The sequence below is a fragment of the Pleurodeles waltl genome, chromosome 6 (assembly GCF_031143425.1).
Source record: "Pleurodeles waltl isolate 20211129_DDA chromosome 6, aPleWal1.hap1.20221129, whole genome shotgun sequence".
Lineage (NCBI taxonomy): Eukaryota > Metazoa > Chordata > Amphibia > Caudata > Salamandridae > Pleurodeles > Pleurodeles waltl.
Window position 1 is genome coordinate 20,439,138 of NC_090445.1, and position 72,089 is coordinate 20,511,226.

General features: G+C 48.6%; 1 protein-coding gene across 1 annotated transcript; it reads left to right on the forward strand.

The window, feature by feature from the left end:
• The first annotated feature begins 9,878 nt into the window (after nt 1-9,878).
• PRDM12 (PR/SET domain 12) lies at nt 9,879-38,881 on the forward strand. Its single transcript, XM_069237064.1, has 5 exons — nt 9,879-10,633; nt 14,333-14,523; nt 23,391-23,546; nt 32,116-32,227; nt 37,265-38,881. The coding sequence occupies exons 1-5, from the start codon at nt 10,408-10,410 to the stop codon at nt 37,645-37,647; spliced, it is 1,068 nt and encodes a 355-aa protein (XP_069093165.1). The 5' UTR covers nt 9,879-10,407; the 3' UTR covers nt 37,648-38,881.
• The last annotated feature ends 33,208 nt before the right edge of the window (nt 38,882-72,089 follow it).

Genomic DNA, 72,089 nt, shown 5'->3' on the forward strand with positions numbered 1-72,089 from the left:
GGTTTGGGTCACAGAGCTGTGTTAGTAAGGGTCTCGCTGTCTAATGTGGGAGTAACATGAGCGGGCTCTGGGGTTTGGGTCACAGAGCTGTGTTAGTAAGGTTCTCGCTGCCTAATGTGGGAGTAACATGAGCGGGCTCTGCGGTTTGGGTCACAGAGCTGTGTTAGTAAGGGTCTCGCTGTCTAATGTGGGAGTAACATGAGCGGGCTCTGGGGAGTAACATGAGTGGGCTCTGGGGTTTGGGTCACAGAGCTGTGTTAGTAAGGTTCTCGCTGTCTAATGTGGGAGTAACATGAGCGTGCTCTGGGGTTTGGGTCACAGAGCTGTGTTAGTAAGGTTCTCAGTGTCTAATGTGGGAGTAACATGAGTGGGCTCTGGGTTTTGGGTCACAGAGCTGTGTTAGTAAAGGTCTCACTGATTAATGTGGGAGTAACATGGGTCACAGAGCTGTGTTAGTAAGGTTCTCGCTGCCTAATGTGGGAGTAACATGAGTGGGCTCTGGGGTTTGGGTCACAGAGCTGTGTTAGTAAGGGTCTCACTGTCTAATGTGGGAGTAACATGAGCGGGCTCTGGGGTTTGGGTCACAGAGCTGTGTTAGTAAGGTTCTCAGTGTCTAATGTGGGAGTAACATGAGTGGTCTCTGGGGAGTAAGATGAGTGGGCTCTGGTGTTTGGGTCACAGAGCTGTGTTAGTAAGGTTCTCAGTGTCTAATGTGGGAGTAACATGAGTGGGCTCTGGGGTTTGGGTCACAGAGCGGTGTTAGTAAAGGTCTCACTGTTTAATTTGGGAGTAACATGGGTCACAGAGCTTTGTTAGTAAGGTTCTCAGTGTCTAATGTGGGAGTAACATGAGTGGGCTCTGGTGTTTGGGTCACAGAGCTGTGTTAGTAAGGTTCTCGCTGCCTAATGTGGGAGTAACATGAGTGGCTCTGGGGTTTGGGTCACAGAGCTGTGTTAGTAAGGTTCTCGCTGCCTAATGTGGGAGTAACATGAGTGGGCTTTGGGGTATGGGACACAGAGCTATGTTAGTAAGGTTCTCGCTGCCTAATGTGGGAGTAACATGAGCGGACTCTGGGGTTTGGGTCTAAGAGCTGTGTTAGTAAGGGTCTCACTGTTTAATGTGGGAGTAACATGAGTGGGCTCTGGGGTTTGGGTCACAGAGCTGTGTTAGTAAGGTTCTCGCTGCCTGATGTGGGAGTAACATGAGTGGCTCTGGGGTTTGGGTCACAGAGCTGTGTTAGTAAAGTTCTCGCTGCCTGATGTGGGAGTAACATGAGTGGGCTCTGGGGTATGGGTCACAGAGCTATGTTAGTAAGGTTCTCGCTGCCTAATGTTGGAGTAACATGAGTGGCTCTGGGGTTTGGGTCACAGAGCTGTGTTAGTAAGGTTCTCGCTGCCTAATGTGGGAGTAACATGAGTGGGCTCTGGGGAGTAACATGAGCGGGCTCTGGGGTTTGGGTCACAGAGCTGTGTTAGTAAGGTTCTCAGTGTCTTATGTGGGAGTATCATGAGCGAGCTCTGGGGTTTGGGTCACAGAGCTGTGTTAGTAAGGGTCTCGCTGTCTAATGTGGGAGTAACATGAGTGGCCTCTGGGGTTTGGGTCACAGAGCTGTGTTAGTAAGGGTCTCGCTGTCTAATGTGGGAGTAACATGAGCGGGCTCTGGGGTTTGGGTCACAGAGCTGTGTTAGTAAGGTTCTCGCTGCCTAATGTGGGAGTAACATGAGCGGGCTCTGCGGTTTGGGTCACAGAGCTGTGTTAGTAAGGGTCTCGCTGTCTAATGTGGGAGTAACATGAGCGGGCTCTGGGGTTTGGGTCACAGAGCTGTGTTAGTAAGGTTCTCGCTGCCTAATATGGGAGTAACATGAGCGGGCTCTGGGGCTTGGGTCACAGAGCTGTGTTAATAAGGTTCTCTCTGCCTAATGTGGGAGTAACATGAGCGGGCTCTGGGGTTTGGGTCACAGAGCTGTGTTAATAAGGTTCTCTCTGCCTAATGTGGGAGTAACATGAGCGGGCTCTGGGGTTTGGGTCACAGAGCTGTGTTAGTAAGGTTCTCAGTGTCTAACGTGGGAGTAACATGAGCGGGCTCTGGGGAGTAAGATGAGTGGGCTCTGGTGTTTGGGTCACAGAGCTGTGTTAGTAAGGTTCTCGCTGTCTAATGTGGGAGTAACATGAGTGGGCTCTGGGGAGTAACATGAGCGGGCTCTGGGGTTTGGGTCACAGAGCTGTGTTAGTAAGGTTCTCAGTGTCTAATGTGGGAGTATCATGAGCGAGCTCTGGGGTTTGGGTCACAGAGCTGTGTTAGTAAGGGTTTCGCTCTCTAATGTGGGAGTAACATGAGCGGGCTCTGGGGTTTGGGTCACAGAGCTGTGTTAGTAAGGGTCTCGCTGTCTAATGTGGGAGTATCATGAGCGAGCTCTGGGGTTTGGGTCACAGAGCTGTGTTAGTAAGGGTCTCGCTGTCTAATGTGGGAGTAACATGAGCGGACTCTGGGGTTTCGGTCACAGAGCTGTGTTAGTAAGGTTCTCTCTGTCTAATGCGGAAGTAACATGAGTGGGCTCTGGGGTTTGGGTCACAGAGCTGTGTTAGTAAGGTTCTCACTGTTTAATGTGGGAGTAACATGGGTCAGAGAGCTATGTTAGTAAGGTTATCTACTACTAATGTGGGAGTAACATGAATAGGCTCTGCGTAAATATTGTTTTGCTGTGCAGAGTGTAAGGAGCGGCGCTCCAAAGGAGTTTGTCCTTTTCGTTGTGTATTCTGCACTGTTTTCTAGACAGGCATGATGAGTCGTGGTTGTGTGGGTTTATTTAAGACAGCTTTATGTGAAGAGTTGTAAGATGTGTGTTGGTGAGGTGAGTGACAGTGTTCTGCGGTTCAGAATACTGAACGTCTGGTGCATGTGTGTGTGGCTGCGAGGTCTGTCCATTGTGCTCTGATTGCTGGAGTGTGTGTGTGTGAGAGAGAGGTAAGGTGTGTCCAGTGTTCTTCTGATTAGCTGGTTTTGTGTGTGGGTTTGTGTGTGTGTGTTTAAGGTCTGTCCACTGTGCTCTTATTGGCTGTGTGTAAGGGCTGTCTATTGTGTTCTGATTGGCTGTGTGTGTGCGTGTGTGCGTCTGTGTGTAGCTGTAAGGTCTGTCCACTGTGCTTCTATTGGCTGTGTGTGTAAGGGCTGTCCATTGTGTTCTGATTGGCTGGTTGTGTGTGTCTGTTTGTAAAGTCTGTCCACTGTGTTCTGATTGGCTGGTTGTGTGTGCGTGTAGCTGTAAGGTCTGTCCACTGTGTTCTGATTGGCTGTGTGTCTGTATGTGTTTCTGTGTGTCTCTGTGTGTATGTGTGTGTTTGGCTGTAAAGTCTGTCGACTGTTCTGTGATTCGTTGATTGTGTGGCTGCGTGTGGCTGATTATAAAGTCTCTGTAAGTTGTGTCCACTGTGTTCTGATTGACTGGTTGTGTGTGTGTGTCTGTCTGTATGGTATGTCCACTGTGTTCTGATTGGCTGGTTGTGTGTGTGTTTGTGTCTGTAAGGTATGTCCACTGTGCTCTGACTGACTGGTTGTGTGTGTGTGTCTGTAAGGTATGTCCACTGTGTTCTGACTGACTAGTTTTGTGTGTGTGTGTCTGTAAGGTATGTCCACTGTGTTCTGATTGGCTGGTTGGGTGTGTGTGCCTGTAAGGTGTGTCCACTGTGTTCTGATTGGCTGATTGTGTGTGTGTGTCTGTAAGGTTTGTCCACTGTGTCTGATTGACTGGTTGTGTGCGTGTGTGTGTCTGTAAGGTATGTCCACTGTGTTCTGATTGGCTGGTTGTGTGTGTGTTTGTCTGTAAGGTATGTCCACTGTGTTCTGATTGGCTGGTTGTGTGTGTGTTTGTCTGTAAGGTATGTCCACTGTGTTCTGATTGGCTGGTTGTGTGTGTGTGTCTGTCTGTATGGTATGTCCACTGTGTTCTGATTGGCTGGTTGTGTGTGTGTTTGTGTCTGTAAGGTATGTCCACTGTGCTCTGACTGACTGGTTGTGTGTGTGTGTCTGTAAGGTATGTCCACTGTGTTCTGACTGACTAGTTTTGTGTGTGTGTGTCTGTAAGGTATGTCCACTGTGTTCTGATTGGCTGGTTGGGTGTGTGTGCCTGTAAGGTATGTCCACTGTGTTCTGATTGGCTGATTGTGTGTGTGTGTCTGTAAGGTTTGTCCACTGTGTCTGATTGACTGGTTGTGTGCGTGTGTGTGTCTGTAAGGTATGTCCACTGTGTTCTGATTGGCTGGTTGTGTGTGTGTTTGTCTGTAAGGTATGTCCACTGTGTTCTGATTGGCTGGTTGTGTGTGTGTGTGTCTGTAAGGTATGCCCACTGTGTTCTGATTGGCTGGTTCTGTGGGTGGGTCCGATGCTCCTTATTTGAGAAGCTTGGGCCGTATTGCCTGGTGCTGGGTGTTATGCCAAGTAAGGCTGGTGAGGCCTGGGTGGTCCTGTGCGCGAGAGGCAACCTGCAGATGATAGAACCAGCTTCACACTCATCCATGCCACACTCATGATGTGGTGCAACAGAGAACACAAGGCTTTACAAGCAGCATGGCACCGCCCATAAAGTGGCCCTGGAGGATGAAAACACGCTTATTAAACAACAGAGCACCAGGCCCTCTCCATGTGTGCACCCAGGACCTGGAATGGCATCTAGGTAGCCATCGGGACACCCCAACCCCGCTGCAGGTTAGGGAAGGGTTGACGGCTCACCCCTGAAGAACTCAACATCACAACGCAGCAACCACCAGCCACCCCTCCGGGTGGCTGTTGACTGTGCCGTGGGCCACGTGCAGGGCTCGGCTGCCTTTCGGCCAGGTTTGTGCTCTAGGATTATCACATTCAACAAAAATCAACTCAATGGACATACCCTCCCCTCTCCCACAAGGAGTGGCTGGGCTACAGCAGGGAACAATGGCAAGTCGTGATGTTTTGGGTGGAAGTTGATATGTATTCCTCGTGTGGGCGTGTGACATGCGTGGTCGAACACGTAACGAAGAATGTAGCATGTAACCCTAGCACATACCTGCATATAGATTTTGCGAGCGCAATGGCGACCCCCCAGTCACAGGACAGCTTTCCTTTCCTTCACCACGGAGGTGAATACAGTCTGCCTGCGACCACCTGTGATCCAATTCAATGAAACACTCGAACCCTTGGTGCCGATCGGGCACGAGGGGTTACATATGTGTCAGGATTCTGAAAGGCGTTGCCCCAGAACAGCCCTCACACTTCACACGAAGGGAGTGGGTGGGGGATGCCACTTACAAAACCAAAAAAACACACATCTTTCAGTCTTGGGGTTCACCTCTTGGGCACCTTTACGCAGACACAGAAGTCCACAGACAGGGCTCCGTCTGAAAAACTCAAGTTCAAGATGAAAGTAGAGGGTGAGGAGACCAAAGTCAGACTACGCCCCGGGCATCCTGTGCGCCCTGCACACAGGGCCACTGCAGCCTGGGCATGCGTAAATACCCGTGGCCTGCGCCCCCTGCCGGCTTGGTATGACTAGAAACCATGCCAAGCAGCAAACGTGGCAGGGGCCAGCGCACAAGGCAGGGGCCCGTTGCACAGAGAATTTGGGTGGAAATAGCCAGCTCCTATGCCCTTGTCCGGTGCGATGTGCCATGGCCCGGTGGATCGGTACTATGGGTGGGAATAGCCAGTTCTTGTGCCATGGCCCGGTGGATCGATAAAATGGGTGGGAATAGCCAGTTCCTGTGCCATGGCCCGGTGGATCGGTACTATGGGTGGGAATAGCCAGTTCCTGTGCCATGGCCCGGTGGATCGGTACTATGGGTGGGAATAGCCAGTTCCTGTGCCATGGCCCGGTGGATCGGTACTATGGGTGGGAATAGCCAGTTCCTGTGCCATGGCCCGGTGGATCGATAAAATGGGTGGGAATAGCCAGTTCCTGTGCCATGGCCCGGTGGATCGATAAAATGGGTGGGAATAGCCAGTTCCTGTGCCATGACCCGGTGGATCGGTACTATGGGTGGGAATAGCCAGTTCCTGTGCCATGGCCCGGTGGATCGGTACTATGGGTGGGAATAGCCAGTTCCTGTGCCATGGCCCGGTGGATCGATAAAATGGGTGGGAATAGCCAGTTCCTGTGCCATGGCCCGGTGCCATGTGCCTTTGCCCAGTGCAGCGATGCTATGGGTGGAAATGGCCAACTCTTGTGCTCTGTGGACCTGTGCACAGGGCAGGAGGCTTGTCCGAAGGCCGTGGCCTGTCTATACCGCGGGCATGTGGGTGGCATAGCGCAAAGACACTGCGGGCAGGGAACTGAGAACGTTTCCAGAAGCCCCCGCAGCCCATGTCGTGCTGGGACTGTGCCATGTGTACTGGGCACAGTGAAGACTGGGTCCATGCCCTGTACCAGCAATAATGAAAGAGACAGAGTGGGAAGGAGGCAATGCTGAGCTGCAACAGAGAGGCGACGAGAAAGGATAAAAAATGAGAGGAAAGGAGAAAAGCCGAAGAAAACGAAAGAAGGAGGAAATTAAATACCAATGTAAGGTGGAGGAAATGTGAGAAGTTGGTATAAAATGGGGGGAAAGAGATAAGAGAGGATCGGACTCGAAAAGACATACGAGAAACCGGGGAAAGGGAACAAACTGAGAGGTGAAACGGCGAGGAGAGAAACTGAGGAAAGGGAGAATAAAGGGGAAGGAAAGACAATGAGAGGGGGCACTGCGGGGAAAGGGTAGGGAGTAAGAGGAGATAGAGACGGAAGGAAAGAAACCGAAGGAAACGGCAAAAAACTAAGAGGGGGCGCCGAGAGGAGAGGGTAGCAAGTGAGAGGACAGACACGGAGAGGAGACACTGAAAGGAAAATAGAGAAACTGGAGGACATGTAAAGAACTGGGAGAAAAGACGCAAAGAAAGAAGTCGGAGAGGGAACGTGAGATGCTGAGATAAAAGAAGACAGAGAGAGGGGGAACGATAGAATATGCGACGAGGTACGCTGAGAGGAAGAAAAGAAGGCGAGAAGAGAGAAAAAAAACAGGGGCACCCGAAGATCCGCTCTTCGAGTAGGTTCGTGTCCCCAACAGGTGGCACCGGGCGTGTACAGGAGCGTGGGGTGGATCGCCGCATCCTCTGCCAGCCTGGTTCCATGCCCCGGGCTCTGAGCCTACATGAGCTGCCCCCAGCCCCCAAGAAGTCCAGAAGCCTCCACCACCTTCACGGACCTCTCTTATCCGCCGGAGCCCCCGCCCCCTTCCTGGCCCTAAGACCCCCTCGGGGTGCGGTGCACACCTGGCCCACACTGGTCGTCCGATCCTTCCCACCCCTGCACCCCTCGTATTGCCTCCCTCCCCTGCAGACCTCTTACTGCCCCCCTCTCCTGCGCCCCTCGGAAGGCCCGCCTGTACACCCAACGTGGCCTCTTCGACTCCCCTCGCCCCCGGGCACAGGTGAACCGGGAATCGATCCACGGGCTCCCGCCAAACAGCTGAAAATGCCCGGTCCAATCCGGCCCTAAATAATAAACTCTTGGTTAATTCGATGTGTTTCGAGAATAATTCTGTTTGTAAAAATCCTTCCCGGCCGAAAGCTGCCGGTAGAAAACCAAGAACATTTTAAACGAAATAATGCGTATTATTGCGCACCTTGGCGCATGTCGTCGCGCGTAAATTGTCTACACTTTAGGGGAGATGCCGCCTAAACCGGCTTTTTTAGATCGAAGGAGGACACCGTCCTCGCGGGTTTGTTTTAAATTTAAGTCCTAAAATGTAAAACTCTGTCCAACTGCGCGATTTTAGCACCGAAATCATTTATTTAAAGGTTCGCCGGACGGGGTCCTTTGAGCGCAAAGATGCCCATAATCGTGCGCTCACGGGAACCGTCCAAAGAGACCTGAATCCAGCACAGACAACCGTGGGCCCCCCAAAAATATGATCTCTCGAAATAAGACATTTCTGCTGCAATCGATGGGGCGTTACTTGGTCAGTAAAATTGGGGGTGAGTTTTAGATTTTCCAACAATCATGCTGGCATTTAATGTTGAAATACATTATGCACAAGCGGGCGCATGAGAGGGATGGAATGGGCACTGGGACGGGAAACTAATGCGGATCGGTAGGTGTATTATGTGAGAGAAAACACAATATTTTATAAAATAACCAACATTTTCGAAGACTTTCAAAACAGAGAGAGAGAGAGCTATATGTTTTTTCTGTGCGCATGTAAAAATTGTTGATGAAATCCCGCAGACACCTCACCAAACGCGAATGAAAACACCTGTACCCAACTATTTACCAGAAAATACATTTATTAGGTGGGGTAACACCCCAAACACTACCCTGCAAATGGGGTGCGGGTGGTACAGAAACAGCCTGGTAGCGCGGCCGTCATCGGCTTTACCTCCCTGGGCCCCGCACAGCAAGAAATCCGTGATTTTTAGCCGCCCCGCTCCCTGAAAGGACTCCTTAAACTGGTGGAATAGAGAGGCCGGGGCGTTTTTAAAGTGTCTGACGCGCCTACATCTCTCTCTCGTGAAAGAATTTTATAAAGCGCTTCAACACTGCGCTTAATTATCTGCCACTCTCCCCCTAGTTAATGCGCTTTGATGCTGTGTCTCTCCTGTCATCTAGTCGCCCCTGCATTAAAACGGTTCGTGCAGCACACTAAAGCGCCTTAAAACTGTTTGAACTGTCTAATTAGGAGCCTGTATGCGCGGACTGACACCAACCCCCCACCCCCCCCCCCGTGCCGGGCCCGCCCTTATCTGTGCTATCATCACTTTATACACGTTATAAATGTACAATATACGCACGTTTAAGCAGATTATAACGTGCTAAAGAGTTTTATACAGCGCTTTATAATAATTATAAAGACCGTTAAATAGACTGACAGGCACCCAAGAGCGCATCAGAACAGCTTCTCATCTTCCTCCTTCGGCCTCACTTGTCACCCTTATTAAAGCGCTGCGTGCAGCCCCCTGAAGCGCTGTAACGCGACGCTAGGACTGCCATCCAGGGACCCTCGCCGGGAGATGCATGATATTTCTTTCGTGTAGCGCTTTATTCTGTGTTTTCTCGCTGAGGTCCGCGCCTGTCCCTTTGAACCAACTTGTTACTAAGCAGAGCACTTCTGTTGGGAGTGCCCACAAATTACACACATTCGAGCACAAACACAGCTTATACACTGCCAGACCTGTCGCCTGCCACCCCGCCTCTAGCAGCACGTAAGACCCGGCGGATTCTACCCTCTGTCCGGTCAGTTGTTGCCCTAGTCGCTTTGCCCAGCGCATCAAGGCGCTTTGAAGTTCTGGGACAGGCTGGTGTTCCTTTCGTGTTATTTTCCGGACAAACATGCGAGGTTTGCGCACAGGCTGTGAGCGGGTCCGCCCACCACAGGCCCCTGGCACGACTACCAGTAACTTTCAGCTGGTGAGGAGCATTGGTGGGGGTCAGGAGGGGGCAGTGATTGCAGGATGCCGGTCCTTGGGGTGAGAAAGGGGCGCCTTTGTCCTTTATCTCTCTCTTAGTGCGCTCGCCCTCCCTAGGCACCTGTTACCTGCTATTTAGCAAAGTGTCTCTGTTCGAGTGCTGAAATGCGTGGGCATGTGGCCGCCCCTCTCACCACAGGCCCACTCTTTGCCAGGCACTCTCACCCATCAGATGTCACTCGCGGGAGTTAGCGCCTTTCCGCATTGGTCACTCGAGCCTGGGGGCGGCGTGTGTGGAGTCAGCGGGTGTCCAAAGAGCGTCCTCCCTCTTTCCACATGCGCGGCTGCTGCAGAGACCCCCCCCCTTCCCAAACCCGCCCTCCCTCCTCCTCCCAGGGGGAGGGGGCAGCTCTGAAGGTTTGGCTTTTTCTCGCAGAGCAAGTCTTATCTGCCAACGTGAAGTGGGTGATTACCAGCCAATTAGGGAGGTCAGAGAGGCTGGTATAAAAGGGACCAGGGACCTGCCAGGGGGAAACCTGCCAGAGATCTCGACAGCACGAGGCCGGAGCCGTGTGTGCCAGGGCCCCCTCTGCACCAGGAGCCACTCTTCACCAGGGAGGCCCCCTCCACGCGATTCTGGAAGTGAGCCATCCTCTGTCCCCATCCAACCACACCCTCCCTCTAAAAAAAAAACGTTGAGGAAGCAGCTCATAACCCTCCCTTTGCCACACCTCATAGAGTTTGCCCACCTCAGCGCCCTGTTACTCGCCTCAAGGCTCTGCGACCACCTCAACGCTTGCTGTGACGTCTCACGGTCCTGGGCCTACCTACGGCCGCTGTGTCCCGCATCGAGGCACTACAAGGCTCTGAGCACTTTGTGCCAGACCTCAAGGCCCTGCGTCCACCCCAGGCCCTGCGTCCACTCTAAGGCGGCGTGCCCACCTCGAGGCCCAGGGTTTTGCTGCCACCTCAAGACTGTGCCCAGAGCAGAGGGCTCGATGATGGGCTCCGTGTTGCCCGCGGAGGCCCTGGTGCTGAAGGGGGGTTTGAAGCCGGGCCAGGGGCTCTCCCTGGCCGAGATGATCACCTCGGACATCCTACACAGCTTCCTGTACGGCAGGTGGAGGAACGTCCTGGGAGAGCAGCTCTTCGAGGAGAAGGCGGCCCACAGCAGCCCAAAGACGGCCTTCACAGCCGAGGTCCTGGCGCAGTCCTTCTCCGGCGGTGAGTACCTGGCCCAGGGACCGGGGGCCCCTGTGACGGGGGCACGTGCGTGGCCTTACTTACCCCAAAATACTTACCTGACCTCTGAGGGAACTGCGCGTAAAGTGGATATATGTGTGCGGGCTAGCCGACCCCAAGGGGTCTCCGGGGGGTCGCTGGAGCTGCGCGTAAAGGCACCTAATTGGGTTTACGGACCCCGGGGCCAGTCCAGGCAACCGGTGGAGCTGCGCGTAATGACACCTAACCGAGCCAACCGACCCCGGAAAAACTGCCCGTAAAGTACAGACGTACCTGGTCTCACAAACTCCTGGGGAGCCGCCAGTACAAGGCCTGGGACTTAGGGGTCGGGGGATTAGGTGTGAAACTGAGAGTAAATATACTTTACCTGTCGTTAACTGTACCACTGCCTACCCCCGCGCCCCGCTTGCAGCCACCGCGCTCATTCAATTTAACATCAATTTGTTTGGAAAGTGAAAGGCACCTAGGGCTGGAGACCCCTAGAAGAAGCAGGCCTGCCCGGGGCGGAGGGCAGAAGGTGCCGGCGCACTGCACCTGCAGGTCACCCGGAGCGCACGGACACGTCCTTTGGGTTCTATAAAACTTTCGTCCCAGTTTCACAAACTAACCATGGGAGAACCTCGGCCTGTGATCCCTGCAGCCCCCACCGTGCCTCCGTTCCCAAGGGACCCCCTCCACTCTGCTCTCCCATGCCAGGCCCTTCCAAGGAGCCCTTTTAAGCAGTTACTAGGCGTGTAATATCACTTGACTGCAAAAGAAGCGGTCTTAAAGGGAATCATTTAGTTAACGCGGGCTTGACCCGCGGAGGCTCCACCGCGGCCCATGAATTTCTAAGAAGGCGCTGCCTTTTCTGTGGGACATGTCAGCGCTCCCCAGAGCCCATTCATCACCCTGCCCGGCCGGGCACCCCCGGCAGGTCCCTTTCACCCACCCTGCTCCTGTCTTAATTTACTGTGAAGCCTAATTCGGCGCCTTTCAGCGCATGTCATGCGGGTAATCGGCCCTTTTAGGCGCCGGATTCCTGCGCTTTTAAACAAGTCGTGCCCACAGTGGGCGCCCCTTTACGGCCGAGCCATTCTCGCCAGCCTAATGAATTTGAAATTAGCCGTCCCTTTTGGGGTCGCCTCTGAAGAATGCCCGTCACTGGCGCGCCATGACAAATCGCTGGATGCGCAGGAACGGACGCCGTTTAACCCGGGCTCCCAGCCTGCGCCCCCGCCGCGCTGGTTCCCAGGTACGGCTCCAGGGCCCCCACTGCCCGGGAAGGCGCCGGGTCCAGCCCACATTTTGTCCCGCTCGCTTTTCCACACATTCACTCATCTGACCCCTTTTCTTGCAGAGTTTTCCCAGGCGGGACTTAAGGGGAGCCCAGAAACCTTTATCCTTCGGGATTCGGGCGCTTTCCGGGGGCGCAGGGGGAGGGCGGTGTGATGGGGGCTTGACGTGGGGTAGATGGGAAGAAGCGGGGATGAAGTTACCCAGGGTGTGGTAAGAAGACGGGCCAGCCGGCACCGAGGTCCAACTTGCGCGCTCTGTGCCAAGATGCAAAACACGCGCTTCGAGGACAAGTGGCCTCTGAATCCAGCGCAAGTCCTTGCGTACACACCCCGGGAATGTATGTTTGAGTGTCATCAAAAAGGGGCGCCCATTCTCACTTCTTCCTTTAAGCGCCTCTAATCGGCCAAGCTAGAGCTTTAAGCGCTACATCCAACACACTTCTATGCACACACGTATATGAGCGCACTAGCGGCACGTTCTAGCCCACGCCGCCATTAAAAACTTAACTATGTCTTCGATGCAAAATGTATCCACGATGAATCATTCTACATAAAAATGTCACAACACTTGACTGGGAGGCTCACCCTGTTGATGTAGGCACATGGTATTTATTCTAGTATATTCTAGTGTTTTGTGTTATATCATAAAACTAGATCTGTATTTGTCCCTGAAACCCAAATGTGTACCAGACCACAGAACTGTTGTAATTCTAAATATACATTACAATTTCATTTATGTAGCACTGACTGCCCTGATGAGGCTGACTTTTTAGTAAAGGAAACTCGCCGTATAAAGGATGCTTCAGTATTGATAACCCTCAAATCAATCTATCTATCTATCTATCTATCTATCTATCTATCTATCTATCTATCTATCTATCTATCTACATACATGACATCTATCTATCTATCTATCTATCTATCTATCTATCCACATACACTCACATCTATCTATCTATCTATCTATCTATCTATCTATCTATCTATCTATCTATCTATCTATCCACACACACGCACATCTATCTATCTATCTATCTATCTATCTATCTATCTATCTATCTATCTATCTATCTATCTACATACATGACATCTATCTATCTATCTATCTATCTATCTATCTATCTATCTATCCACATACACTCACATCTATCTATCTATCTATCTATCTATCTATCTATCTATCTATCTATCTATCTATCTATCTATCTATCTATCCACACACACGCACATCTATCTATCTATCTATCTATCTATCTATCTATCTATCTATCTATCTATCTATCTATCTATCTATCTATCTATCTATCTATCTATCTATCTATCTATCTATCCACATACACGCATATCTATCTATCTATCTATCTATCTATCTATCTATCTATCTATCTATCTATCTATCTATCTATCTATCTATCCACATACACGCACATCTATCTATCTATCTATCTATCTATCTATCTATCTATCTATCTATCTATCTATCTATCTATCTATCTATCTATCTATCTATTTATCTATCCACATACACGCACATCTATCTATCTATCTATCTATCTATCTATCTATCTATCTATCTATCTATCTATCTATCTATCTATCTATCTATCTATCTATCCACATACACTCACATCTATCTATCTATCTATCTATCTATCTATCTATCTATCTATCTATCTATCTATCTATCTATCTATCTATCCACACACACGCACATCTATCTATCTATCTATCTATCTATCTATCTATCTATCTATCTATCTATCTATCTATCTATCTATCTATCTATCTATCTATCTATCTATCTATCCATCCATCCACATACACTCACATCTATCTATCTATCTATCTATCTATCTATCTATCTATCTATCTATCTATCTATCTATCTATCTATCTATCTATCTATCTATCTATCTATCCACATACACTCACATCTATCTATCTATCTATCTATCTATCTATCTATCTATCTATCTATCTATCTATCTATCTATCTATCTATCTATCTATCTATCTATCTATCCACATACACGCACATCTATCTATCTATCTATCTATCTATCTATCTATCTATCTATCTATCTATCTATCTATCTATCTATCTATCTATCTATCTATCTATCTATCTATCCACATACACGCACATCTATCTATCTATCTATCTATCTATCTATCTATCTATCTATCTATCTATCTATCTATCTATCTATCTATCTATCTATCTATCTATCTATCTATCTATCTATCCACACACATTTCCAGGGAGCTTCTCGTAGCCCTCTGTATATTTGGCTCAGCGTGGACACCTCCCCGGGTGGACACCTCCCCGGGTGGACACCGCCACGGTAGGTCTGACACCAGTTGGGGCACAGAGGGTGACCGGCTTCTCTTATCCTTTCATTAGAGGTGCAGAAGCTGTCCAGCCTGGTGCTGCCCTCCGAAGTCATCATCGCCCAGAGCTCCATCCCCGGAGAAGGCCTTGGCATCTTCTCCAAGACGTGGATCAAAGCTGGCACCGAGATGGGGCCCTTCACTGGCAGGGTCATCTCCCCAGACCACGTGGACCTGTGCAAGAACAACAACTTGATGTGGGAGGTAAGGGAGCCGCACACACACACACACCACATACACACACCCCACACACACCTTCATCTCCTAGACCATGCACGCCTGTGCAAGAAGAACAACCTGTTGTGGGAGGTAAGAGAACTGCACACACACACAGAGACACACACACGTTCATCTCCCCAGACCATGTGGACCTGTGCAAGAACAACAACCTGATGTGGGGGGGGGGGAGCGGGGGGTCTTGTCAAGGAGCAAGGACGAACAGGCCCAACATTGCATGTGTGTGTGTGCGCGCGCACACACAGACGCACACACACACATATATGTGGCCGCACACAGAAAGACAATATACTAAGAAACATTACTGTACCTGAAAAGAATACATTTGCACCAAACACACACACACAAACATGCAACTAAACAAGGATACATTGTCACACACACGGATTTCCACAGTAAATATGCATGCACACACGCATACGTTTAGCTATATGGATTAGCGACAGTCACACACAGCTACACGCACACACAGAGAAGATATACACATGTACATAGAGGTAGTAAACACATGGACATTTACATACTTTGGCTGGTTGATGAGACACCCACATAATTGCTCACAAATGTCACACACGCATGTACACGCCCCCCACACACATATAGAGTCCCACACAAATAAATCCACGCGACTCTCCAGCCACACACATAACTCTACACACGCAGATCCGCACCCAAGAACACACACAGGCACATAGTTTGCTAAGATGTGCACACTCATACATCTGTGTGGACATGAGACATTAACATACGAGCACGCACATATGTGGGCGACGAGATGTTCATACGTGAACAGAAATACCACACGTATGTTCACACACATACACACACGGGCGATCTTACCACACACATACATGCACACTGCCCCTCCAGACATCATTAGGGAGTACATACACTCGCACATACACAGAGAGACAGACGTGTAGAGGGATGGCGGAACACACCCGCAGATAAAAGTGATGAGTGCAGGAGTAAAGTATTCTGATGCACAGAGCCCCGTTTACGTAGTGCAGGAGTAAAGTATTCTGATGCACAGAGCCCCGTTTGGATATTTCAGGAGTAAAGTATTCTGATGCACAGAGCCCCGTTTGGATATTTCAGGAGTAAAGTATTCTGATGCACAGAGCCCCGTTTACATATTGCAGGAGTAAAGTATCCTGATGCACAGAGTCTCGTCTAGATTTTGCAGTAGTAAAGTATCCTGATCCACAGAGCTCCGTTTACATATTTCAGGAGTAAAGTATCCTGATGCACAGAGCCCCGTTAACATGGCGAAGGAGTAATTTCTGCAGAGAACAGTCTAGCGGCAAACATCTGACCCTCCTCTGTGGCTTTACCGCCCTTCTACCCCTCCTTACTATATTGACCCCCCCACCAACACTGTTTATTTTACCACCTTTAATTCCCTCCAAACTCAGGACACATACAACCACTGTGATAGCGCACAGCCGGCGGTGTAGGCTTTAGTTACCGCCCGTGATTGCCCGTTTCACGAGCGCCTGTGGCACCAGTCTTCGTAAGGCGCTACATGGTCTACGGGCCACGCTCACCCGGCGAATGATTTATTTAATATATTTTGTGACTTTATATAGCGCAGACTGGGCCTCAGAGCGCTTTAGGAGAGGGAACGCTGTATGAGAAATGAACAAGTGAGCTCTGGAGTTACCGCCGCGGGGGCGGTAGGTTACCGGTCCGGTACTTACCGCTCCCCACATATGCCGGCAGGCTCGCCCCTGCCGTGGTCTCCCCTCAGTCCCAAGGATGTGGGGTGCTTCAGACCCCTGGGGCCCGTAGGCACCTGTAGGGACCCCAGGGGGGGCCTGGCCTCAGCAGGGAGGAGGGGGTCTCCCCCAGCCCCTCATGCATCAAACCTGGGGATCCCGGGGCCCAGGATCACGCCGTGTGTGTCAGACGCAGCCCCGGGGGGCTGGTAATTGCAGCAAAGGAATACAGTTTTCTGGGGGGACCGGGGCTTCAAGGAGCTAATCCGCCGGCAGCTGATATCAAACAGTAATTAAACAAAACTCCAAAGGGAGCCCCGACACCCTGGGGCCCCCGAACATGTGTCAGCAAAGAGTGCCGAGGGGCCAGGGAGGAGGAGGAGGGCTGGAGGCTGCTGAGGAGAGGAGAGAGGCTGGAGGCTGAGGAGAAGGGCTGGAGGCTGAGGAGAAGAGAGAGGCTGGTCAGGATAGGAAACGGGCGAGACGCTGCTGAGGAGACAGGCTAGAGGCTGCTGAGGAGACGGCCTGGAGGCTGAGGAGAGGAGACAGGAGAGAGGCTTCTGAGGAGAGGAGACAGGGTGGAAACTGCTGAGTAGGATACAGGCTAGAGGCTGAGGAGAGAAGACAGACTGGAGGCTGCTGAGAAGATGGGCTGGAGGCTGCTGAGGAGACAGGCTAGAGGCAGAGGAGACAGACGAGAGGTTGCTGAGGACAGGGGATAGGCTGGAGGCTGCTGAGTAGAGGAGAGGAGGCAGACTGGAGGCTGCTGAGGAGGCAGGCTAGAGGCTGAGGAAAGTAGACAGACTGGCGGCTGCTGAGGAGTGGAGACAGACTGGAGGCTACTGAGGATAGGCGAGAGGCTGAGGTGAGGAGACAAACTGGAGGCTGCTGATTAGGGGAGACAGGCTGGAGACTGCTGAGGAGAGGATACAGGCTGGAGACTGCTGAGGGGAGGAGACAGGCTAGAGGCTGCTGAGGAAAGTAGACAGACTGGAGGCTGCTGAGGAGGGAAGAGTAGATGGGTCGGAAACTGCTGAGGAGAGGAGAAAGGCTGGAGGCTGCTGAGGAGGGAAGAGTAGATGGGTCGGAAACTGCTGAGGAGAGGAGAAAGGCTGGAGGCTGAGGAGAGGAGACAGACTGAGGGCTGCTGAGTAGAGGAGACAAGGTAGAGGCTGCCGAGGAGAGGAGAGAGGGTTGAGACTCCGGAGTAGAGGAGAGAGGCTGGAGGCTGCTTAGGAGAAGGGAGAGGCTGTATGTAGAGGGGTAAACTGGACACTGCTCAGGAGAGGAGTAGGCATGCTGGAGACGGCTGAGGAGAGGAGAAAGGCTGGAGGCTGAGGAGAGGAGACAGACTGGAGGCTGCTGAGGAGAGGATACAAGCTGGAGACTGCTGAGGAGGGTAGACAGGATGGAGACCACTAAGGAGAGGAGAGAGGCTGTGGAGGGGCAGACTGGCCACTGTTGAGGAGAGGACACAGGCCAGAGGCTGCTGAGAAGAGGAGGCAGGCTGGAGACGACTGAGGAGAGGAGTAGACAGGCTGGAGACGGCTGAGGAGAGGAGAGAGACTGGAGGCTGCTGATTAGAGGGGACAAGCTGGAGGCTGCTGAGGAGAGGAGAAAGGCTTGAGGCTGCTGAGGAGAGGAGACAGGTTGGAGGCTGCTGAGGCTAGGCGAGAGGCTGAGGTGAGGAGACAAACTGGAGGCTGCTGATTAGAGGGGACAGGCTGGAGGCTGCTGATGAGAGAAGAGAGACTAGAGGCTGATGATTAGAGGGGACAGGCCAGAGGCTGCTGAGGAGAGAAGACAGGCTAGAGGCTGCTGAGGAGAGAAACTGGAGGCTGCTGATTAGAGGGGACAGGCTGAAGGCTGCTGAGGAGGGTACACACACAGACTGGGCACTACCAAGGAGAGTACACTGACTGGTCACTGGTGAGGAGAGGGCACATTCGGGAGAGACTCCTCAAAAGAGACTTTGACCCAGAACAAGAAATCAAAAGGCAAAAAATTGGGAAAGAAGGATGAGACGTAAAAATAGCAACAAAGGAAGAAAGCGGGGTGGAAAAGAGCCTACAAGAGGGAGGGATGGGGGTCTGGTGGCGCAAGGAAGAGGCGGGAGGTGGCATCGAGACTGGACAGTTTGGTATTTGGCAACCCGACATTTGACAGTGCCAGCCGCAGCGCTTGAGACGATCATCAGGCGCTGAGACATGGGGCGTGATTTAGGTCCTGGCGGAGGGAGATACTCAGTCGCAAACAAGATCGATATCCCGTCCGCTGTATTGTGATTCCATTATATCCTATGAAGAGCGTAAAACGGCGGACGGGATAGCCGTCACATTTGTGGCGCAGTATTCCATCGCCGAGAGCTGAATAAGGCCCTTGATCTTTTAAAGACTAAGCAATGCTTGCCTGGCCGCATGTCACTCCCACGTCATATCCATGCATATGAATTACGTATATCGAACTCCTGCCTGCACATCGGATCCATGCGTCGCACCACTGACCACGCATTGTATGTGCGTCACACCCCTGACCGCATATCGTATGTGCGTCACACCACTAACCGCGTATCGTATGTGCGTCACACCCCTGACCACGTATTGTATGCGCGTCACACCACTGAGCACGCATCATACATGTCACACCTCTAATAGCAAATATATATGTCACACCACTGACCTCGCATCATACACGTCACACCTCTATCTGCACATTATATGAATGCCACGCTTCTGCATGTGCATCATACGTCATACCCCCTGCCAGCACATAATATGTATGTCACACCACTGACCATGCATCATACACACGTCACACCCCTATCTGCACATTATATGTATGTCACGCCCCTGCCTGTGCATCATACATGTCACATCCCCTATAGCAAATATGTAAGTCACACCACTGACGGCACATCATAAATGTCACCCCCTTATCTGCACATTATATGGATGTCACACCCCTATCTGCACATTATATATATGTCATACCCAAGCCTGTGCATCATACATGTCACACCCCTGTCAGCACATAATATGTATGTCACATCCCTGTCCGTGCATCATATACATGCCTCATCCTGGCCTGTGCATTAGAAATGTCACGTTATAGCCTGCACATTAAACTACGTGTCATATCTCTGCGCTTGTATCATATACATGTATGACACATATGTCTGTGTATTATAAGCATGTGACACTCCCTGTCACACAACTCGTGTTGTCTCATCCCTCCCACCTCCCTGCCCATGCATTACATGCAAGTATCACCCTGCCATCACACCATGCATGTTGCACCTTTGCATAGACTTTCCACATACGTCACACCCTAGCAAACACATCACACATATGTCGTGTCCCCGCCCATGCATAATGCACGTCACATTAGGCACCTAGCTGGGCCCAGCGAGTTTTTAACTTCTGGAAACCGAATTGCCAGCACACAGCCTTCCATCGGTATCTGGAGTGATTCGTGACACCCGCTTCCAGGCCCCCAAAGTTAAGCGAATCTACATAGAAAACGTGCAGCCCGAGGTGTTGGGGGCTGACCCAATGCCACCGAGACCCCTATTCTGAGTCTTGGGGAAAGGCCCGCAGATTCTGGGGCCTTCTGCCACAAACCACCTGTGCGGACAAACCCCGGGCCTGTCACCCGAATTACTGTTCTGCCATTTAACCTTCCAGACATGAACGAAGCTTGGGGTCTGTATTCCACCGGGCAGTTACTGCAGACCCGGCGCTTGCGGAGTAATCACAGCTTGCAGGGCCTCTGGTCATCTGTGAAGGAGGCCCTTAAACCCAAAACAAATATTCCACGTTATCCACATTTCTGCAGCGTTTTCTGCTGTTCATTGGGCCGCGGAGAGACCCCTCTGTCAGGTGCCTGGGGGCTCCACAGGCAGCTGCGTGTAAGGGTGGATATCTGCCAGTAGAAGGTGTCCTAGGAGAGGTTTGTGCTGGTTAATCTGAAAGTGAAATATATTTGTTGCTGCTTACGTTTTTGTAGCGTTTTTTCTTTTGTATTTGGACTAGTGCTCCAAGGGGCTTTTCCATTTTTAATTTCTATTTAATAAACTGTTTTGTCGGGGGTACATGCACCAACCAGGGGAATGGGGGCACCATCCTAGAAGGCCATGAAAGGACAGGGCACAGGATGCCGTGACCTTCAGACGGGATCGAGATGGGGAGTGAATCCGCACTAGGGCAGCTGCAGGCGGGGGGCTCTTTAGGACCCCCCCCCCTTAAAAAGGAACAGGGCGTCCTGACACAGCTTGACCTTTCCAAGATTAAAAACTGTAGTTGTAATAGTATTTATATAGCGCCTACTACCTCTAAGAGTTAGGTCGAGATGCCCCGGCTTTCTTACACGGATCCTCACCTCTCTGGCAGTGGACTGGCAATGGCAAGAACTGCCACCCCACAACAAGTGCTAAGAAGCAGCTTTCTGGCACAAGTCGGCGCTTTACAAAACAAACCAACAAGAGGCTGGCATGAAGAAGAACAATCTTTATACAGTGCCTCGTTCTTGGTGCGGTATTCTAGGCACTAGGATCGACCTGCCGGCCACCTCTTCCAGAGATTCACGCACCTATAGGTTACAGGCTCAAACCATAGTGAACAGGCTCCGACGCGCGCCTTGATGAGGGGGAAACATGATAGACGAAGAGCCACACTTGTCACTTATCGTGCCACGAAGCTGATAGCCGAATCTGTAAGCGCTATATCGATAAGACGTATGTTATTCGAAGCGCTGCAACCAAGGGTAGAGCAGTTCAGAAAAGGCCACGTGTGAACCCTGATGAGCGTTGCCCACACTTGGTGACCCCCAGAACGCCCCCAACCCCCATCTCTTCCCTCAATGATGCAGGTATAAATATTTGAATTTCCGTGTTTGCGTTCATTTCTCCTGACATCGATAGCTCCCTGTGATGTACGAGCGTCTCACCCACGCCACCCACCCTAAGGATTCTGGGGGCCCGGAGCCAAACGTATTTTGGGGGGCCTATTCGGAACAGCTTTGAATTTGTGATCCGGTTTCAGCTCTTTTCCCGCCTCAGGTCACTGAGGGTGCAGAGGTCGCTGGTCCGGATTCTACGTGTGTTTCCATCTAATATTAAAGGACGGTAACATGCGTTTTCAATATTGTAACACAGAGGCAGCTCACTAACATTACCGCTAATAATCTCGGTGCCCCCCCCCCCATATCTCTCACGCGAGGACCTCTTTTAATCTAAAAATAACTTTTTATAGATGTTGCATGGCACATAAACACAACATTTCTCTGCAAAATTTCCGTGATAGACTCTCACATGTCACCCACATTAAAAAAAAAAATAAGGGGAAACGGTAGCGACGCACGCGCGACTCTCAGAAGCATCCAGGCGCTACAGGCATGTGTGTTATGCGCCCTCTGTTTCTGTCTGCCTCACAGACATACAGTATGGAAAGCGCCCAGGCACCCTACCCGAACGTCTTCACAGCGCTGTAAAAACAAAAATAAAGAAATGAATGAACTCACCCCGTGGTGAGGTTCAGGCCAACTAGCCTGAGCTGCACACAACCCGTGGTCTCCTATTCGGTGCAGATGGGGCCATGAGCTGCACACAACCCGTTTTCTCTTATTGGGGCAGGCGGCGCCATGAGTTGCACACAACCCGTGTTCTTTTATTGGGGCAGGCGGGGCCATGAGCTGCACACAACCCGTGTTCTCTTATTGGGGCAGGTGGGGCCATGAGCTGCACACAACCCGTAGTATATTCGGTGCAGATGGGCCCATGAGCTGCACACAACCCGTGTTCTCTTATTGGGGCAGGCGGGGCCATGAGCTGCACACAACCCGTGTTCTCTTATTGAGTAGATGGGGTCGTTAGCTGCACACAACCCGTGTTCTCTTATTGGGGCAGGTGGGGACATGAGCTGCACACAACCCGTGGTCTCCTATTCGGTGCAGATGGGCCCATGAGCTGCACACAACCCGTGTTCTCTTATTGAGTAGATGGGACAGTTAGCTGCACACAACCCGTGTTCTCTTCTTGGGGCAGGTGGGGACATGAGCTGCACACAACCCGTGTTCTCTTATTGGGGTAGATGGGGCCATGAGCTGCACACAACCGGTGTTCTCTTGTTGAGTAGATGGGGTCGTTAGCTGCACACAACCCGTGTTCTCTTATTGGGGCAGGCGGGGACATGAGCTGCACACAACCCGTGTTCTCTTATTGGGGTAGATGGGGCCATGAGCTGCACACAACCCGTGTTCTCTTATTGAGTAGATGGGGTCGTTAGCTGCACACAACCCGTGTTCTCTTATTGGGGCAGGTGGGGACATGAGCTGCACACAACCCGTGTTCTCTTATTGGGGTAGATGGGGCCATGAGCTGCACACAACCCGTGTTCTCTTATTGAGTAGATGGGGTCGTTAGCTGCACACAACCCGTGTTCTCTTATTGGGGCAGGTGGGGACATGAGCTGCACACAACCCGTGTTCTCTTATTGGGGTAGATGGGGCCATGAGCTGCACACAACCCGTGTTCTCTTATTGAGTAGATGGGGTTGTTAGCTGCACACAACCCGTGTTCTCTTATTGGGGCAGGTGGGGACATGAGCTGCACACAATCCGTGTTCTCTTATTGGGGTAGATTGGGCCACGAGTTGCACACAACCTTTGTTCTCTTATTGAGTAGATGGGACCGTTAGCTGCACACAACCCGTGTTCCCTTATTGGGGTAGGTGGAACCATGAGCTACACACTACCTGTGTTCTCTTATTGGGGCCAATGGGGACATGAGCTGCACCCAACCCGTGATCTTGTTTTGGGGAAGGCGGGGCCATGAGCTGCACACAACCCTTGATCTTGTTTTGAGGAGGCGGGCCATGAGCTGCACACAACCCGTGATCTTGTTTTGGGGGAGGCGGGGCCATGAGCTGCACACAACCCTTGATATTGTTTTGAGGAGGCGGGCCATGAGCTGCACACAACCCGTGATCTTGTTTTGGGGGAGGCGGGGCCATGAGCTGCACAGAACCCATGATCTTGTTTTGAGGAGGCGGGGCCACGAGCTGCATACACCCTACACATAAACAGTGGTCTTCTTCCACTCACGGCTTCTGCCCCCCTCAGGTCTTCAATGAAGATGGCACCGTGCGCTACTTCATCGATGCCAGCCAGGAGGACCATCGCAGCTGGATGACGTACATCAAGTGCGCGCGCAACGAGCAGGAGCAGAACCTGGAGGTGGTGCAGATCGGAAGCAGCATCTTCTACAAAGCTATCGAGGTGAGTGCGAGTCCTGGCTGCCCCCTTCTAGCAGCCTGGCTCCCCCAGCACCATCTTGTAATCAGTGCTTAATTTGCGCCGGTGGCCTCCGGTGCTCTACACTGGCACTTAATTGTTAACACCCGCACCTATGACAATCTGCCACATGGTGGCGCTGTCTGAGTAATTTAGAGATGAGCACAACAGCAGTTGTTCATTAATTCAATATACATTAAAAATGAGTGATTCCTACCTCCCAAGCCATTCCTATAGCTGTGGGGACTGGAATAGCCTGAATTATCACACTTGTAGGAATGTGACTGTCGCTGGCAGCGGCTGGAAGGGGCAGTGGGTGTTGCAATCTGAAAAGGCCTCCTGATGAGGGCCCTGGCAGTTATGTTTTTTTTGTAACAAATTAAGCACTGCTTGTAATGCAAGGGTGGCAGTGCTTAATTCGTGGAAAAAAAGTCAGGAGGTCACTGTAGCTTGCCCCACTATTGCCTCGCCAGCGTAGCCAATGACAGCTCTATTACTAACCATCACACTCCTAAAAGTGTGACGATTCACACTATCCCAGGCCCCCAACACTATGGATGGCAGGAATTACCAATTGTTAGTGTATCAATCAATCAGGAATTTGTAAGGTGCACTACTCCCCCGTGAGGGTCTCAAGGCGCTCTCAAGGAGTGTATATTTAGTTAATAAACAGCTGTTGTGCTCATCCCTAATTAGGCAGACAGCGCCACCATGTGGCAGACTGTCAGAAGAGGAGGTGCTGATATTTAATTACCGGTGCTGAGCACAGGAAACCACGGGCTCAAATTAAGCACTGAAGGGTGGGTGCCTAAGGGTTGGGTAAGGGCTACGTGCCAGAGATACGTGTGCAGTGCATTGTGGCCATTCAGAGGCACGTGATGGGTGTTTGTTACCTGGAACATGAGTGTGATGGATACACATATATTTGCTCACCGTGCTAGAGGACTTTTCCTCAAAAATAAACTCCCAGAGAGTTAGAATAAACGGGGGTCCTGCGTAGCGTTGTGATGTCTGGTGTTTGAGCCTGTATGGACCACTGCAGTGAGTGTTATGGTGAGCAGAAACTGACTGAATGACCAAGGGACTGATTGCCCAAGCTATGTACAAGGCACTGATTGCCCCGGCTATGTCCAAGGTACTGATTGACCCCAGCAGGCTACGTGGTCTGGTTCACGAGCATCATTAATTCAGCCTCCGTACAGACAGGAGATGGTAAGAATCTTAATGAAAAGGTTATCAGTAGAGCCCCAGAAGGTCTGGAGTACCCTTTTCATGACAAGTAGTAACTGAGTGTGTATAGAAGACTCTTCAATAGAGCCCCAGGAGGTGGGGTGTACCCCCTCTATGACAGGAAGTAACTGTGTATAGAAGGCTCTTCGATAGAGCCCTGGCAGGTCTGGAGTAAATCTTCCATGACAAGTGATAAATGAGTGTGTATACAAGGCTCTTCGATAGAGCCCTGGCAGGTCTGGAGTACCCCTTCCATGACAGGTAAGAGCTGCATGTGTATACAAGGCTCTGCGATAGAGCCCTGGCAGGTCTGGAGTACCCCTTCTATGACAGGTAACAGCTGCATGTGTATACAAGGCTCTGCGATAGAGCAATGGCAGGTCTGGAGTACCACTTCCATGACAAGTAATAAATTAGTGTGTGTAGAAGGCTCTTCGATAGAGCCCTGGCAGGTCTGCAGTACCTCTTCCATGACAGGTAATAAATGAGTGTGTATACAAGGCTCTGCGATAGCGCCCTGGCAGGTCTGGAGTACCCCTTCTATGACAGGTAACAGCTGCATGTGTATACAAGGCTCTGCGATAGAGCAATGGCAGGTCTGGAGTACCCCTTCCATGACAAGTAATAAATTAGTGTGTATAGAAGGCTCTTCGGTAGAGCCCTGGCAGGTCTGCAGTACCTCTTCTATGACTGGTAGTAACTGAGTGTGTATAGAATGTGCTTTGATGGAGCCTAGCAGGTCTACAGTACTCCTTCTATGACAGGAAGTAACTCAATGGGTATAGACGACTCTTTGATGAATCCCTTGCACGTTTGTAGTGTACTTTTTTTGATGGGCAGTAATGGAGTCTGTACAGACGGCTTGTTGATGGCGCTCCAAAAAGTCTGTAGTATCTTTTCTATGACGGGAAGTAATTGATTTTGTATAGATAGCTCTTTAATGGAGCCTTGGGATGTCTGTAGTGTCCCTGCTGTGATGGGCGCTAGTGGATTTTGTACAGACAGCTCTACGATGGAGGCCCAGAAGTTCTGAAGTATGCCTTCTATGACAGACTGTCATGGAGTCTGTATAGATGCCTCTTTAATGGACCCTCTGCAGCTCTGTAGCACTCATTGTATGATGGGCAGAAATGGAGTCTGTATGGATGGCTTGTTGAAGGAACTCTGTCAGGTCTGTAGTGTCTTTTCTATGATGGGCAGTAATGGAGTTTCTATAACCAGCCCTTCATTGGAGGCCCAGAAGTTCTATAGTATGCCTTCAGTGACAGATTGTAATGGAGTCTGCACAGATGGCTCTTTAGTGGAGCCTCCACATGTCTGTAGTATCTTTTCTATGATGGGCAGTAATGGAGTTTCTATAACCAGCCCTTCATTGGAGGCCAAGAAGTTCTATAGTATGCCTTCAGTGACAGACTGAAATGGAGTCTGCACAGATGGGTCTTCAATGAAGCCTCCACATGTCTGTAGTATCTTTTCTATGATGGGCAGTAATGGAGTTTCTATAACCAGCCCTTCATTGGAGGCACAGAAGTTCGGTAGTATGCCTTCAGTGACAGACTGTAATGGAGTCTGCACAGATGGCTCTTTAGTGGAGCCTCCACATGTCTGTAGTATATTTTCTATGATGGGCAGTAATGGAACATATATAGACAGATCTTCGATGGAGTCCTGGCATCTCTCTAGTGTCCCCTCTGTGACATCTCTTTGAAAAATCTTTAGAATGTCCTAGGTATCCACTTTTTGCGACAGGCAGGGACATGAGTCAATATGGTCTGCCACCTACCACATTTTTGTCATTTATAGAGCAGTGTGTGGCCCGAGATGCCACTGTTAAGAAACCAAGATCCCAAACATAAGAATGAACACACCGGTGACATGCCAAGCTATGCAAAGATCCCAAACATAAAATGTAATGGCCTCAGACAAGTCAGGACAGCATGGCCATGAAGGGTTTGCCCTCTAGACCCTAGATCACCATTCCAGTGCCTGGGAGCCACACAACTTCTCCAGTGAGGGCAGGTTTTAGCCCTTTCTTTCCCCATCTAAGGCACATCTGGAAGAGTTCCTTGAGCTCAGAGCCATCAGTAACCTTTCAAAGGCCTGTCCGCTCTCTTCCACAGGTAGCCTCTACCAGTCCTTTGGCAAGACTTCTACATCGGGTCGTTTGCTGGGATCTTGCAGAGGGCAGAGACTGCCTCTTAAGAATGTCCTCTTATACCAGAGGTCTTCAAATAGGGATGTACCCCCTTCCCCCCCCCCACCTGGAAGAGGCTGATTTGATCTCAGACAGGAGTCCAGGCACTGGCCAAGAGAGGAATCATGAGAGCACAGTGCAACAGAGATATAGTCAGGGCCACTGGAATTATGCGGGAGAAAGAGCCAAATTATGCGGCAAGGCTGAGTAAATCATGCCAAGAAAAGGCAAATTATGCGGCATAATGCGTCACATTTTTCACGAGTAGCACTTTATTATTCCGTCATTTTTAAACTTAGTAACAGTGTCTGAGCATTGGTTGCCCCGCAGTATACCAGTTTAATACCCAAATATACCAATAAGCAACCGAAAGGTGACCAGTCCACTTTGGAAGGGGGCTTTCTCTGCGCGTGTTGCTGTATTTTTAGTAACTTTTGAACTGTTTGAGCTAAAAACATTTTTTTCTGTAGAAATCCGCACATTATGTGGTAGATAAAAGATTATGAGGCTAAGCCTCAAATGTATTATTATGTGTATCGCCGCACAATCGCATAATTCCATGGCCCTGGATGTGGTGAGTTACTCTGTCACAGGCCGTGAGTTTCACCTTGCTGGCCACGAGTAGGTGTCGAGGGGGGGCCAAATACCCTCGAAGCCCATCTTCCCCCATTTCTGATAAATGGTCACACTGTAGATACTTTTACACTTTCGGGAGACCAGGGTGCCCATGGCATGTTGACAGTCGTGTATGGCACTACATTTTTACAAGGGATGGGTGCAGTGATTGAATGATTAAATGTGTTTCTAGCTGCCAGTTTTACAGAATAATTGTGACTGGTGGACTTACCTAAGATGGAAAGTTTGGTGACGGACCTGCCCCACCGCAGCCCCAGCTGCCGTTCAACAACGAGACTGTCAATCACCTTGACTGACAGGTGATGAAAGTGACTCCACACAGCGAGGCACTGAATCCCACGCTGCATGACGCGGGAGCGCCCAGGACGTGCGTTGAAACGATTTGGCGCACACCTTTAAGTGTTCCGGCTGCACCAATTGTAGCGCTTTGAAAGCCCTGCCAGCCAGCTTCTAGGCCTATAAGGTGCGGGGCTGGGCCTCTCCTTGTATATGAGCCCACTTTCTCTGGCCTCTTCCTCGGACACTTGCTCTAGCCGCGTGGCCACTTGCTTCGGCCACTTGGGCACTTTCTTTGGCCCCTTGGGCACTTTCTTTGGCCGCTTGGCCACTTGCTTTGGCCACTTTCTTTGGCCGCTTGGCCACTTGCTTTGCCTCTTTCTTTAGCCACTTGGCCACTTTCTGTGGGCGCTTGGCCACGTGCTTTGGCCTCTTGGCCACGTGCTTTGGCCTCTTGGCCACTTTCTGTGGGCGCTTGGTCACTTGTTTTTCGATGACGCGCTGACCAGAGATGGCCCTTCTCTCCTCGCCGAGCAGCAGGACGGCCCCCGGCCTGGAACCAGCGCTTTGAGCTGCGCGTCGCGCCACGCAGCGCATTACAGATACATGTTTGATCTCTGGTACTCGACAGCTGAAAGCTTTGCGCTGATTTCCATTTCCCGGGGGATGAGAGGGGGCTGCGGTTTCTTCCCTCGTGTTTAGACACACACTTACCGTAATTATATGTAGGGCTTTGCAAACTGCCACATTATGTCTGCGCTGCTTTCGGCGCACTTAAATGGCTACCTGTGGGCCCGATGTTTACCAGAAAAGGCTCATCATCGCCGGCATTGTGTGGACGACATCTTAGCAGCTCTCGCCGTCCAGCAAATCACACGGCTAAGAAGCCATTTGGGGGAAGCTTGACACCCCCCCTGCTGGGATAAGAAGGGATATCTGCGCGTTTTCACCAGCTGGGTCATTTTATCTTCAGGAAGTCCCTGCGCGCCTCGGAGCCCGGGTACCGCGAACGCCCCCCCCCCCCCCCCCCCAAGAACAATATATGTGAAAAACTTCACCTGTACCCCAGAATAGCTGCTAGGAATATCACAAGTCGGACGGCCGAGAATGCACCAATGCAGCTCTGCTTGGCGCTAGGTGCCATAGTACTGAATCTCCCTACAGCGCTACCTGGCGTTAGGCACTACAGTACTATCTCTCCACATAGCGCTGCTTGGCATTAGGCGAGCCTGTAATATATGTAGCGCTGCTTGGCATTAGGCGAGCCTGTAATATATGTAGCGCTGCTTGGCATTACGTCTGTTGCAATTTATTTTCATGGTGCGCGGCTTGGCGCAGGGCGCTATAACAACTATCTCTTCATGCAGTGCTGCCTAGCATTAGGTGCTATAGTAATATCCGTTCATACACCTGTGTCTGACTCAAGGTGCTAAAATGCTAGCGCCACGGCAGAGCTTCTTGAGTTTAGGTGCTCTGATAACATAACCTGTCAGTTCGTGTAGTTGTGCTTAGCATTAAGTGCTGCAGCATTGGCATCAGGCGCTATAGTAATATCTGTTCATGCAGCGCTGTTTGGCATTGGGCGTTGCAGTAATTCCTGCCCCTACAGGGCTGCTTGGCATTAAGCGCTATAGAAATATCTGTTCATACAGCGTTGTTTATTAGGTCCTATAGTAATATCTGTTCAGGCAGCGCTGCTTGCCATTAGGCGCTGCAGTAATACCTCCCCCTACAGCGCTGCTTAGCGTGAGGCGCTATAGTAATATCTGTTCATACAGCGTGGTTTCTTAGGCCCTATAGTTATATCTGTTCATGCAGCGCTGCTTGGCACCAGGCGCTACAGTAATACTTCCCCCTACAGCGCTGCTTGGCGTGAGGCGCTATAGGAACAGACGCCACGCCGCCCCCTGGTCAGACACCGCACAGGCCCACAATGCGGTATCACTTGCAGCTCAGCCCCCGGTGCCATCACCCCTAGACTCCCGCTTTGGCAGCAGTTCACCCCCCGTGCCCGAGATGCCACCCTGAATGGAGCCCATAAGAGAACACCTTCTATGTGCAGATGCTTTTTTCCTTCTGGTTAATTGTTTATGGAGACGTGTAAAGCGCCTCTATTCACAGCGAGCTGGCCTTGGTAACTAGGCAATGGAGCTTTTCACGCGTGGAGGGGTGGGGGCAGGGGGTGACTCTCTCCCACCCCTCCAGTGAAGCAGCGGGAAGCAGCCTGGCGGAGGATGGTGCGGGGAGAAAGGGGTACAGGTAGCGCCTCCTGCTGGCGCAGCCACTTCTAGGCGCTCACGATCTGCAGCTGAGAGGGCGAGAAATGTTTTGTCCCAAAGGAGAAGGCGACCTACCAGGCCCCCTGATGTGGAGCTTCTGGCCGAGTCCATCCCGAGAAGGACTGCAGCAGACTTCCACATCTCTGCACCTCCTGCAGCGCTGCACTGCACCCTGCATGCCGAGACAGAACCGCAGCATACTTCAACACCTCTGCGCCTCCTACAGTGCTGCAATGCAGCATGCATGCCCATGCCTCCTGCAGTGCTGGACTGCAGCATGCATGTCTTTGCCTCCTGCATTGCTACACTGCAGCATGCATGCCCATGCCTCCTGCAGTGCTGCACTGCACCCTGCATGCTGAGACAGGACTGCAGCAGACTTCCTGCCCTCCACACTTCCTGCAGTGCTCCACTGCAGCCAGCATGCTGAGACAGGACGCAGCACACTTCCATACCTCCACATTTCCTGCAGTGCTGCACTGCAGCCTGCATGCTGAGACAGGACGCAGCACACTTCCACACCTCTGCACCTCCTGCGGTGCTGCAATGCAGCGTGGATGCTGAGGCAGGATGGGAGCACACTTCCACACCAGCACACCTCCTGCAGTGCTACACTGCAGTGTGCATGCTGAGTCAGGACTGCAACAGACTTCCAAACCTGTTGGAGGTGTGTGTTCATGAGTACTGTGCATTGGGTGTGTGTGTGTTAGTGGGTACAGTGTGACGTACGTTTGTGTCAGCGTGTGCAGTGTACTGGAGATCTGTCAGAGAGCGTAGTGTGATGCACTGCAGCATGCATGCTGAGATAGGACTGAGGCACACTTCCACACCTCCACACCTTCTGCAGTACTGCACTGCTGCATGCATGCTGAGACAGGAATGCAGCACACTTCCACCGTGCAACCCCCCTGCAGCACTACACTGTAGCATGCATGTCCATGCTTCCAGCAGCGCTGCACTGCAGCGTGCATGCTGAGACAGGACTGCAGCACACTTCCACCACTGCACACCCCCTGCAGCACTACACTGTAGCATGCATGTCCATGCCTCCTGCAGTGCTGCACTGCAGGGTGCATGCTGAGATACGAATGCAGCACACTTCCAGCACTGCACACCCCTGCAGCACTACACTGTAGCATGCATGTCCACGCCTCCTGCAGTGCTGCACTGTAGCATGCATGTCCATGCTTCCTGCAGTGCTGCACTGCAGGGTGCATGTTGAGACAGGAATACAGCACACTTCCACCACTGCACACCCCCGCAGCACTACACTGTAGCATGCATGTCCATGCCTCCTGCAGTGCTGCACTGCAGGGTGCATGCTGAGATACGAATGCAGCACACTTCCACCACTGCACACCCCTGCAGCACTACACTGTAGCATGCATGTCCACGCCTCCTGCAGTGCTGCACTGTAGCATGCATGTCCATGCCTCCTGCAGTGCTGCACTGCAGGGTGCATGCTGAGACAGGAATACAGCACACTTCCACCACTGCACACCCCTGCAGCACTACACTGTAGCATGCATGCCCATGCCTCCTGCAGTGCTGCACTGCAGGGTGCATGCTGAGATACGAATGCAGCACACTTCCACCACTGCACACCCCTGCAGCACTACACTGTAGCATGCATGTCCACGCCTCCTGCAGTGCTGCACTGTAGCATGCATGTCCATGCCTCCTGCAGTGCTGCACTGCAGGGTGCATGCTGAGATACGAATGCAGCGCACTTCCACCCATGCAAACCCCCTGCAGCACTACACTGTAGCATGCATGTCCATGCCTCCTGCAGTGCTGCACTGCAGTGTGCATGCTTAGAAAGGAATGCAGCACACTTTCACAGATCTGGCATGACACCAGCCCAAGCCACTCATATGCAGTGTCAACCAACACTCTCCCAACCACAGAAAAGTTCAACTCTTGTTCTCTTTCCTTGCAGACAATCCCCCCTGACCAGGAGCTGCTGGTCTGGTATGGAAACTCACACAACACCTTCCTGGGGATCCCCGGGGTGCCAGGCCTGGAGGAGGAGCAGAAGAAGGCCAAGACAGGTGAGTGTCACCCCATAATCTGCTGACTGTATCAGGTGTTGGGATTACACCTCAGTGTGTTGACGAGCGAGGTGCTGGCATATCTGGACCCCAAAATGCTGTGCCTCCTACAACCCAGCATCTTTTACCTGCTGGCAATCACAACCGACAAGCACACTGCACTGACTGACACACACCTCCACCACACTGCATCCGGTGACACACACCTCCACCCCACTGCACCTGGTGAAACACTCCTCCAACACACTGCATTGACTGACAAACACCTCCATTGTGCTGACACCCCTCCAACACACTGCATCCTGTGCCACACACTTCCACTACACAGCACCAGCTGACACACACCTTCACCACACTGTACTCACTGATACACCCAACACACTGTACCTGCTGACAACCCTCCAACACACTTCACCCAGTGTCACACACCTCCACCACACTGCACCTGGTGACACACTCCTCCACCACACTGCACCTGGTGACACACTCCTCCACCACACTGCACCTGGTGAAACACTCCTCCAACACACTGCACTGACTCACACACACCTCCATCATGCTGACACCCCTCCAGCACACTGCACCCGGTGACACACATCTCCACCACACTGCACCCGGTGACCCACACCTCCACCACACTGCACCCGGTGACACACACCTCCACCACAATGTAGCTGCTGACAACCCTCCAACACACTGCACCCAGTGACACACACCTCCACCACACTGCACCCGGTGACACACATCTCCACCACACTGCACATGGTGACACACTCCTCCAGCACACTGCACTCTCTCACACAGACACAGACGTCCACTACACTGTGCTCACTGTCACCCCAACACACTCCACCTGCTGTCACACCTCCAAAACACTGCACCCACTGACATACACATCTAACACACTGCACCCGCTGACACACATTCACCACACTGTACTCACTGACACATACCCTCAACACACTGCACCTGCTGACACACAACTGTAACACACTACACCCGTTGACACACACCTTTAACACACTGCACCCGCTGACACACCTTCACCACGCTGTACTCACTGACACATACCCCCAGCACACTGTACCTACTGACACACCCCCCTAACAGACTGCAGCTGCTGACACACACCTCTAACACACTGCACCCTGCTGACATGCACCTTCGGCACACTGTACTTGCTGACACATACCTCCAACACACTGTATACACTCACTCCCCAGCACCCTAGGCCCACTGACTCTCAAGCACACTGTACCCACTGAGAAACACTTCCAACACACTCTATCCTCTGATACTATGGCACTCTGTCACACACCTTCAACACACTGTGCCCAGTCACACCTCCGACACAGTGCAGCTACTGACACCCCACTACTCTGTGCCAGCTGACACATACCTCCAACACAGAGGCCCGTATTTATACTTTTTTTGCACCGCATTTGCGTCGTTTTTTGACGCACAAACGGCGCAAACTTGCAAAATACCATTGTATTTTGTAGGTTTGCGCCGTTTTGCGTCAAAAAGCGGCACAAATGCGGCGCTAAAAAAAGTATAAATACGGGCCAGAGTGCCCACTCACACCCCAAGAAACAATACACACTAACCAACATCCAACACATCCCACCGGTTGACACACATCCAACACACTACACCTGTTGACAGTCCAAAACACTGCACCTGCTGACACACACCCCACACAGCCTGTGACCAGAGAAACATCTCCAACACACTGTAGTCACACATCGTGTGCCCACTGACACACCTCCATACGACGGTACCCCTGGATATGTCAGCACACTGCACTCTCTGACACACACCACCATCACACTGTAGCCATTGACAGGCCAACACCCTGTGCCTGCTGACACACACCACTAACATGCAGTTCCTGCTTACACCGCAAGAAGCTGTACCATCTGACATGTCTCAAAACACTGTGCCTACTGGCATCCCAACATCCTGTGTCTGCTGACCTCCAGCAAACATGTTGTGCCAACTCAGACCTCAAACATGCTGAACCCTTGACTCGAGCAGGACTTCAAAAAACCCTGGAGCCAGATTTACAAGAAAGTGGAACAGCTCGTTGCTGCACCAAATTGGCAGCGCTGCGCAGCATCACTTCAGAAACCCAGGGCGCACTCCTGCGTTTCCCCTAGCGCTGGCGGTAAATTTAGCTGCCTTTCACCAACACAGGCGCCCTTGCACCATAGTGCAAGAGTGCCTGTGCCGCAGGGAATGATTGTTTATGTGCAGGAAGGTGTCCCTTCCTGCAGATAAAGAATCATTAATGGTGATTCGTTATTTCTATGTGTACTGCAGAATGCAGCGCACGTAGAAGTAGCAAATCGTTATTATTCAATGATTGTTTATGTGCAGGAAGGGACACCTTCCTGCACATAAACAATGATTCATGGCGTTTTTCTCTGCACACATTGAAAAAGCAAGAACGGGGAGGAATAAAAGTATTTCTCCCTGTGCCATGCTAACACCACCCCTGGGGTGGGGCGTTGCCTCTGATTTACTAATCCTTGTGAATCTAGGGCAGCGTTAAAAAGCAATGGGTGTTGCCTGGGTACGCCCACAGCAACACCCATCGTATGCCCCTCTGCCGCAGAAAACTGCGTTGGGGGGACCTATATTTACAAGGCGGCGTTGAGCCACAAAAAGTACCTTAATGCTGCTTTGTAAATATGCCCCTCTGCTTACCAACGCATGCCGACAACAAACTGCACTTGGCACCTTTCGAGACACTATGCCCACTAACACAGACTCAAAAGACTGCCCACTCCCCATGCCCACTGACAGAAGCCATCGACACACTGTGCCATACTGGCATGCTCCCCCAGGCACTATGCCACGGCACTCGTGGACAAAATAAATGCCACTGGTGCGCAGACCAAGTACCCTGTGCCAGTACATGCCACAGGAGGCAGAACAGCCCTGAAGTATCTGGCTCAGAGATGGAGTCTAACGAACATGAATTCACTCCTTTAATAACTCTCTTACTAAGAAGGTTTTTGGACCACGTTTCCTAAAGTGATTTCATATTGTTTGCCATTTCTGCTCTCTTAGTTCTGTGATTAATTGTAAATCTAGAATGTTCTGTCTTGTGTTCATACTTTACCCCCCTATTTCTTTTTCCTCCCAGTTATCTCTTCTTTCCTTTGATTCATGTTACATTGCTGTTCACTTTAGATGTTATTTAATCCATTGTGGCTGATATTTCAAGTGTACCACATTAGGTGCCCTGTTTTGTGATTTCCCTTTCCTACTCCCTCTTTTGAGTGTTGTTTATTGCATTAGATTTTCTGTTTTCATTGTTCACTTTTCCTTTTCAAATTCCTCACATTACCTTAGTTCTTTTGTCTTCCACATTATTTTTTCTATTTTCTTTTACCCTAAATTTAATGACGCATTTCATTTCTTACTTTCCTTTTCTTATGGATCTTCCGTTCTTTTTTAGATTCAGCTCAGCATGCTCTATTGTATATTGTGTATGTTACGATGAAGTTTTCGGTCTTCAGTTGAAGTTTTGTGTATTGTCTTATCTCGTGGTCTGTGTTCTTTACGTCGGTTTACATTTCACGCATATCTTTTTATTTTCTTACATTCAAATGTATATTTCATGTGCTTTTTATATGTGTGTTCTGCTGTTTATATTGTTACTGTTGTATACGTCTTGTGTTTCCTTCAGGACTTTCTATATTTTGAGGTCTGAGTTACTGTAATGTTTTCTATTCTCACTTTTCATTTCCTGCACGGTTTTACGTTTCCTATACTCTCTTGTACCTTATTTTGTGCGGAACATGTTATGTCAGTTTTCATTTATTCACTTGTCTACACTTTATGCTGTATTTTAGAAATTCAGCTTTATATTGAGTTCTAATTTCTTTCTTCGGTTTCTTATATCTTGCTTTTCATCTGTTAAGGTTTGTTTCCCACGTTTTCTTTCTTGTTACCCGTAGCCTACTCTGTATTTAGTATGTTGCATTTTAAGAGATCCATTCTTACTTTTTAATGTCCTTTTTTCTTTCATGCGTCTCCTATTTCTATGTCCTGTTCTGCGTTTTTTGTTGTTATATTTCATGTATCCTTTCCTTTTTGTACCTTATGTCACGTGTTGTTTGTTCTTTTTACTGCGTTGTGTCACCTGTTTTGAATTCTTCTCATGTTTTTCCACGCCCCCCTCTCCCTGGGATCTGATGCATTCTCTGTTGATAAACCATATCCTTGCCGTAGAGCTGCTCTCAGGGTTCATTTATCCTGTGTTATATCTGTATGTCCCTTTGTTACGTGTATGGTATATGTTGTTTGTTCTTTTTGCTGTGTTGTATTACCTGTTTTTGAATTCTTTTCGTGTTTTCTACATCCCTTCTCTCCATGGGATCTGATGCATTTTCTGTTGATAAACCATAACCTTTCTACTCTCAGGGTTCATGTCTCCTGCGTACACTTTTATGTCCTTTTGTTACGTGTATGGTACGTGTTGTTTGTTCCTTTTACTGTGTTGTGTCACCTATTAAGAGTTCTTTTCATGTTTTTCTACGTCCCTCTTCTCCCTAGAAAATTATTCATTCTCTGTTGATAAACCATATCCTTGCCGTAGAGCTGCTCTCAGGGTTCATTTATCCTGTGTTATATCTGTATGTCCCTTTGCTACGTGCATGGTGCTTGTCGTTTGTTCTTTTTGCGGCGTTGTGTCACCTGTTTTGAATTCTTTTCATGGTTTTCCACGCCCCCCTCTCCCTGGGATCTGATGCATTCTCTGTTGATAAACCATATCCTTGCCGTAGAGCTGCTCTCAGGGTTCATTTATCCTGTGTTATATCTGTATGTCCCTTTGCTACGTGCATGGTGCTTGTCGTTTGTTCTTTTTGCGGCGTTGTGTCACCTGTTTTGAATTCTTTTCATGGTTTTCCACGCCCCAACTCCCTGGGATATGATGCATTCTCTGATGATAAACCATAACCTTGCCTCGGTTTGCTCTCAGGGCTCATGCCTCCCGCTCATGTTTCATCACCTCTCCCCCCACAGATGAGTTCGGCTCCTTGGACCCGGCCTGCTCCGCCACCGGCCGGATGCGCTGCGTCATCTGCCACCGGGGGTTCAACTCCCGCAGCAACCTGCGCTCCCACATGCGCATCCACACCCTGGACAAGCCCTTCGTGTGCCGCTTCTGCAACCGCCGCTTCAGCCAGTCGTCCACCCTGCGCAACCACGTGCGCCTGCACACGGGCGAGCGCCCCTACAAGTGCCAGGTGTGCCAAAGCGCCTACTCGCAGCTGGCGGGCCTCCGGGCGCACCAGAAGAGCGCCAGGCACCGGCCCCCCAACGGCTCTCTGCAGGCGCACTCGCCCACCCTGCCGGTGCCGCACCCGGCCTCGCTGGCCCACCACATCCCCACCCTGGTGCTGTGAGGCGCCGGTGGCCCACAGAAGGGGCTGCGCCCCCACCCAGACCCGGCCACCTGCCCATCGTGGCTTTCTCTGGACAATTCATTTATTCTGCTTCTGGGCAAACACTTGTGCTAAATGCAAAACCTACTGGCCTCTGAGAGAGCACTTACGCTGAGCAAGTAGGGGCGAGCGCACAGGGCGCCGGAGGAGGGGCCTGGAGGGACAGGCGTCCCCACAAGGGACTGGTGTCTGGTGCGCGCCCAGAGGCCTGGACGCTGGATGTGCCGCGTTTGTAAGAGTGAAGCTGAGATCCTGGGACTCCCTCTGCGCCGATGGAGAGGCCACGACTGAAAGCCCACGAGGACCACACCCCTGCCCCCCACTCCAGAGGTGCCCCCCTGTCTTACCAGGATGGACTCAGTGAGAATGAGTAGCTCTACTCCTCCCCCCACTCTGGACCCCTGAAAGGCCAGGACTGGGGGAGCATGAAAATCACCCTCTCGCCATCCAGGGGTGCCAGGGACTGAATGGGCACTAAAGTACAGAATGAACAAAAAAATCGAGCACTTAAAGACGTGAGCACGTCTCCAAAAGTAAAGCCAACCAGCACCAAGGCAGCGGGGTGCATTCGCCATCCTCTGTTTTTTGCTTCCTGCATCAAATAATTCCTTCTCGAACTACCATGGGGAATAATGTTCTTTTTTAATGATGCAACCCTTTACTGGAACTTTGAGAAACATTCAAAGCGAGAGGACATCTTATTTCAAGCTCCTACAGAAGGGTAAACTGCTCTGTGCAAAACCTGTTCCTTCTTTGATGGCTCACGCTGCCACCTGGCGGCGAATATCCGCGCTGCACACTGACTTCCTGGCAGACAGCGCTCCCGCAGGCACGACCGTGCCCTGCGCCCACAAGTGCGGGGTTTCTGTTTGTAAAAATAAAATACACATCTATCCATATATATATATAAATATATATGCACACATATACATATATAAATCTATACATAATTATATATGAAGTCTTAAATATATTGAGTTTTCTCAAACTATTCTCTACTTCCAGGAAAAAAGTCACTTTAACTTTGTAAATATTCATGTAAAACATTTGTTTACAAAGCTCTGAAAGATTGCTTGATTATATCTGTATAAAATGTGTACATAATTTCTACTTTGCGCTCTACCGTGTATTCCAAATAAAATTCCTGTACACTTTTTTTGACTAATGTCTAAGAATTAAACGTGACTTGACTTTGAGGCGCTTCTTATATGCCCACTCTCGACACAACGACGCTCCATGGACAACAATTGACTAAGGTTTGCTCAAGCTTACTATACCCCGGAAGTCACGTTCTGTTCCCAACTATACCATGTCACACCACAGAGCAATATACTAGATAGCTTTTAATTGTGTTTTATAGTATTTATAGATTCATAATATGTGTTTTGGTATGCACTTTTATGGCAATTGCCGAATAAAGTTATTCGACTGACTGACTAACTGACTAGATAGCACAAACATCACAACTCGAAGTTAAAGTCCACTATACAATAAATACCAAGCCACACCTGTCATTTTACGCCTCTAACCACTATAGAACACACCCACCCATTATACACCGCCATATCTCTCCAAACTAAACCAGAACAAGCAGCATTAAACCATATTTTATACAACATCTTACAACATACTACACTACATGCTGCCAGAGATGTTTTAAGGCCTGCGCAAAGTGGGCTCTGGCCCCGGGCCCCAGCCTTTCAGGGGCCCTGATAGAGCTAGCTCTGTTCTGCAGGGAATCTTGTCCTGATGACCTTGAATAATTCTTAAACAGATTGTTTTAAACACCGTTTCTTTTCACTTTATTTTTAATGTTGGTGGTGTGTGTCTATTACAGACATTTCGCAGAGAAGGGCTGTGTGTTTGTTTCATGCAGCATCCATAAAATCGTTTTTTGTAGATCAAAACAGGTCCTCGCCTATGAGGAAGGGCAGAGTGTCGCATCTAAGAGATTACTTGCAGTAATATTAGGGAGCTACTGCTGTGTTATAATATTGAAAACACACATCACCATCCCTGAACATTAGGTGTAGATTTCGAATTTGGACTGGTGTGCCTGTGCATTGTCAGTGACTTGACTAAAGAGGGCTTGAAAGAGATGAAACTGGTTCATACATTCAAAGCTGTTCCTAACAAGGGACCCCAAAATTAATTCAGCACCAGGCCCCCAAAATCTTTAAGACACCATCTCTCACCAAACACTTCACTGACCACAATTTCACCATAACACTACATACAACAAGACGGCCACTGTACATCACACCCCACTCTGCAATATGATCTAACAACATTCAACCCATGACACCTTATGCTACATAATCCATCATGCCACACCACATGATACCACGTGATACCACACGGCACAACAGGTCTGCTTCCGTTTCCATCCAGCACCACAAGGTACCACATGAGACGCCACCACACTACTGCTAACCATGTCCATGGACACTTCAACGCTCATCAGACTACACAAGACTCACTCATTTCAGGGACATCCTGACAATGCCACTCAAGTCGATAAATCTCAAGACACCTTTTTCAAGAACCACATAACACCATACACTTTCTCCACCAGAATTTAATCACTCCCCACACATTTCTACACATCACACCATGCTAGTGGTCTTCAAACATTTTAATGCCCCCCCTGCCCCCATTGGAAAAAAAATAATCGGGGACACCTCTGAATATTTCATAATTTTTCTATCAAATTGGTATTGTTTGAATATGTTTAGACTTATTTAAACATTGCAGTTATGATACTGTTTTAAAAATGCAATCAAATGCATGATGCCAAACATATTATTCTGGTCATGCAGGTCATACTATCAGGTCAAAGTATCCACCTTGTGATTATTAGAAGTGGGGGTGGGGTTTTTGAATAGTATTTGGAGTCCCTTCCCTTGTGACACATACTCCCAGCTTGGATATAAATGCAAAAACATGTCAGTGACGGCCCATTACAGAGCGGGTTACTGCTGCTCATTCTTTTCAGCTTAAAACAAAGCCCTGTTATCAGCATAATGCTCCTCTTGGCCAGAGCCTGCCCACCCCCCAGAATCACGTGAGCCCCCCTGGGGCCCGCCCCCCGGTGTAAAGACCCCTGCACTACATAGCCACAAAAAACACCACAATATACCACCACATGACTCTAAAAGCACACTAAGCAACACAGCTTCCCACACCCCACCATCCTAGGTCATCTTACCACATCACTTGTCATCACACCACAGCATATGAACCAACTCACAAGCGGAATCACACTCAGTCACTCCACATCCCGCCAAAACACATTTCACCCCACAACACCACCTGTGCCAGATCACACTAAACTACTCCACGCCATCTCTGCAATAGAACATAATCGCCACATCACCACTCTAGAACACGATGCCACATAATACGCCTGACACAGGCACATTCTGCTTTCTCGTGTGTCAGCACTTGGCACTGCCCCACACCCTGAGCCATCATGCCACCTCACTATACAAACTAAGGAGCATATTTATGGCAACTTGGTGCAGGGCAGGAATGCACCATATCTATGGCATATGGAGCATTCCTGCCCTTTTCCCGTGTGCTGGTGCACAATGAGCTGCCTAGCACCAACGCAGGCACCCTTGCACCATGGTGCAAAGATGTCTGTGTTGCATGCAGAATTGTTTTTGTACAGGAAGGGACACCTTCCTGCACACAAACATTCCTGGGAGGCATTTCCCTCTTTCTGTGTGTGCTGCAGAATGCCGCACACATGGAAAGAGGAAAAATTAGGACAAATAAAGATATTTCTCCTCAGTGCACCTCCCCTGGGTAGGCGTCAGCTTTTGTAGCATCTTCATGTTTACAAGGTCTTATAACTCTGGAGATCCATTGGTGTTGCGTACCCCGCGATGCCCATGGAACGCCTCCCTAACACAGTGATTTGTGCCACCTTACTCCATATCTATGAGGCCATTTAAAGTCACACAAAGTGGCCTCGCATGGCCTCAGAGATATAATTTGGAGGCTTGCGCTGCTGTTGCATCACAAAAAGTGACACATCAGCACTAATAGCTCATAAATATCCCTTTAGATCACTTAGCCATGCAATAGCAGATTAAGTACCTGCCACTAAACCAGACTGTGCACCATATCATCACACACCCAAAAAACAAACATACCCTTCATCACCAAACTTCACACACCTCACCAATGACATCTCTTTGAACGTTAACTCACCATGCAACGAAACCACACCATTCAATACCATACAAAAACCACTCCACACAAAACAGCACCTGTTTCCACAACTCACTACACAATAAAAGTCCATATCTCACCAGTACCAATCACCCCCTTACACTGTAGATCACAACCCCACCTACACCTCCTTAAACAAAAACACTGTACACTAACAAGCCACTTCTTACCACCCACCACCGCGTTATAATTTCACAACACAATTGAACAACTCCACAATGCACCACTCCATGAAACAGTACTCTTCCGGCAGACCACACCATACCACCCCATCACTCCACAGCACTCTTTTCAGGCCACACCATTTATCTCCATATTACACCACACAACGGCACTTGGGATGTCAGAACTATTTTGGCTTTGATGTTACCTGGACCATGGTGAATTAAGAGCTGGGGAGCCCCTAGAGCTATGGTGTTACTAGAACCAGGAGCAACAGACACATGGTAGCAGGAGAGAAAGAGATATTTCACAAGAGAGACAGACGGGAGTGACAGATGGGCCACGGAGACGGGCTGGGAAAGCTGTGACCAGGAAGCTCCAGGTATGGGAGGCTGAGGAGGCTGCAGAGGGCCTCAAGGGCTGCAGGAGGCTGCACACCACCAAGGATGTGCATTAAGGAAGTAGTATTTGGGAAGGTTTTGGACAGGGCTGAATTTGAGCTTCTGTTTGCAGGTAGGGAGTCCCAGCACTCATGCTTGCGGGCAACACATTATTTTTCCATCATTAGACTTTGAACCAGAACAAGAAAACAGAGAAAGAAAGAGAAAAGGAATGATGGAAAAACACTGACAAATAAATAAAGCCAGGTAGAAAAAGGACCTGCACGAGTAAGATAAAGGGGCAGGGAGGGTCTGGTGGTGGATGAAAACAGGCAGAGGTGGAATAAAGCAACACAAAAGGATGCTGGACGGAGTGCTGAAACTTTTCAAACACTCACCCCAGTCACAGATGTGGGTTAAACCCATTTTCTTTTTGCCCACCATGCCACCCCAGTTTGGACCCAGCCCTATGCAAATCAGTCTTGACCCTGTTCCCCATGGGAACAGTCCAGACCGAACTGCCAGGCCAGGTCCTGCCTGGACCAGAAACAAGCATCCTGTGACCGGTTTGGGGGGTATCACCTCTCATCAACCAGTCTACTTTGAATTCAGTGGCACAGTGAGCAAGGGGCCCACATCTCGGCATACCCTTCCCACTTAGGGCAGCTATAGCAACACAAAACGATGATGGACGGAATGCTGAACATTGTCAAACATTCACCCCAAGTCACAGATCTAGATTAAATCCATCGTTCTTTTGCTCACCACGCCACCCCAGTTTGGACCCAGCCATATGCAAATCAGTCTTGACCCTGCTCCCCATGGGAACAGTCCAGCCCGAACTGCCAGGCCAGGTCCTTCCTGGACTGGAAACAAGCATTCTGGGGCCGGTTTCGGGGTATCACCCTTCATCAACCAGGCTAGCTTAAATCCAATTATTTTCGCATGAGGTGGAATAAAGGCAAATTAGACAGCCTTGGGATATGGCAACTCTAACATTCTAACATCAGCCGCAGGTTTCTGAGAAAAGTGTGAGCACAGGTACCTACTATTTTAGAAATTAAGCACTGGAGGGGAGGCTGCCAGCCTCAGAGGCTGTGGGCCCCAAGGTTCTATGCCATCCCATTTCGAGGCACCACATCTCAGCGCTGAAAGGTCAGGAAGGCACATGTGGGCAAAGGAAAGTCACATCAAATGAGAGGCCGGTGCACTCTAGGCCAGGGCGATAAAGAGTATCAAAGCAAACAATACTGTTATTGAGACGCGGAAGCCGAGGTACAGGACATCAAGGGCACATGAGCTATTACTTCTGAGAATGAAATGCAACCTGCAATAAACCCTAATTGTAAACACTGCAGTCAACTGGTCCATAAATGCAAAGCTGTTAGGACAGGTGTACCAGCCCACTTCCCAACCACATACTGTGACCTTTAACCTCTGGTATTCTGGAGCCATCTTACTGCTGGAGCCAAACCTGAGCACCAAGTGCACCTTTTAAGCACTTGCCATCAAGGCAGAGAGGTAGAGATGTGCAGAGCTTATTCAGGAAGGTAGAGCAGACTAGAGTCTCAGAACTCAGCAAAGCAGACATAACCAATCAACAAATGAATGTTTAGCCAGTGCTTTTAAATAAAAAGAAAGGGACCATATTCCAAACACACAGAGATGTACTTCATATTAAGGTGCTATTCATAAAGGTAACTTACACATATGCTGCTCAAAAAAGTAAACTTTCACATCTCCACCCCCTGAAAAATGGGGTGGAGCAAATTTACGACTATAAGTTATTACTACCCAAAAGAAACACTGGTAAGTCCAGAACTACAAATGGCCAACCATTGATATTGTATCACCCTCCCATAGAAAATAATGGAAACAGGTATTTAAAATAAAACCCCGTCGGAGATACTATTAGATTACAATACATTATTCAAAGTAGGGAAAAATATAAATAACTATAATTTTGTATTAAAAAACAAAAAATAAAAAATCTATTATTCAATCGCAAAATATTTTAACAACCTTTTTTGAATTTACAAATTAATGTAACATTCATTTTTATTAAAATATAATTAAATTACTTTTCAGTTCATTTTATAAATCACATAATAATTATTAATACATAATTTTTATTTTACGTAGGAAATTATTTTTCGATTTAAACTTCTTAAAGTACTTTTTATTTTATTTAGTATATTAAAATTAATTAAAGATGGAATTCAAAATTATCTTAATAATAGTTTTATTCTTTTGCTCTTCATTGAAAATAAATATATAACATTCATTTGCAATAATACTAAAAATAAAAATGTTTTCACAAATTGATTATGAAGTTTCATTAACTTTAAAAAAAAAAAAATCCCTATACTTTAATATGCAGACACCTCTACCTGGACTGTGGAGTCTCCCTATGCCAAAGTGTAGGGAAAAGTTTAAAAAAGTTTATTTAACTAGAAAAAAATAGCAAAAATGTTTATGATAAATATTAATGTAAATTCATTTTATATATTCATTTTGAATCTAGACCAAAATAAAAAAAAGGCTGCAGCACTACTAATTAAATTCTGAATGAAATCTTTAATGAATTTAAAAATATTACATAAAAAAATATTTTTCTGAAGCTTAAATTAAAAAAAGAAACTCACCTACCACAAAAAAGATTTTTTTATATGCATTAATAATTATAAAATGTTGAATATAGAATTCTTAAAAAGTAATTTAATTATACTACAATAAAATGCTACATTAGTTTATAAATTAAAAAAGGCTGTTAAAATAATTTTTATAATTTAATTGAAATATATTTTATTTTTTGATACTTATGATATTTTCAGTAATTTAATATAGCATTATTTCTTAGGGTGTTTTATTTTAAGTCCCAATCTCCATTATTTTCTATGGTCAGGTCTTGTAGTACCAATGTTCGGCCATTTTCTGTGCGGGACTTACTCTAACACTGAGCTGGAGTAATTTTATCCTGTTTTGGGTTCCTTTTTGGTTGCAGTGATTTTAGAAGTACAGTTTGTGAATGGCAATGGGCTCACTGTCCTAAACCCTTCCCCCTACCCGCCCATAACCCCCTCATTACTCCTTCCTGAACCCCTCCTATTTAGTAGCAGGCATGCCCCTTTTTGCAGCCATGCCTCCTGGCCAATCTTACATTTACTAGTGGTACACCAACATGCATGAGGCTCTCCCCAGAGAAAAGGAGTGCGGAGGTGGAGATTTGCTCTTGCTGGTTTGTGGAAAGCATTTTATAGTATTTTTGTGGTGTTATTTAGTAATACTAAATGCACTACAAAATTGCTGTCTGTGAATAGGCCCCAAAGTGTGCGAGTGTACATGAGGAAAGAATGCGAATCAGACTTTTCCCAAAGTAGCAGGCCCTGGGTGTTGTCTTTGGCAAAGGGTCTTCGCAATCCAGGATTTGTGAAGTGCAGAGAATCACCTGTGAGGGTCTCAAGGTGCTGAATGGTTGGCACAGTGAGATTAAGAGCCTTATTATGACTTTGGAGGTCCAACATGCGGACCGCCAAAACGGCAAGGATGAGACCGCCGTCATACTGGCAATCTTACCCGCATCGTATTACGTTTCCACCTGGCTGACCGGCAGAAACATCATATAACAATATTTCCGCCGGTCAGCCGGGCGGAAACAGTCCGGCGGCATTGGCCTGAGGCTATGCCGTCACACATCAGCACCTTCGGAATGTGCACTGTCTGCAGTCAGTCTAGCAGACAATGCGCATTCCGAGAGTACTGGCAAGGGGGTCCCATGGCCCCCATGGCATTGTGTAATGGAAAAGCTGGCAGAAAGTGGACTCGTGATCAGCACGGCGGTGCTGCCATGGGAACTGCCATGGCTGACCACGACTCTGACCGCCGCCACCCCATCAGGATCCGTGATCCTGGCGGTGGTGTCAGTCCCCTGGCAGTCCGACTGCCAGGGATGTAATCTGGCAGTGGGACCACCAGGAGTGCAGTGGTCCGACCACCACCAAGACGTTGGCGGTCTTAACCCTGCCAAACTTGCAGTGAGGTTCTAAGTGATTTGGCCACAATCACAGGATGCTGAACAAAAGCAAGAGCTTGCAGATAATCATACACACGGCTTTTTAATGTAGGGACCACCTGATTCCTTTTCTTTTCCAGGGTAGAGGTAAGACAACACAAGGAAAACCTTTCTCATCATTATATTATTACATATCTGTGAACAGAGACAAGAGACCCAAAATGGACTCTAAAGAAGTGGGCTGAGAATCCCTGAGAATCAGTTGAAGTACATGCTTGAGTCTGGTTGCAGCACACACGTGAGCTTGGTTGACGTACATGCTTGAGTCTGGTTGCAGCACACACGTGAGCTTGGTTGAAGTACATGCTTGAGTTAGGTTTCAGCACACACATGAGCTTGGTTGAAGTACATGCTTGAGTTTAGTAGCAGCACACACGTGAGCTCGGTTGAAGTACATGCTTCTGTTAGGTTGCAGCACACACATGAGCTTGGTTGAAGTACATGCTTGAGTTTGGTTGCAGCACACATGTGAGCTTGGTTGACGTACACGCTTGAGTTTGGTTGCAGCACATGCTTGAGCTCAGTTGAAGTGCATGCTTGAGTTAGGTTGCAGCACACACAAGAGCTCGGTTGAAGTACATGCTTGAGTTAGGTTGCAGCACACACGTGTGCTTGGTTGAAGTACATGCTTGAGTTAGGTTGCAGCACACACGTGAGCTTGGTTGATGTACTTACTTGAGTTAGGTTGCAGCACACACGTGAGCTTGGTTGAAGTACATGCTTGAGTTAGGTTGCAGCAGACACGTGAGCTTGGTTGACGTACATGCTTGAGTTTGGTTGCAGCACATGCTTAAAATTGGTTGCAGCACATGCTTGAACTTGGCTGAAGTACATGCTTGAGCTTAGTTGTAGTGCACACTTGGGACTCAGTTGAAGTACATGCTTGAGCTTGGCTGAAGCGCACTCTTGATCTCAGTTGAAGTACATGCTTGAGTTTGGTTGCAGCACACACGAGAGCTCGGCTGAAGTACATGCTTGAGTTTGGTTGCAGCACACACGTGAGCTTGGTTGAAGTACATGCTTGAGTTTGGTTGCAGCACACACGTGAGCTTGGTTGACGTACATGCTTGAGTTTGGTTGAAGCACATGCTTGAGCTCAGTTGAAGTACATGCTTGAGTTTGGTTGCAGCACATACGTGAGATTGGTTGAAGTACATGCTTGAGTTTGGTTGCAGCACACACACGAGCTCGGTTGAAGTACATGCTTGAATTTGGTTGCAGCACACGCTTGAGCTTCACTAAAACACAGGCTGAGATTGGCTGAAACACACACCTGAGCACAGTGAACAAGAGTTCCTTGATTCACTTTAGACAAGTAAGGAACATTGTGTCTTTACTGCACCTTCTTTCCATCTCTTGTTTTGGTTTATCACTTTACCAGCATTTCTCACACTGTCACAGCAGTGAGTCCTTCTCCTGATTATATGGCTTACACTTTCACGAGTCTTAGCTGGGAGTCCATGCCCCGGGTACATTAGGGGTGAAATGTCAGTCCCTGCGGCGGCAGCAATGCCGGAGACAATGCGACCGCCTGTTTCCTGCTAGGCTGACATCAGACTAGCGGGAAACACCTAATAGGTGCAGTGGGGTGGTTACCACTATGGCCCCCCTCTCAGGAGTTTAGTGGAAAGGCTTTCCCTTCTGCCAAACTCAAAATGAGGCCCTTTATGTTATCACAAACATGACTGATACAATGCCCACCTTGTTAAAAGGACCCTAGGATATAATGCACTTGTAATAAGGTGGATGGAAGATCCGTCACGCTTGTGGCAGAGTAGCATGCCTGCCAATCTCTAAACCAGGCCCTTGTTTATCTAGGTGCCCTGAGCACAGCGCTTGCTGGGTTGCAGGACTCCCAAGAGTAGAGGACTCAACAGCAACAATGCCTCCTTTTATCTCCTCACCATGCCAGCCTGTAGGTGGTGTCCCCTGTAATTCCATTCTTTTCTCGTTATAATTCAATCTTTATCTTTCCCCTTGGAAACATCTTTTGCAGTCATACTAGTGCATTTTTTCGTGTACGCCGACAACATTCAATATCAGTGAGAGTCAATAAAGTCCCAGGTGTGCTCTTTCCAATCACAACATTTTCCTGACAGCAGTTGACATTCAGGTGTACCTCAAGCAACAAATCATAAAGGCATTTCTCTCTGTTAATGCCTCTTTATAGCAGCATTAATGCCATGATTCATATCTAATGGGGTGTATTAGATCCATCAGGGTAGTGGAGAATATTACCACCACCATCCTGGATGGACCATTGTCTCACAAATTTACAAGATGACCTCTGCTCTACGTTGAGAGGAACTGCCGTCCCAGTGGTTTCTTTCAATGTACAAATAGTTTGGTGGACAGACACCATTGATTTTGCACGTCATTCACCAAAGTTAAAAAAAAATGTTTCTGAAAGAAAATCCCAAAGCTGGAGTTTGTTTCAGAAAAACAAAGAATCGATAACCCCCACAACCTCTGAGCCTTCCCCCAGGGTGTGGGTCATTATTTGTTTCCGTTCCTTGTGACAGACCGGAAAAAGAACATTAGATGGTCAGTGTAATGTCCTTCCTCTGAAGGCCCCTACTCAGTCAGGTAATCGGAGAACGTTTTGCACAGAGAAAGCCAATGAGGTATTTGTAGATGGCAAATTTAAAGTCTGCCCATCTCTAGACGAGACAGGTGGACCAAGGGTTTGGCAGACAGACTAATCTGTCACATTTATGATGGAGTGTGCTGTCCATCAAACACTGAACCAGCAGGGGTGTGTGTGGTGCCAGTCCCTGCAGAGATACCATTGGACCAGAAGGTGGTAGGGTGACAGCAGTGACTGTACAGAAGTTATTGAACCATCAAGTGGCAGTGTAATGCCAGTCTCTGCAGATATGATACTGAAAAAGCAGGTGGCAGTGTGATACTAGTATCTACATTGGTTACTGGACCAGCGGATGGCAGCATGCTACCAATGTCTGTATGTGTAGCTTCAGAGATGCTTTTAAACCAGCATGTAGCAGTGTAATAACAGTGTCTGAAGATATGCTTTTGCACCAGCAGATGGTAGTGCAATACCAGTGTCCTCACGCTTAGCTTCAGAGATACTATTAAACCATTAGCTGCCAGTGTGATGCCAGTACCTGCAGAAATGCTACTAAAGCAGCAGGTGGCAGTGTGATGCCAGTACCTGCAGAAATGCTACTGAAGCAGCAGGTGGCAGTGTGATATCAGTGTCTGCAGGTTTAGCTTCAGAGACGCTATTGAACCAGCAACTGCCAACTGTATACCAGTGTATGCAGATAGACTATTAAACCACCAGATGGCAGTGAGGTATTAGTGTTTTCAGAGAGGAAATTGATACCAATGCCTGAAGAGATGCTACTTTACCAGCAGGTGGCAGTTTCATACCAGGATCTGCAGGTTTAGTTTTAGATATGCTATTAATCCAGCAGGTGGCAGTGTGGTACCAGTTACTGTAAAGAGGCTAATGAATGAGCAAATGGAAGTGTGATATGAGTGGCTATAGAGACGCGTTTGATCAGCAGGTGTGAGCATGAAAGTGATGTTTTCAAGCCCTATGCCGGTGGCTCAGCAGTGTCAGTAATGCTATTGAACCAGCAGGTGACAGTGTGACACTGATGCTTACAAGCCCTATGTGGGTAGATCAGCATCAGTAATGCTATTGAACCTGTAGGTGGCAGTGTGACGCAAATGTTTACAAGTCTCATGCACAGGCCTAAAAAAATCGTAGAAATGTTACCAGACCTGCAGGTCTAGTGACCTGAATAATATTCTTAACCTAAGTGTAATTCTCTTTACCTATAAACTGGTCTCAAATTGTGCGATTTTGGGCAAATGTTGTATGTACTGAGCCACCTGTTTCTTCATCATGACATATGGGAGCACCTTCAAGTATGTGAGCTCAGCATGCCTGCTGTACAAAAAACTGCTTTGTTTGATTTAATAGACTAAACCTTTTAATCATGTTTAATGCAAAATTAGCCCACATGTAGGTTACACATGACCCCTGACTTGTCTCTTACTTCACTAATAGCGTTGTCATGAAGGCAGGAATGTTCTTCTGCTCATGTTTAAAAACTCCCACTTTCAATAAATAAATAACTATTGCATGGTCTGGTACCACATTAACAGTCAGCGCATTTTCCACTAAAAAGGGCACAAAATTTCACACTAACATGCAGTTTTACTAATAAAATTATATACTGTACAAACAATAATGTTTAGAAATTGGGTTTCTGCAAATATTTATTATTTGCATATCACCAGGTAAAGTGTTCTGATTTCTTTTGATCCTATTAAAATCTTTGTTTCCCTCACACTTCTGAATTACAAAAAGTGGGCTTTCCTAATTGGTGATATGTTTTGAAATATTTGTATTGTTCTTTTATAACCTATTTAAATGTGACATGTGTTAGAAAAAAGCTGACATCCTACAGTCTTTCCTTTTGCAAGGATTGTCAGACAGTTCACTTTACAAAATCATCAAACTTTGCTGTCAGAGAAAAAAAAAGTAAACACCAATCCTTGGTATAAAATAAGCAGAAATTCGTAGGAAGACAGAAGCCATGATCTGTGTTTTTGAATGCACACAAATGTGACAAGATAAAAACAAGATTTAAAGGCATCTTTATAGTTCAAGCACTTTCTAAATGGAACGAACACCTGTTCTTTGCCAACTGCGACTCTCTCACCAGAATGTGCTAGTAATCCCTGCAAGTAGCCTGCCCTTAGTGATTGAGCGAGTAGATTTTCGAGGCCTGATGTGGGTGGATCAGCAGTAACAATAATGTTATTGAACCAGCAGGTGGCAGTATGACACTGATATCCAGAAGTCCTATCTTGGTGGATCAATATTAGAAATGCTATTGAACCAGCAGGTGGCAGTGTCACACTAATGTCCATAAGCCCTGTTTGGGTGGATCAGGCTAAGAAATGCTATTGAAACAGCAGGTAGCAGCGTGCTACAGGTGTCTGAAGCCCTGCCCCGATCCAGTGATGTTTTTGAACCAGCAGGTGGCAGTGTGATACAGAAATCTGAACACATTCCTTGAACAGGGGATGCTTTCTGACCAGCAGGTGGCGTTGTGATACCAATGTCTGCAAGCCCTCAATGGGATCGATGCCAGAGATGCTTTTGAAGCCAAAGATGGCAGTCTGACAGAAAAATCTGTGATGGAAGTGTCTGCAGGCCCTATACGTGATCAGTATAAGAGATGCTTCTGAACCAACAGGTGGTAGTGTGCTAATGATGTACTCAAACCCACAGCAGATCGCATCACTAAGTGCTATGATACCAGCAGGTGACAGTGTGATGAAGAAGCCTTGGACTAGTGATGCTGAGGAGCCAGAAGATGGCGCTACAATACCACTTTCTGCAGGCCGTATAACGGGCATATTTCTGAAGAAGAGGCGCAGCACGGCACTGCACCAAAATTGGCAACGCCACACAGCGTCAGTTCTGTAATGCAGGGTTGTGCTGCATCCCTGTGTTTCCCCCTTCGCCAGCGCTAAATTAGCTGCCTAGTGCCAACGCGCCACCCTTGCGCCATGGTGCAAGGATGGCTGCGTTGTGGGGGAAAGTGTTTTTTTGCAGGAAGGGGCACCTTCCTGCACAAAAACAATCTTCAATGGCAATTTGCTCTTTCTATGTGTGCTGCAGAATGCAGCACTCATAGAAAGAGCAAAACACAAAGAGAAATTAAAGCATTTCTCCTCATTGCACCATGCTAACGCCACCCCTGAATGTGGTGTTAGATTTTGCCACTGCCACGGATTTATGTTTTCTTGTAAATCTGGGCAGTGCCAAAATGCAATGGGTGTTGCTGTGGCACGCCCACAGCAACACCCATTGCACGCCCCTTCCACGCAAAGTGCTGCGTGTGAAGGGGCCGTATTTACAAGGTGGCGTTAAGCCACAAAAAGTGACTTAATGCTGCCTTGTAAGTACGGCGCAGGGCAGTGCCACACGAGCATCACAAAAAGTGATGCTCCAAAGGCACTAGGGGCTTGTAAATCTGCCCCATAATGTTAAAGAAAATCTGTTTCTGAGAAGCCATTTCACTGAAGTGTTTAATTGTTTTTTTTCAGATGAACTGCACTTACCAGACATCAGTTCATAGATTTTTTTTCTGAGAATTGACTTTTTTATGTTTTTATTTTGTAATTGATACTTAGATTGTAATAAATCTATGTATCACTGGAGCAGAGTGGGCTTGGGCCAGTTGCCTTAAGGGCAATATAGGGCAGTGTAGCGTCCTTTCCAGCCTGGGTACTCATAAATGACTACGCCACACACAGAGCTTGGTCTTACACATCTTTATTGCTTTGCGTGCAACTGCGAACTCAACATTCTAAACAAGAAATCTATTCCCCACACCTGAACACTTACATCCCATTTCTACAGAGTACGTCAGGGGTCATCGCTAACTCACAAGCCACAACAGCTCCCCCTGGTTAAATAAAAAATCTTTTTTTTTACAGATATGCATATTACAACTCCTCTATGAGCGTTGTGGAGCTCTGACCAAACGCCCAGATTGTGTCCTCTGAGGCTGTGAAGAGAGAAGAGAAGCACACATGACAGGCACCAGTGATGTAGGGACAAATGCAGTCAAGGGGCTCTCTACAGCCTCAATCAAACCAGTCTCATCTCTGACATCAGGAGCTTGTGAATTGTAGGAAGTTGGCTCTGTCTATACTATCTCAAAGTGAGAGATAGTGTGCACAGAGTCCAAGGGTTCCCCTTCGAGGTTGATAGTGGCAAAATTAGATAATACTAATGCTCTATTTTGTGGTAGTGTGGTCGAGCAGCAGGCTTATCAGAGGGTAGTGTTAAGCATTTGTTGTACACACACAGGCAATAAATGAGAACACACACTCAAAGACTTAACTCCAGGCCAATAGTTTGAATGTAGAAAAATATATTTTCTTAATTTATTTTAGAACCACAAGATTCAAGATTTGAAGTAAATACATAAAATGCAAGGTTCTCCACACATGTAAGTAAGGAACTTTGAATTAGAGCAGTAACATACACAGTATAGGATAAAATGGCAATAAGCTACTTTAAAAATGGATACAGTGCAAAAATCAACAGTTCCTGGGGGAGCTAAGTAAGGTTAAGTTTCTGAGGTAAGTAAGGCACTTACAAGTTCAGTTTCCTGGGCATAGGCAGCCTACCATTGGGGGTTCAAGACAACCCTAAAGTCACCGCACCAGCAACACAGGGCAGGTCAGGTGCAGAGGTCAAAGGAGGGCCCAAAACACACAAGCGCCTATGGAGAACAGGGGTGCTCTGGTTCCAGTCGGCCAACAGGTAAGTACCTGCGTCTTTAGAGGGCAGGCTTGGGGGGTTTGTAGAGCACTGGGGGGGACACAAACAGGCACACAAAACACACCCTCAGCAGCACAGGGGCGGACGGGTGCAGTGTGCTTAGTAGGCATCGGGTTTTCTGTAGAAATCAATGGAGGGACCCAGGGGTCACTCTCGCGATGCAGGCAGGGCACAGGGGGGCTTCTCGGGCCAGCCACCGACTGGTCTAGGCAGAGGGCTGCCTGATGGTCACTCTTGCACTGGAGTTCGATTCCTTTTGGTCCTGGGGGCTGTGGGTGCAGTGCTTGGTCCAGGCGTCGGGTTCTTCATTCCATGCACTCGCGGTCAGGGGGAGCCTCTGGATCCTCTCTGCAGGCGTCGCTGTGGGGGTGCAGGGGAGTCGTCTCAGGTTACTCATGAGGTCGCAGTCGCCCGAGAGTCCTCTCTGCAGTGTTGGTTCTCTGGAGCTCGAGCCTGGGGGCGCCGGGTGCAGAGGGTGAAGTCTCACGCTTCCGGCGGGAAGAGTGAGTTCTTTAAAAGTTGCTTCAAAGTTGCAAAAATGTTTCTGTAGGTGAACAGTGCCGCAGTTCTCTGGAGTTTCTTGGTCCTTCGGTTCAGGGCAGTCCTCTGAGGCTTCAGAGGTCGCTGGTCCCTGTCGGATGAGTCGCTTTGGAGGTTGTTTGAGTCTGGAGACAGGCCGGTAGGGCTGGGGCCAAGTCAGTTGTCGTCTCCGTCGTCTCTGCAGGGCTTCTTCTTTGTGTAGGTTGCAGGAATCTGATTTCCTGGGTTCTGGGTTGCCCCTAAATACTGAATTTAGGGGTGTGTTTAGGTCAGGAGGGCAGTAGGCAATGGCTATTGTCCTGGAGGATGGCTACACCCTCTTTGTGCTTCCTCCCTGAGGGGAGGGGGGCACATCCCTAATCCTATTGGGGGAATCCTCCAATCTCAAGATAGAGGATTTCTCAAGGCAGGGGTCACCTCACCTCAGGGCACCCTAGGGGCTGTCCTGACTGGTGGGTGACTCCTCCTTGTTTTTCTCATTATCTCCTCCAGCCTTGCTGTCAAAAGTGGACAGAAGGGCGGGCATCTCCATTAGCTGGGATGCCCTGGGGTGCTGTAACAAATGGCATGAGCCTTTGAGGCTCACCGCCAGGTGTTACAGTTCCTGCAGGGGGAGGTGAGAAGCACCTCCACCCAGTACAGGCTTTGTTCCAGGCCACAAAGTGACAAAGGCACTCTCCCCATGTGGCCAGAAACTCGTCTGGTTGTGGCAGGCTGGCAGAAACTGGTCAGCCTAGCACTGGGAGTTGGACTGGTATACAGGGGGCATCTCTAAGATGCCCTCTGGGTGCATTTTACAATAAATTCCACACTGACATCAGTGTGCATTTATTGTGCTTCCGACCCCTTTCCTGCCAGCCAGTTTCTGGCAGTTTTCACCGCCAGAACCAGGATGGCGGGAACGGGTGTCGTGGGGCCCCTGGGGGCCCCTGCACTGCCCATGCCACTGGCATGGGCAGTGCAGGGGCCCCCTAACAGGGCCCCATACAGATTTTCACTGTCTGCTTTGCAGACAGTGAAAATCGCGACGGGTGCCACTGCACCCGTCGCACCCCTGCAACTCCGCCGGCTCCATTCGGAGCCGGCTTCCTCGTTGCAGGGGCTTTCCCGCTGGGCCGCCCGCCGCCCGGCGCGGTCAGAATGACCGCCAAAGGTACAGTTTAGGGAAAGAACACTGGTGCTGGGTGTAGGAAGGTAGCCTCTTTCTAGCCATGTTACCCCCACTTTTGGCCTGTTTGTGAGTATATGTCAGGGTGTTTTTACTGTCTCACTGGGACCCTGCCAGCCAGGGCCCCAGTGCTCATAAGAGTGCCCTGTAAGTGTTCCCTGTGTTATGACTAACTGTCTCACTGAGGCTCTGCTAACCAGAAACTTCAGTGGTTATGCTCTCTCTGCTTTTAAAATTGTCACTGCAGGCTAGTGACTTATTTTACCAATTCTCATTGGCACACTGGAACACCCTTATAATTCCATTGTATAAGGTCCCTAGGTACCCAGGGTATTGGGGTTCCAGGAGATCCCTATGGGCTGCAGCATTTCTTTTGCCACCCATAGGGAGCTCAGACAATTCTTACACAGGACTGCCACTGCAGCCTGAGTGAAATAACGTCCATGTTATTTCACAGCCATTTTTCACTGCACTTAAGTAACTTATAAGTCACCTATATGTCTAACCGTCACTTGGTGAAGGTTAGGTGCAAAGTTACTTAGTGTGTGGGCACCCTGGCACTAGCCAAGGTGCCCCCACATTGTTCAGCGCAAATTCCCCAGACTTTGTGAGTGTGGGGACACCATTACACACGTGCACTACATATAGGTCAATACCTATATGTAGCGTCACCATGGTAACTCCGAACATGGCCGTGTAACATGCCTAGGATCATGGAATTGTCACCCCAATACCATTCTAGTATTGGGGGGACAATTCCATGCATCCCCGGGTCTCCAGCACAGAGCCCAGATAATCCCAAACTAACTTTCCCGGGGTCTCCACTGCAGCTACTGCCAACCCCTCAGACAGGTTTCTGCCCTCCTGGTCCCAGGAAGGTAGAACAAAGGATTTCTTCTGAGAGAGGGTGTTACACCCTGTCCCTTTGGAAATAGGTGTGAAGGGCCTGGGAGGAGTAGCCTCTCCTGGCCTCTGGAAATGCTTTGAAGGGCACAGATGGTGCCCTCTCTGCATAAGCCAGTCTACACCGGTTCAGGGATCCCCCCAGCCCTGCTCTGGCACGAAACTGGACAAAGGAAAGCGGAGTGACCACTCCCCTGACCAGCACCACCCAGGGGAGGTGCCCAGAGCTCCTCCAGTGTGTCCCAGACCTCTGCCATCTTGGATGCAGAGGTGTGAGGGCACAATGGACAGCTCTGAGTGGCCAGTGCCAGCAGGTGACGTCAGAGACCCCTCCTGATAGGTGCTTACCTTTCTCAGTAGCCAATCCTCCTCTGTGGGCTATTTAGGGTCTCTCCTGTGGGCATCTCACCAGATAACAAATGCAAGAGCTCACCAGAGTTCCTCTGCACTTCCCTCTTCGACTTCTGCCAAGGATCGACCGCTGACTGCTCCAGGATGCCTGCATAACCACAACAAAGTAGCAAGAAGACTACCAGCAACATTGTAGCGCCTCATCCCACCGGCTTTCTCGACTGTTTCCTGATGGTGCATGCTCTGAGGGCTGTCTGCCTTCACCCTTTACTGGAAGCCAAGAAGAAATCTCCCGTGGGTCGACGGGACCCTCCGACGTCGTGGGACCCTCTTTTGTGACTCTGAGTCAACCACTGTCCTCAGATCTTCTATGTGTCTGTTCAGGTGTTTTTGTGGGTGCTGCCTGCTTCTGCATGGGCTCTCTGTGTTGCTGAGCGCCCCCTCTGTCTCCTCCTCCAAGGGGCAACATCCTGGTCCTTCCTGGGCCCTGGCAGCACCCAAAATCCTCAACCGCGACTCTTGCAGCTAGCAAGGCTTGTTTGCGGTCTTTCTGCATGGAAACAACTCTGCATCCTCCAGCACACCGTGGGACATATTCTGACCAAAGGAGACGTTCCTGGCACCTTCCGTTGTTGCAGAATCTTCGGCTTCTTCCACCCGGAGGCAGCCCTTTTGCACCTTCATCCGGGGTTTAGTGGGCTGCTGCCGCCCCTGGACACTTGCGTGACTCTTGGGTTTGGTCCCCTTCCTTTACAGGTCCTCAGGTCCAGGAATGCATCTTCAGTGTTTTGCAGTCAGTTGTTGTCCTTGCAGAATCCCCTATCTCGACTTTACTGTCTTTCTGGGGTAGTAGGGTAACTTTACTCCTACTTTTCAGGGTCTTGGGGTGGGGTATCTTGGACACCCTTAGTGATTTCTTACACTCCGAGCGATCCTCTACACACTACACTAGGCCTGGGGTCCATTCGTGGTTCGCATTCCACTTTTGGAGTATATGGTTTGTGTTGCCCCTAGGCCTTTTTTTCTCCTATTGCATTCTATTGTGTTCTACAGTGTTTACACTACTTTTCTAACTGTTACATACCTGATTTTGGTTTGTGTGAATATAATTTGTGTATATTACTTACCTCCTAAGGGAGTATATACTCTGAGATACTTATGGCATATTGTCACTAAAATAAAGTACCTTTATTTTTAGTAACTCTGAGTATTGTGATTCTTATGATATAGTGCTATATGATATAAGTGGTATAGTAGGAGCTTTGCATGTCTCCTAGTTCAGCCTAAGCTGCTCTGCTATAGCTACCTCTATCAGCCTAAGCTGCTACAAACACCTCTATTCCACTAATAAGGGATAACTGGACCTGGCACAAGGTGTACGTACCACAAGGTACCCACTATAAACCAAGGCCAACCTCCTACACTGGGGCCTGGTTAGCAGGATCCCAGCACACTTTCAATCATAACAAGCACCAACAAAAGGCAAAAAGTTAGGGGGCAACCATGCCAACAGTGGCATTTTCCTACATGAATGATGAGGCAGATGCCTGCAGTGACAAGAATTTTGCATAATGTACTTTCCAGGATATGTCAGGAGTCACCATATGCTCTTGGCTAGTTACAATTTTGAAAGGTTCGGCATCAAAAGGAGCATCAGATTTGCATTTTCTCTGTTGTTGCACCAATACTTGATCTCCTTCACTAAAAACAATGTTCTTGTCACATCGACGCTTGTCAGCATATGCTTTAATGTTTTGTTTAGACATCTGTTTGACATAATTCACCATCTGCTGTAGAGCTTCTGTTGGCTGATTGTTGTAACATGGTCGCCATGGTTCTCCCTCTCATCAGGGTGCCCTAACTTTCACCTGTTGTTGAATAAGGGATCGACCCATAACCTCGAAGAGTAGCATGAAGAGCTGAATTCAGATCAAGCTTCTCCAATTTAGCAGTGGCCCAAAAGTGAGAAATAAGCCCCTTCCCTTCCAGGAAAAAGTCTCTTTGAAAGATCTTCCAATCGTTTTTAACAAACTCCTCCTCACTGTGCACTTATTGCAACAATTCATAACTTTTATTTAATAAATACATATTCTTTGGCAGTTTAAGAATAATCACTTCCATATATTCAACTCGATATATTAGGTGCTCCTATAGTGACGGTCCAGTGAAAGTGAATTTTGTGAAAAAATGTGCAAAAGTGCTTTTTACAATATATATAGGATGTGGTTAAAACACAAGGTTTTAGTGAACTTTTTTAGCAGACTCTTGTCGTTTCCGAAGTCCAGAAGTCACTGTTTATCTCAATAATGATCCACAGCATTGATCTGTCGACGTTTTAGCCCCTTACGTGAGGACTAATCCACCCAGGGTCAACATCAGGACTGTTAGGGCCGGATTTACACTTTTATAGCGCCGCATTTGCGTCATTTATTGACGCAAAAGCGGAGCAAACTTAGAAAATTCAATTATATTTTTACGTTTGCGCTGCTTTTGCGTCAATAAATGACGCAAATGCGGCGCTAAAAAAGTATAAATTAGGCCCTTTGTTTTTCATAGGTAGCACCTACAATAAGGCAACCTCCATTAGTCCTTGTCTCAAAGTGACTAGGATAAATGCCTAACGGAGGAAGAGACGGTTGTGGGAGTAACAATAACTAGGAATCTGAGGGATCACATTGATTGGCTGGTGAGTAAGTAATAACAAATCACTCTGGCTCTAGTCACGGGTGGTTAAGAACCCCCATGAAAAGAAGAATAAAATGAGTCACTTTGAGGGTCTTATTTCCCCCTTTTGGACCATTGTTACTTCACTTTATTTAACTTCCCAGGTCCATGGGTAACAGGGTTTGCCTAATTTCTTTTGATTATCTCCAATTCAGCAGGCTGGATGGATTTTTGAGTGTGTTCATAGAGTGTGGCGGTGTGCTTTTCTGATGCTTCACGTTGAGATGATCAAGAATGTCTTGGAAGTCTCTACTGTTGAAAGGCGGGCCATCGTCAGACTTCGGAATTGAAGAAACACCCCATATTGCAAAAATGCCATCTAGCCTCTCGATTACTCCTTCTTGAATAATGGATGAGAGATCTTTTACTAGCTGAAAATGGGAGTATTCAGCGATAATTACGATCAGGTGATGTCCATTGTCAAAAGGACCAAAGAAATCAACAGCAGTTCTCCCCCATACATGTTTTGGTAAATTCAACATGTTCAAGGTATGTTGAGTAATTTTGGGAGATACGTAATTGCACAAATGAAAGGCCTTCAACTCGCTCATCAGAATGAGGAAACTAGACCCGGTCTCGTGGAGCTTGTTTAGTGGCAACAATTCCACAATGCCATTCATGGGCCACTTCAATGACTTCTTATCGGAGACTCTCTGGTGTGACAATTCTCGCACCTCATAAGACAATACCTTTTGAGTAACGGACAGTTTGTCTTTCACATTTTTGTACTTCTGATATTCACTGTCACAGGTGAGAGGTTGAGTGTGCTGTTTCAGGATTAATGTGAAATAACTTATTTTAGTATCAGCATATCACTATCTTTAGTCGTTGCAGTAATAATTTGTTCCAAAGAAATAGCGGCAGGAGTACTGGACTTCACAATGACGTAAATGTAGGCTTCAGCAGCTTTGGAAGGGTTACCATGACACTGTGCTGGCACTCATGAAAAGTAGTCAGCAGAGTTTTGATCTTTCCATGGTTGGTGCATGACAGCATAGTCATATTCCTGTAGTTGCAAACCTCAGCATTCAAAGCTGGGACGCATCTTAGCTTTTGGATTGCCAAAGATGGTAAGCAATGCTTGATGACTGGGTATAAGAGTGAGAGGTACGTGAGAATGTTCAGAAGCCCACACCACTGCTAAGCATTCTTTCTCAGGTTGTGAGTAGGGATGTTCAGTTTGTGACAAACTTCTGCTTGCATTTGTCACAATGTGCCTTCGAGCATTTGGGTATCCACTGTGTTGGGCAAGGATCGTGCTCAACCTGACCAGGCTTGCGGTAACAACAGCCTCTGTATGTTATGGTATGTTAAGCAGATTTATAAAGTGCACAGCTACCCAAAGCCATCGCAGCGCTGAGAAGATAAGTGCATGCTCCTTTGAAATAGCAGAGACTAGTTAGCATAGATCCAGGTTTTAAGCATCTTTTGTAATTTAGTTTTGTCAAGTTCAGTTCCTAGATCTTTAGGCATTGAGTTCCACAATTTGGGTGACAGCAATGAGAATGATTCCCCCCTAATCTGGCCTTCTTTATTTGTGGAACGTTTAGAAGACAAGTATTAGAGGAACCACGGATTCCTATTTGGGGTTTAGGGTGTCAGCATCTGATTGAGAAGGGGCCTCTCTCATTAGATGCCCTATGCATCAGGCAAAATGCCTTGAATATTACTCTTTTCTCCACAGGGAGCCAGTGTAGAGCCTCCAGGGCACTTTTGGCTGAGAACCACTTGGGTAGCTTAACTATTGTCCTAGCTGCCGCATTTTTTGCAACTTGAAGCCTTTTTACGACTAATTTGGAGCAGCCAAATACAAAGAGTTTCCATAATCGACGTGTGGCAAAGTGAAAGACTGTACTACCATTTTTCTGGAGAAGGAAGGTATTAAGTCAAGAATTTTATGTAGTGTACTTAACACTGCAGAGCAGGAACTAGTCCCTTTCTTGACTTGTGCTTCCATTGAAAAGGAGTTGTCTAGCCACACTCCAAGACTTTTTATAACAGATGACGGAGATGGTGGTGGCCCTAAACTATCTGGCCAGTTTAGCAGAGCCCGAGAGGGACCAGGATTCCCCACTACCATCAATTCGGTTTTGTCACCATTAAGTTTTAATAAGCAGTTCGTCATCCAATGCACCACTTTCTCCAGACACGGAACCAGCTGATATTGGGAGTTTTCTTTTGAGGCAAGGGAGACAACCAGCTGAGTGTCGTCAGCACAGGAGTCAATAACAATGTCAAATTCCTTCACAGTAGTTGCTAGAGGCCGTAAGTAAATATTAAAAAGAGTAGGGCTGGGAGTAGACCCCTGTGGGACCCCACAGTTTAGAGGGACAACCTCTGAGTAACAAGAGGGATTCCAAATTTGGAAAGTTCTATCTTATAAAATTGACCGGAGCCATTTTAAGGCACTGTTCCTTACTCCAATGTCGCTCAGTCTGCCAGCCAGAATGTCATGGATGACCATGTCGAAGGCTGCACTCAGGTCAAGGCGGATGATAGGATGATGGCTGCAGACCCACCACCATCAAGGATCCATCTCACTTCCTCCGTTACCCCTAAAAGTGCAGATTCCATGCTATGTTTGGGTCGGAAGCCGTTCTGGGTTGCATCCAGGAGGGAATCCTCTTCTACATAGGCAGAAAGGTGAGCATTCACTTGTGCCTCTAGTACTTTCCCCAGTACTAGGAGCAGGGAAATGGGTCTAAAGTTCCCCAGACAGGTGGGGGTCAAGATTTGACTTCTTCAAAAAAGGTTTGACCACCACCTGTTTCCTGTTTCCAGGTGACTTTGAACATCAGTACAGACACCTGTGAAGGTGGCTATTTCAAGCTGAGGCATTGGAACGTCTCAAGGCTGGAAGGTACCCTGGTCTATCGCCCACCAGGACCGAAAAATAAATTTCTGGACATCTGGTACCAAATTACCGAACCTCTGACATCTATCGACGATTGCCTAATCCTAGGAGAGTTCAATGTCCACTGGAGGATAAGGGGGACAGCGATACCCAAACCCTCCTGGACTTTATGTCCTGCTTTGGCTGGAACCAAGGGGTCACTTCTAACACTCACATAGCAGGACATGTACCGGATGGAATTTTCTCCACACAGGAGCTTATTACCGATGGGGGTGTGTAGGAAGTTGGCTCTGTATGCACTATTTCAAAGTAAGAAATAGTGTGCATAGAGTCCAAGGGTTCCCCTTAGAGGTAAGATAGTGGCAAACGTAGATAATACTAATGCTCTATTTGTAGTAGTGTGGTCGAGCAGTAGGCTTATCACAGGAGTAGTGTTAAGAACTTGTTGTACACACACAGGCAATGAATGAAGAACACACTCAAAGACTTACTCCAGGCCAATAGGTTTTTATATTGAAAAATATATTTTCTTAGTTTATTTTAAGAACCACAGGTTAAAGACTTACAGTTAATACTTTAAATGTAAGGTACTTCACTTAGATAGTTTAGGAACTTTGAATGAAAACAATATCATGTACAGTCTTTGTGAAAATGGCAATAAGCTATTTTCAAAGTGGACACAGTGCAAAAATCAACAGTTCCTGGGGAGGTAAGTAAAGCTTACATTAGCAGATAAGTAAAACACTTACAAGTCTCAGTCCTGGGGCATAGGCAGCCCACCGTTGGGGGTTCAGGGCAACCCCAAAGTTACCACACCAGCAGCTCAGGGCCAGTCAGGTGCAGAGGTCAAAGAGATGCCCAAAACACATAGGCACCTATGGACAACAGGGGTGCTCCGGTTCCAGTCTGTCAGCAGGTAAGTACCTGCGTCCTCGGGGGGTAGACCAGGGGGGGTTTGTGGAGCACTGGGGGGGACAAAGGTAGGCACACAAAACACACCCTCAGCGGCACAGGGGCAGCCGGGCGCAGTGTGCAAAGCAGGCCTCGGGTTTTGTATAGGTTTCAATGGAGGGACCCGGGGGTCACTCTAGTGGTGCAGGCATACACAGGGGGGGGCTTCTTGGGGCAGCCACCACCTGGGCTAGGCAGAGGGTCGCCTGGGGTTAATCCTGCGTCGAAGTTCGGTTCCTTCAGGTCCTGGGGGCTGTGGGTGCAGTGTTGGTTCCAGGCGTCGGGTCCCTTGTTACAGGCAGTCGCAGTAAGGGGAGCCTCTGGATTCTCTCTGCAGGCGTCGCTGTGGGGGCTCAGAGGGGTCGTCTCTGGTTACTCACGGGCCCGCAGTCACCGGGGAGTCCTCCCTGAGGTGTTGGTTTTCTGCAGGTCGAGCCAGGGGCGTCGGGTGCAGAGTGTAGAGTCTCACGCCACTGGCGGGAAATGTGAAGTCCTTGGAAGTTGCTTCTTTGTTGCAAAGAAGTAGCTGGTTTTGAACAGGGCCGCTGTTCATGGGAGTTTCTTGGTCCTGTAGTCAAGGGCAGCCCTCTGAGGCTTTGGAGGTCGCTGGTCCCTGTCAGATGTGTCGCTGGAGCAGGTTTTCGAAGTTGGAGACAGGCTGTAAGTTGTCGTCTTCCTCCTTCTCTGCAGGCTTGTAGGTCAGTAGTCCTTCTTCTTTCTTCAGGTTGCAGGAATCTGCTTTCCTGGGATCTTGGGAGCCCCTAAATACTGAATTTAGGGGTGTGTTTAGGGCTGTGAGGGCAGTAGCCAATGGCTAATGTCCTTGAGGGTGTCTACACCCCCTTTGTGCCTCCTCCATGTGGGGAGGGGGGCACATCACTAATCCGATTCAGATGGAGGATTTCTCAAGGCAGGGGTCACCTCAGCTCAGGACACCTTAGGGGTTGTCCTGACTGGCCAGTGACTCCTCCTTGTTTGTCTCATTATCTCTTCCGGCCTTGCCGCCAAAAGTGGGGGCAGTGGCCGGAGGGGCGGGCATCTCCACTAGCTGGGATGCCCTGGGGCGCTGGAACAAAAGGGGTGAGCCTTTGAGGCTCACCGCCAGGTGTTACAGTTCCTGCAGGGGGAGGTGAGAAGCACCTCCACCCAGTACAGGCTTTGTCCCTGGCCACAGAGTGACAAAGGCACTCTCCCCATGTGGCCAGCAACATGTCTGGTGTGTGGCAGGCTGGCAAAAACTGGTCAGCCTACAATAGAAATCGGGTAAGTATTCAGTGGGCATCTCTAGGATGCCCTCTGGGTGTATTTTACAATAAATTGCACACTGGCATCAGTGTACATTTATTGTGCTGAGAAGTTTGATACCAAACTTCCCAGTTTTCAGTGTAGCCATTATGGTGCTGTGGAGTTTGTGCATGACAGACTCCCAGACCATATACTCTTATGGCTACCCTGCACTTACAATGTGTAAGGTTTTGCTTAGACACTGTAGGGGCATAGTGCTCATGCACATATGCCCTCACCTGTGGTATAGTGCACCCTGCCTTAGGGTTGTAAGGCCTGCTAGAGGGGTGACTTACCTATGCCACAGGCAGTGTGAGGTTGGCATGGCACCCTGAGGGGAGTGCCATGTCGACTCAGTCATTTTCTCCCCAACAGCACACACAAGCTGGCAAGTAGTGTGCATGTGTTGAGTGAGGGGTCCCCAGGGTGGGATAAGACATGATGCAGCCCTTAGAGACCTTCCCTGGCATCAGGGCCCTTGGTACCACGGGTACCAGTTACAAGGGACTTACCTGGATGCCAGGGTGTGCCAATTGTGGAGACAAAGGTACAGTTTTTAGGGAAAGAACACTGGTGCTGGGGCCTGGGTAGCAGGGTACCAGCACACTTTCAATCAAAACTTAGCATCAGCAAAGGCAAAAAGTCAGGGGGTAACCATGCCAAGGAGGCATTTCCTCACAGGGTGCCTGCAGCTAGAATGTATGGATCACAGCCGATCCCCTTTGGAGTTAGATGTGGTGGACGGAAGGATCCCAGGCAGATCTCCTCTAACCATAGCAGGGACCGGAGTTGTATTGAGAAGGAGGTTCTTTTTCTTGCACTAGAGAAACACTGGGGGAAGTTAGGGGATGGTCAAGGATCACAGGTGGAGAATTGTGACCACTGGATAAGGGAAGCAATCCAAGAAGTGCCCCTACTGAGGGAGGTTATATTTAAGTCTAATAAAAGAGTCTCCTCGTGGTACACAGAAGAGCTCAAGGCGCTCCAGAGATTATGCAGAAGGCAGGAACGAAAATGGAACCTGGACTGCTAGAAGAAGTGAAGCTTAGGGAAGTGTGGGAAAGATACAAACGTGCTATTAAAGATGCTAAATCAAGCTTCTACTCACAGAGGATTAGGAACACAGGTAATGTCTCTAAAGAATTGTTAAAGTGGTAAAGGCCTTAGCTGCCCTTCCCCCTCACAGGAGCTAGAGAACTCAAAGATTTTCTGCAATAAAGTAGAAGAGTTCTTTAGAGATAAAATCCCTAAGATTCACTCTAAGTTTTCAACCCCACACAAAGATTGGAGGAGCGCAACACTGGTACCAACAGTGTAGCCGCCACAGGCCAAGTCTTGGCTAAGTTTGCACGTCTGATGGCTAATAAAATCAAGCAGCTCTTAATTGGGACTCATTATGGTTCACCAAATGAACCTTGACCCCCAAGAGTGACGCAAATGGCAAGGGACCCTATAGCGGAGCCTCTGGAAATGATGCATTCTGAGGTGATGGAATCAGGTATGTTCCCTGCCACCTGGAAAGAGACAACTGTCATGCCCTTTAAAAAAGAAACTGGGAGGGGACCCAGGTGACCTCAAAAACATGTCTCCCATCACCCTCCTGCCTGTCCTCGCCAAGAGTTTGAAGAAACATATCAATCAAGAACTCGCCAGTTTCTTGCTTGCGCATAATTGTCTGGATCCCTCGCAACATGGATTCCAGAAAAGCCATAGCACAGAGTCCGCCCTGATTGCCACTACAGATACCATTAGAAGGCAGGAAAATCAGAGAGGCAGCACCATCCTAATCCTACCAGATTTATTGGCGGCTTTAGATAATGGTACAATGTTTACATCAGGCAGGCCTGAGGGACTCGGCTCTGGACATTATGGAGACATTTCTGCAGGATAGAACCGTGACAGTCAGGTGCAGGGGTTTTAAATCAGTTCCATTTCAGCTCCTCTGTGGAGTTCCACAGGGGTCCTCTCTTAGTCCGACTCTTTTTAACCTGTATGTCCCCCCCCCTGGCTAAATTGGTTCGATCCTTTGTCCTCTTATGCTGACGATACCCAGATTACCCCCTCCTTTGGAGACAATGTGCAAACTGGGGCAAATAGGTTTCAAACCTGCATGAGAGAAGGTAGCAACTGGATGAGACAGAACAGGCTGAAAATGGATGGGAACAAAACTGAGGTTATTATCTATGGGGCGAACAATTCCATTTGGAACCACCACTGGCGGCCAAGGACCTGTGGGACCTTACCTACTCCCATTTCTGCAGCTAAGAACCTTGGGGTCATATGTGGCTCAGCCATGACCTTTAAAATCCAGGTAAATAGAGTCGGGAAAGCCTGCTATTGGTTGGTTAAAATCCTAAAAAAAAATGTTTGCCTTTCATACCCCAAGCCCTAAGAATGACGGTGGTCCTGGCACTTATCACATCGAGATTGGACTACTTAATGCCCTATATCTAAATATAAATCAATCTTCCCTAGACAAGCTGCAGCTCATTCAAAATGCAGCCGCCCGTCTGGTGCTCGGGGGACCTAAGTTTGTATCTGTCAAGGAGGGCCTGAGAGACCTGCATTGTTCAACTATTAGGAGGCGTATTTTTAAAGCACTGTGCCTGACCCATAAAGCCCTTGACTCCCAGGGCTCAGGCTATCTGCAAGAGGCTATAAACTGGTACAACCCGAGTCGCCCGTTAAGGTCAGCAGACCTTAGGTTGGCACTGATTCAGAGGAGCAAAAAAGTAAAATGGGGGGACCAGGCCTTCTCAGTGGCATCAGCTAAGTCATGAAACTCGCTGCCACCCAAAATTAGGGGCATTACGCCCCTTTTATTGTTTCGAAAAACAAATTAAGACTTGGCTGTTTTCACAGTAGTGTCTTGCGGTCTGCGTTAGCCCGTCTAGCTCTTCGATACCGTTGGTTTCAATGCACTTTCTAAGTTATACAAATACTAATACATTCACCGGGAACTTGGCCTGTGAAGATTGAAGGACTGAGCAATTCCTAGATGATGGGAAAAGTTTCTTGGCTAACCAATATAAGAATGTGCTTGGGGCCGGATCTAGAGGAGACACAGATTTCACTTTCCCAATCAGGGAAGGCAGTAACCCTTCAGTAATTAAAGGAAAATTAGAAAGATTAGCTCCTTCAGGGGCTGAGCGCAATATTTCCTGACCAGTGGATGGGACTGCCCTGTTCTTTTGGAGTTCATTCTAAATAGCGGAGATTTTATCTTGAAATAATTTTGCTAGTTCATTGCAACAGCGTTCAAGGGGACCAGGGAGTACATTTTCCGTTTTCACTGTGGTTAGGGACTGAGGAATCTGAAATAATTCCCTGGGTGCATTAGCTGCCTTGCCCAATAGATCACCATAGCAGGCAGCTTGAGCCTTTTAATTTCTTGATGGTGATATCGAATGGAAGCCCGATAGGTAAGTGTTGCCCTATCTTCATATTTTTGTCTCCATAGTCTTTCCAGTTTTTTGCATCCTTTCTTTAGGGAGAGTAAGTGCTCATTAAACCAGGGTGCAGATTTATTAGTTCTCCCCTTTTTTAAAGTCATAATAAGGATCAAATCCCTAAGGGAATCGTTGATCCACTTATTTAGTTCAGTATTTGCTACCTCAGGGTCACTTCCTAGCCGGGGTCTAGTAGCCACGAGTGCAGTCATCCAGGCTTCTGGGTTGAGCTTTGACCACCGTCTACCTTGGTTCGGCGGTGTTCAGTATCCCCTAAAGGGGGGGACCCCTCCACCATGAAAGATACCAGAGCATGGTCAGTCCAAGCCAGTTGAAGAAGACTTCTAATTTTCAAATGAGGGTCTTTGCTAAATACCGGGTCTAAGAGGTGGCCTTTATTGTGAGTAGGCCTCCTGATCCTCTGTGCTAAGAGCATGCCCTCTAGCTCTTGTAAAACTTTAATTGACATTGGATGGTTAGTGTCTTCTACCTACTACCATAAAATTAATTTTCACCGAGACATAAATGGCCAGTTTATGACACACGAGTGATCTACAATTGATTAGTCCGACATACCATTTAGAAGTTTTCTGAGCGCTGGTCTTGATGTCCCCTATACTTACTTGGGAGAAATTAAAGAACGAACAATGTTGTACCCCCTGCTCCAAATCTAGTGGGGGGCACTCTGGTGTAGAGGGCTTGTGTCTAAAAGACAAAAAAGAATCAGCAAAATATCTCAGCCTTTTGGCAAGAAATAGGGGTCCTGGTCCCTGGACCCGTTTGGGTGTGGACAGGCGCAGACTGGCTTGCCTTTGGTGTACCTGCTGTGCGCATCCACTGCAGGCCCACTTCCCCAATGCCATTTTATGGATCCCAAAAAAACAACTGGAGCGCTACCCAAGTAGATGTCTCTATGGTCCTTTTGCTCTTGAACAACCGTGAACCTCTATGGTAGATCCTGATTCCCACTTCCCCCCTAAGTGGTTCTTATTACTTGTAAAAAAAAAAAAAAAGGTATAAGAGTGGTAAAAAAAAGATTTTTTTAAATGCTATGTCCTTAAAAAGTAGTATTCTTTTAAAATGCACAAAACTGACATTTTAAAAAGACACAATTTAAAATCACAGATTAAAACTTTCAATGAGCAGCGCTTTGGAATGAAGCTTTGGATGAAAGCAGGCCATTTGAGTGGCATCCTCAATGGCGTGCTTGCCTTTCTTAAAACTTTGCTCACATTTGCGTGACCAGTAGAATGAAGCATTTCTTTTTCTTCAGTCTTTAAAGCAAGCACTTACTGTGGCAAAGTCACGTATCTATCTGGAACAGTAGCTGGCCATGCCAAGGAATGAACCTAAGGTGGTAACGTCTTGTGGGGGATTGGTGGCTGAGAACGCTGGATCTGATGTCATACCCCCATCAGAAAAGATGTGGCCAAGAATTTGAGTTTAGTTTTGTGAAACTCACATTCCTCAGCATTCAGAGTTAAACATGCATCAGCAAATAAAGGACACACTTGTGTACCCTACGGCTCTTGCAATCTGGAGGGTGGGATATGTGTGAGGTTTTGAGGGAGTAACCCCTCTGCTCAGGCCCTGTGGCCCCAATGTTCCAGCCTGGATAGTGTACGTTTTATGGGACAGGTGCATGGCAGAGTGAGAGGGGACAGCTGAGTGACAGGACAAAGGTGAGAGGGGAGGAGTGCAGGGAATGGGGGTACATGGAACAGAGAGAGAGAGGTGTTTGAAAGAGAGGGCACTGCAGAGCAGAGGAAGATGGGGTGCGTTACAGGGTGCGTGGGGAGTGCGGTCTGGAACAGAAGAACATGCAACATAAAACAATGATTTAAAGTAACTGAGACAATCTATTCTATAACAGGCATAACATTGATTGGAGAGACCCCAATAGCTACCTTTACGGGTGTGGGGAATGGGGTGCATCCTAAGCAGCCCTTGATGCCAGGAAAACATTTCATGCAGTTTCATGGAAGCCATTAATGGACCAGAAGTCTCAGGTGCTCTTGGTGACGCACTGTGTGACCTGCTGCCAATCGGGGTCTCTCCAGGTCAGCAGCTCTCGCTTGTGGCTAGAAGTGGCTGCGCCAGCAGGAGGCGCTACCTGTACCCCCTTTCTCCCCGCACCATCCTTCCCCAAGGCTGCTTCCCGCTGCTTCACTGGAGGGGTGGGAGAGAGTCACCCCCTGCCCCCACCCCTCCACGCGTGAAAAGCTCCATTGCCTAGTTACCAAGGCCAGCTCGCTGTGAATAGAGGCGCTTTACATGTCTCCATAAACAATTAACCAGAAGGAAAAAAGCATCTGCACATAGAAGGTGTTCTCTTATGGGCTCCATTCAGGGTGGCATCTCGGGCACGGGGGGGCTCAACTGCTGCCAAAGCGGGAGTCTAGGGGTGATGGCCCCGGGGCTGAGCTGCAAGTGATACCACATTGTGGGCCTGTGCGGTGTCTGACCAGGGGGCGGCGTGGCGTCTGTTCCCATAGCGCCTCACGCCAAGCAGCGCTGTAGGGGGAGGTATTACTGCAGCGCCTGGTGCCAAGCAGCGCTGCCTGAACAGATAGTACTATAGGACCTAATAAACAGCGCTGTATGAACAGATATTTCTATAGCGCTTAATGCCAAGCAGCGCTGTAGGGGGAGGTATTACTGCAGCGCCCAATGCCAAGCAGCGCTGCATGAACAGATATTACTATAGCGCCTGATGCCAAGCAGCGCTACATGAAGAAATATTGCTGCAGCACTTAATGCTAAGCACCGCTACACGAACTGTCATTACTATAACGCCTAGTACTAAGCAGTTCAGCGTGCAATTATGTTATCAGAGCGCCTAAACTCAAGAAGCTCTGCCGTGGCGCTAGCATTTTAGCACCTTGAGTCAGACACAGGCGTATGAACGGATATTACTCTAGAGCTAGACTTCGGCCTTGATTGCTTTGGAGGAGCATTTGATCCAGCTCAGATTTGGCGCCCTTTCGGTTCAGCTTAGAGTCAGTGGTTCCCAACCTTTTGATTTCTGTGGACCCCCACTTTAACATTAATGGAACACAGGGACCCCCACTGAATCATATTTAGAATCTGGGGACCCCCGCCTGAGCCATTATTGGAAGCTGGGGACCTAATTTGTCAATATTTGTTAATATGTTTTAATTTTCTAGGCTCTCGCGGACCCCCTGAGAAGGCTTTGCGGACCCCCAGGGGTCCCCGGACCACAGGTTGGGAACCACTGGCTTAGACTATATCTTAAGACTCCGGGGGCTGCCAGGATCCCATGGCTGGGATATATGAAACGATGCCTGATTGAGATTGAATGTGAAAGCTTATGGGCGACCCCTGAATCAGCGTGTAGGGTTTCCAAGGCTCTGCTAAAGGGAGTGTACTGGAGACATGTAGATGGAGAGTTATATAGACATGGGATATTACAATAGTACCTAGTGCTAGGCAGGGGTGAGCGAACAGATAATACCATAGTACCTAGTGCTAGGCAGGGATGTGTGAGCTGATATTACTATAGTAGCTATTACAATGGAAGAATACCGAGAACATATATTAGAATGGTACCTACTGCTAGGCAGGGATGAGTGAACAGATATTACTTTAGCACTTAGTGCTAGGCAGGGTTGCTAGAACAGATATTTCTATAGTACCTAATGCTAGGCCATAATGTTTGAATAGGTATTACTATGGCACTTACTATTAGACAGGGATGTGTGAACAGATATTACTATAGTACCTAGTGATAGGCAGGAATGCAGGAACGGATATCACTATAGTACCTAATGCTAGGCAGGGATGCGTGCACAGATATTACTATAGTAACTAGTGCCAGGCAGCGATGTGTGAATGCATATTACCGTAGTACTTACTGGCAGGCAGTGATGAGTGAATGTATATTACTATATTGGCTTCTGCTAAGGAGCTATGTGTTAGCGTATATTACTATAGTATCTACGGCCAAGGATTGATGTGCGAATGTGT

Excerpts from the sequence above, each read along its gene's own strand:
- PRDM12 (XM_069237064.1), top strand. The coding sequence starts at position 10,408 with ATGATGGGCTCCGTGTTGCCCGCGGAGGCCCTGGTGCTGAAGGGGGGT. Across the intron at positions 14,524-23,390 it reads ACAACAACTTGATGTGGGAG|GTCTTCAATGAAGATGGCAC; the intron begins GTAAGGGAGCCG and ends TGCCCCCCTCAG. Across the intron at positions 32,228-37,264 it reads GCAGAAGAAGGCCAAGACAG|ATGAGTTCGGCTCCTTGGAC; the intron begins GTGAGTGTCACC and ends CTCCCCCCACAG.